This window comes from Pinus tabuliformis, chromosome 1_1 (assembly GCF_031772625.1).
Source record: "Pinus tabuliformis cultivar Carrire ecotype Pingquan chromosome 1_1, CPIR1, whole genome shotgun sequence".
Lineage (NCBI taxonomy): Eukaryota > Viridiplantae > Streptophyta > Pinopsida > Pinales > Pinaceae > Pinus > Pinus tabuliformis.
Window position 1 is genome coordinate 694,624,118 of NC_142297.1, and position 72,089 is coordinate 694,696,206.

The 72,089-nt window shown below is 37.9% G+C and overlaps 2 non-coding genes across 2 annotated transcripts; one reads left to right on the plus strand and one right to left on the minus strand.

Annotated features, from left to right (window-relative positions):
- Positions 1–20,714: 20,714 nt before the first annotated feature.
- On the minus strand, positions 20,715–20,787 carry TRNAA-UGC (transfer RNA alanine (anticodon UGC)). The gene has a single exon. It is a non-coding gene; the product is annotated as a tRNA-Ala (tRNA).
- A 1,578-nt stretch (positions 20,788–22,365) lies between these two features.
- TRNAF-AAA (transfer RNA phenylalanine (anticodon AAA)) lies at positions 22,366–22,438 on the plus strand. Its single transcript has one exon. It is a non-coding gene; the product is annotated as a tRNA-Phe (tRNA).
- Positions 22,439–72,089: the final 49,651 nt, after the last annotated feature.

Here is a 72,089-nt window from a genome sequence, read left to right on the forward strand (position 1 = left end):
CAAGGGACTCAAAATTATGGCTTATGGTATCCTAGAGATACAGATCTCACACTTCATGCATATACTGATGCAGATTGGGCCGGAAGCGTGGATGACAGGAAGAGCACAAGTGGTGGTGCATTCTTTATGGGTTCGAGATTAGTATCTTGGTTCAGCAAGAAACAGAGTTCGATTGCCTTGTCTACAGCTGAAGCAAAATATGTTGTTGCTGCATCTTGCTGCACTCAACTCCTTTGGATGATGCAGACCTTGCAGGATTTTCAAATCACTTGTACACCACCCATCTCCATCTTATGTGATAATACAAGTGCAACAAGCATTTGAAAGAACCCAGTCATGCATTCAAAAACCAAGCACATACAAATCAAGTATCACTTTCTCCAGGAACAAGTGCTTGAACAAAAGGTCAAGTTGGAGTATGTTCCTTCTAAGGAACAGGTTGCTGATATACTCACCAAACCATTGCCTAGGGAGACCTTTGAATACCTCAGGAAAAAGCTGGGGGTTGTTGATGCATCATCTTGTTGTTGAATCTCTTTTGATTGTTGGTTGTACGCAAGGTTCATCTGAAGTATATGCGTACATGTGCCGGGTTGCGGATTGGTCAAAGATCGAATGGCACAGGTTCAGGGGGAGCATATCATGCATTGTTGGCATTATGGAGGAAGTACAGAAGGAGATCATGGATGCTGGTCTAAATATTGCTGCAATATGTCTCTATCTCTCTTTCATGGTCATTTATGGTGTTTGATGGATTATGGTTCTTCTTTGCAGATCTGGTTTATATTCAAGGGGAGCATGTTCTTAGGGGGAGCATAACCCTTTGCCCTTGATGTCAAAGGGGGAGAGTGATTGGTTGTTGTTGCCATCAAGTCCAAAGGGGGAGATTGTTGGCATTATGATACATATGTTGTACTTGATGGCAACCCACTCATCTAAGATGATAAATTATAGTGCAACAAAGTTCACGCACTTTCATGAAGATAAAAGTTTCTTTCATGTAGAGAAAAGTTCACGCACTTTTATGCAGAGAAAAGTTTATTTCATGTAGAGAAAAGTTCACGCACTTTTATGCAGAGAAAAGTTTATTTCATGTAGAGAAACGTTCACGCACTTTTATGCAGAGAAAAGTTTATTTCATGTAGAGAAAGGTTCACGCACTTTTATGCAGGGAAAAGTTTATTTCATGTAGAGAAAAGTTCACGCACTTTTATGCAGGGAAAAGTTTATTTCATGTAGAGAAAAGTTCACGCACTTTTATGAAGAGAAAATTTTATTTCATGGAGAGAAAAGTTCACGCACTTTTATGCAGAGAAGATTTTATTTCATGTAAAAAAAAAGGTTTGATCTCACGCACTTTCATGGTTGGTTCATGGTATTAGTTCGACAGTTATTGATCCTATGGTTTTGGCCCGTGGTATTGCATCCAAAAGTGTTGATCTCACGCACTTTCATGGTTGGTTCATGGTATTAGTTCGACAGTTTTTGATCCTATGGTTTTGGCCCGTGGTATTGCATCCAAAAGTGTTGATCTCACGCACTTTCATGGTTGGTTCATGGTATTAGTCCAATAGTTTTTTTGATCCTATGGTTTTGGACCGTGGTATTGTGGAAGGCCTAAGACTATAAAAGAGGAAGGAGATCATTTGGCAAAGCATCATCGAATGAATTGAATATCTAATAAGTGTTAGATCTGAAATATTTGTGATTGGGTTATGGTGCAGATCTGGATCTGAATGAAGGAGGAACCTTAGCGCATAAAGAAGGATAAGTTATTTTGATGGGTCATAATATTTATGCTTGAATAATAGTATCTTTGCATGATTTTGATCTGTTATATGAGGCTCATGCTTGATCTATAAATCTGACAATCTGGGTTAATTAGTGTTTGAATATTTGAAAGAAGGAATTATCCTTTATAGATCTGCACGCAGGTTTCAGGTTGTTGAAGTAGCGTATATCTTTAAATTATGATCTAGTTGCCTCTGTCTGTTGCTGCAGTATTCTGGGTTCAGAATTTGGTGTGTGGTTACTGTTACTGTGTTCTGGGTACAACTCTCAGAGAAGTGTTTACTTGATTCAGTGCTAATTGGGAAAAGGAGATTGTTTGATGCAGATATACTTGATGATTGATTGATGTTCATGGATCCAGTCTGAAAATTTATGAAACGTGGTCCTTGGAAGAAAGAGAAGGTTGTAGCCTTCAGTAGGCCAGCACCTACGTACTAGTATCTTGGCTAGTACAAGAGCTAAGAGGGTTGTAGCTCTCTGCAGGTTGTAGCCTGCGTACTGGTAAAGGACTGCACCAGTACAAAATCATTGTAAAAGGAGTTTCTTATTAAAAGAAGATAGAGACATATTGCAGCAGGTGGTTTTCACCGACATTGGGTTTCCAACTTATATCTGGTGTTCTTTTGTGTGACTATTTGCTTTTCTTGTTCCTGCTCATTATTTTATGATACTGACATACAAAGTAATGATCAATATTTGAAGAATTATTCAAAGTATAAATAAGGAAGATATATTGAAAAGAATTTGATAATACTGATTCACCCCCCCTCTCAGTATTATTTCCAACACATACCAGGTAGAACCCATTTGTTGGTGGGTCCAGCACTGTCAACAATCTAGTACCAAAAATGTTTCTTATGTTAATCTGGTAATAGAGGTATGAGTTTAGTGTTTTACTTTCCACTATTATGATTCATATTAATAATGTGAATAATATGTAATTACCCTCAGAAGCATTTATTACCATCATTTTTTAAGCCCCTATCCTAATCCTAAAGTACTCACATTTATTCCCCTGTTTTCTAAGAAAAAATTCATTGTTTTTGAATGGGATAATCATGGGTGTGATTGGGCAGATGTCGATCATAATTTGAGAAAATGTGTTATATGTTGAATATCTCATGATAGAGCTTCTACCTCCATGGGTTGTTTAAACAATGATTTTACCACCATTCCATAACCATAAACTGAATGATTACGATGAATGATTACCAAAACCATGACATTGATCATCCCGTACTGATGTACTGGTCCAATCAACCACGTTTTCTCCATCGTGTCTAACATGCATTTGAATGAAATTTGACATCATCAACGAAGATGATCTTCTAAATAAGCTCTGCATACGACTTATCACCATCATTTTGTATGAGCTCACCTTGTAATTATGGAAACCATTTGACCGTTACCATCTCCTTTCAAATTATAAATTCTCTTCTGGATGGCTTCACCATCTAGATGAGCATAATTTCTCTCTTGCATACCATTCAGCCTTCATTCCACTCATCCATCCAGTGCTAGCTCTATCACATTGTTGCCATAACCCAACTTCTGGTACCCCGTCATTTTTGGTACTCCATCATTTCTAGTACTCAACCTTTTCCGAGATCCATACCTAGAAATTGTCCAAGACATGTTCTTAAATTTGGCATGGGGGTAGATCGACATGAACCAGTGTTCTAATTTTATCAAGAAATAGAGGAGTATCAGTTGTGAAAAGAAAAATTCGAGCAAGTTGGTTGGATTTCGTTTCTGAGAAAAGTTTAAAGGATACCATAAGGGTGTTTCTCACACCTTCACTCAAATTTATGTTGGCGAATGTGTTATATAGGTGGTCTGCATTTAGACATCATAGGATCCACCATAGCAAAGGCTATAGGATTATCGGTTGCAGGGAAGAAATACTTCAAGGGTGTAAATATTAACAAGAAGTTATAAGAAGGTTCCATTTTTGAAAGTTTGAGGAATGGTTCAATAATTTTTGCATGAGGACATGCAATGCCTTAGGCATGGTGAAATGTTGAGTCTCCTTCTTTATGCCTTTCATATCTCATATTGTCCTCTATTTTTGACGAAATTTACCTCAAAATCTACTCACCATTTCCCTACCTTCTTCAAAAACATGACTTTTAGCATCCTTGTGTATATATGAGGTAATTTATATTTTAAAGCATGGCTTTTATGATTTCTTGTTAGTAGGAATGAAATAAGTGATTCTTTATACTCTCTAATTATTTAGATTGACTCAAATAGATTGTAAGACCACGTTCCTACTCATATGGGACTAATCTTGCGTTCATGTGGTACCTACATTCATATGGTATCAATCCTTCATTCATCTGGTACCTGCGCTCATTCGGTACCAACTGTGCTCATCTGGTACATGTGTTCATCTGGTACCTGTGCTCATCCGGTACCAACTGTGCTCATCTGGTACCTGCATCCATTCTACACTGTCTATGTTCATTCGGTACCAAATCCGACTCTTCAACTTCGATGGTTCAAGTGAGCTTCCTTTGATGAGACCAAGGGAACTAATGGTCAAAGCCTAAATTTTTTATGGAAACTCGAGATACATTTTATCCTCATGCACTGCGTGTCATGAGGATGAAGCCAAACACATAAAGGAAAACGATGTGTAATATTTTCATGATGATTTGAACATATCTCTTAAACTTTGTATTTAATTGCCATTCCTCTATAAGAGAAGGCTCGTAGATGATAGGAGTTAGTTAGAAAGGGAGAAAAAAGTTAGTAAGAGAAACAAATATGCAAAGATTTAGTATTGTTATGCTGGAAATGTGACTAAACAATTAAGCTTTGTAAACTCTTTCTAAAATCATTTGTATGAGCAGTGATTGATGAATTCGATGTGTTAATAGATTCTTTAGTTTTGTAAGTTTCCTCATCTTTCCCTAGTAGCTCGGCAAGTGCCCACTGAATCCATCATGGCAAGTTTTTATTATAGTTTGGTTTTATGGTTTAACTTCAAAACATTTTGTGTGATTATAGTTCTCTTCTATGTAAGTAATTTGTTTGATTTCTTAGGTTGTATGTTTAATTGTTGATTCCTCTTTTGAATAACAAGAAAGGTTAAGATCAGAGATATCACCATTCACCTATATGTGTTGTTAAGTGAAGGCTCTTGTTGTATCTAACATTTCCTGTATAAGAATGTATAGATTTATTGATAACTAGTTAAATTAGGAATGATTTCTTTGCTTGATCAGTAAATTGATTTCATCTGATATCCGTGTTTCTATTTCATGAGCCTGTAAATGGATAGAATTACTCCTAGGCAAGAAGCTTTAGATCACATGCTTGTTGATATTTTATTTATGAGTTTTTCTTTCTGATATTTAAGTTGTGTGAGGAGGATAGATTGAAAATTGTAAGAATGGAGTATTGGTTTTGAATGCTTCTTATTTAGACAATACCCATAAGACATAGGAAATTACCTGTTATCAACACATATAGTTCATCAGCTCTAATAATTAAGACTCCCTGATTGACAATTTAATTTGTGGCGATATATCATTCATATAATTTCCCCAACATCGATTGATGTATAGATGATCCTAGCTTCATCTTTTATTTCCCATATAGTATTATGTTGTTTCCTTTTGGATGCAGCTCGGTGGAAAAATTTTGTGTCCTTGTCTCCACTTTTCATCCAGACCAACCAACTTATTTGGTGCCATTCCTCTTCCTGTAGCTTGCAAATTTTGTCTTTTCTCATCACCAGATTTAAAATGGATTTTTGTTGTTGTTCAAAAAAATAACTAGGAGCTATCGGATCCATTAGTAGAGAAATTTTGTTCTCTATGTCTAGTAGTTCCTAATTGATCTCATTTTTTGGCGTATTTAACCAAACTTTGACCTATGTTTTCAATCTCTTAAGTTTAAATTGGATCTTAAATAATGGATCAACTATGTTTAATGGGATCAATGAGGCCCAAATAATATTGCATAACTCTTTAAATTTTGGATCAATTAACCAAACATGATTAAATTTGAAGGGAAATTTAATCTACTCCTGCTCGACATACCATTCTAAGATTATGGAATTTTGGTTTGAGAAATATGAGAAGAGGTTCTAGGGCTATAATGTATTCATAATTTGGTACCATAATGTGTCCACAAAGACTCTGTCAATCCTCTTCATTATGCCTTCCTCCCCAATATGCCCACTATACCAACTTGGGCATAGAGGAACATGGGCAACATCTTTAAGTTCCTTATGATCAAAGAGCTCTTTAAAAATAACTTTCCAGTGGATTGAGTACTACCCTCTGACCCCAAAATTCCCTATCAACAAAAGTAAAGTTAAAGAACCAAGTGATTATGGTCAAGCATTTATCCTAGATATCAGTTGAACCCACCTTCTCCCAAAAAAGGAATTGATTATTGTATGGTTCATAGATTTTCATGATACAGATTCTATGATCTATACCCAAATCGTAACCAGTCAATAAAATTCCCACACAAAATTTAAACGCTTAGAAAGTGATCACAAAGGAATCCCAGATTGAGGTTATCCCACCGGAGTTTCCATTCGAACTTGTGGCACAAACACACCAAGAAGGAAATTTTTTAAGGAGACTTTTTAAGGCCTTCTCTTTCGATATCATTATTTCTTGCAGCAATATAATTGATAGTTTTTTGTTTTAATGCAGTTCTTAAGAGATATTATTTTTTGGGAAAATCTCAACCCTCTGATATTCAACGACATAATCCTCATGGGGAAAGGTATGAAGAAGGATATAATTCTCAAAGGTCCCAGAGATATGTGTTATCAGGTGAATCAAATGATTCATTGGAGGGGCCATGATGAAAATTCAGATATAGTGTCTCTTCCATAACTTCCGAGAGATAAGAATTTATATTTGCTTCAATCTCACCACTAGGAGTAATATTTATATATTTTTTTGCCTTTATCCTTCTATGGCTTGGTTCGACTTTGTTTGTTCCCATACCCTCCAACTGATCCACATTGTGAAAAAGGTTTTTCCTTATTGACATGGGTTCTAATCCTAGTCTTGTTGGGCTTTAAGCTTTATTATATTCTTAATTCATAGGTCTCAGTCACGTTGATCCCCAATTCCTAAATGGTGGTGGCAATGCCACTCGTATGATAGCCATCAAGGAGGTCCAAGGGGGGGTGACGGCTAAAAATAGATGAAAATTTGCCTTCTAAAATATTGTAATTTCTTAGTCAATATGGGTCGTTCAGTAGGTGGATGATCTGACGGTAGAAGTAATGTTAATTTAGGGTATTTTACACTATTAGGAAACCCTTGGTTTATATGAGGGAATTATATTGCGACTGTGTATTATTATTCTGAGTGAAAGAGAGAGAGAGAGGAGGTTGTGTGATAATGAAGAGGAAATTCCAATGGATATGTTGTACATTGTATCTCTTAATGTTGCTAGATAATATAAAAGGAAGGATTGGTTGTTTCTATGTGGATGTAGCCCAAATTGGGTGAACCACATATATCTGTGTCTCTATATTTTTATGTGTTTATTTATTTTTGTTTCCACAATATTTTATGTATTTCATTGCTCTGTTAATTAATTTATAACAACTGTTATTAGAGCCAAAGGTCTACTTGGTTGATAAACTCATGGGAAATAAGGTTTCCTGGTTTAAGTGAGAGCAATGGCAGAAGATAGTAGGTTTAGTGTCAAGAAATTTAATGGCTACAATTACCAGTTTTGGAAGACGCGAATGGAATATTATTTGTATAAAAAATATATGTACCTACTATTGAGTGGAAAATCAAATAATATGACAAGTATGACAACCGAAGAATGGGATCTTCTCAACAAAAAGGCACTAGGAGCAATATTACTATGTCTGGCAGCATCGATGGCAGTCAACATTTCAAATGAAATGACAATAGAAGGTTTAGTGACGACATTGGACAAACTATATGAAAAACCCTCGACCTCAAATAAGGAATTCCTTATGAAGTGTCTATTTAAAATGAAGATGTCAAAAGGTGGATTTGTTTCTAATAATTTAAATGAATTTAACATGGTTACCATTCAATTAATTTTTATAGGGGTAAATTTCATGATGAAGTTAACGCTCTATTATTTCTGTGCTCATTTCCAGAAAGTTAGAATGGTTTAGTTATGGCTATTAGTAACTCTATCTCTAGATCTAGTACTTTAAAGTTTTATGATGTTTTTGGTGCCATCCTTAGCAAGGAAATGCGACAAAAAATCTATTGTGAGACATCAAGTAATGCTTTGACTACATAGACTAGGGGAAGAAAAATGGAAAGAGGAAGGAGCCTAGAAAATTGTAGTAAGTCAAGAAAAGCCAGATCCAAATCCAGATCAGGGATAGTGTGTTGGAAATCCATCAAAAATGTATACGTGAAGAAATACTACAAATCTCGGAAGGGAAAAGAAGGAGATAGACATCAAGAGAACAATCATGAAGTGAATGTGATGAGTGATATGTTTCAATATGATTTGATTATTTCATTAGAGAATATTATTGATGTATGGGTGGTAGATTCAGGGGCCTCATTCCATGCCACACTTGATAGGAAACATTTTCATGACTAAGTTCAAGGAGATTTTGGATAGGTTCGTTTGGATGATAAAATTGTTGGAATGGGTAAGGATTTTATAAAGCAACAAAATAGAAACTAATGGATATTGAAAGAGGTAAGGCATGTTTTAGATATGAAGAGAAAACTAATTTCAACGGGGTAGTTAGGTGGTGAAGGTTGTGTAACTACATTCACAAACAAAACTTGGAAGGTCACTAAAGGAGGCCTAATAATATCAAAAGGAGAAAAAGTTGGTACGTTGTATTTATGTAATGGTATTTATAATTAGATTAATGCATTAACCTAAATAGGAGCATATATGACATTATGGAATTATAGGCTCAGGCACATGAGTGAGAAGGGGATGCAGATTCTTCACTCAAGAAACTTGTTTCCAAGTTTGAAACATGTTGATTTGGATTTCATTATCCCCAATGAAGTAGACTCTCTCTGTAGTTTGATATAGATTTGAATGTGTGTCTCTTGGAATGTGACAATATGCTAGGCTTCCAAATATCCTGAAATGACTAACATCTATCCTCTTCCCTATGAATTCCTCCTCAAGTATCATCTCGCACAACACTCTATGTGGAACCTGTTGTCGTTGCTACAACACCCTCCAAAATTTTGCTACATTCAAATTTTGGAGCCTAATTACCATCATACAAGTGTCACTTTTGGTCATCAAGTGTCTTCTCATATTATTACACATGTTACAAGTTTTGTTGGGTAATCAAGAACATCTATAATGCACTTCATAATCATAAACCACTTTCTAGTCGCAAAACAACACTTTTGGTCGCAATTGCACACAACTTGTTTGTTAGTGACTTGGAGAGTGTTTTTGAAATTCCATTTTGATGCATATATCTCAATATTGGGTCATGTCTAATTTTTACTCATGAGTTGGTATGTGTCACACTTGATTTTAATCCTAGCTCATTATGTTTTCCCATGTCTCATATTCCAAAATTAGACAAATTTTCGACTTTGCAAGCATACCCACTAAGATAGGGAGAGTGCAATGTACACTCTCACGGCTTAGTCAAACTCCCCTTACTCCCTCATTCCTAATGCACATCGCACTCTCAAGCATTAGACCCTGCTTGTTTTCCTAAACTGCACCAGACTTTCCCTCTCTCCCAATTGATCATACAACTCACCATTAGTGGATAGTCAAGCCTTCTTTAATCCATTCCAGTATGTCCTACACCATCCTTGTGGCTCAAGCCTTCCCAGTTAAGCTCAAAATGCATCAACAATCAACAATGAGATTTCTATTCCCTTGTGACTGTGCCATGTGACCTCCATAAAGCCTCCTCTTCCTAGCAAAGCGCACAACACATTCTTAGTGATCAACACAGATACCCTTGTCTCTTGTCAGTGTGCCCTGCACCCAAAAGTTTCCTCTTCCCCTCTCGAGTGCATTATTGAATCACAATCGAAAGTTTGCATGAAACATGATAGAATATGAGATTTTTTAGTTTATGGTTGCTTTCCATGAGTGATATTACTTTTAGGTGATTTCATAAAAGCATGGAAACAATGCATGAGGAGATATGTCAAAGGAATCAACCTAAAGGAATCATTTAGAGACAAGAGAAAATAGGTTTCAAGAAGTGAAAGAACATTGGATTGGGATTATCAAAGTGATCCATAAAGACTCCACATCATCTCAAGACCCTTTGGAGGGTAGAAGGTAACAACAATGAGAAATGAACATCAAGTACTGAAGACATAGGTGGTAGCATTGTCACCTCTCAACAAAATCCATGTCACAAGTCACTATGGGTCAAAGCCAGCAATTTGAGTGACTTGTCATGTTGTCGTCACATGATGATGTAATTTTGTAATTATTGTAAATGTAAATATGTGGAAGTCCATGAGTCATATATGGACAGAAGATTCAGATGGAGAAGTCCAAAAGTCATACAAAAGCTCCAAAGTCATTTAGAAGTTCAAAAGTTGTTTAGAAGTCCAAAGGTCATAATAGAAGTCTAAGTGTCATGAGAGAATTTCAAGAGTCATGAGGATATGAAACGTCATTCCCATTGTTATAAAAGAAGCCTCATTACTCAAATAAGGGAATTTTCACCTTGGGTTATCCCACAATGGATTAGAGAGATAAAGATAGTCCTTTTGGAGAGAAAATAGTGGCTCAAACACTCCACTATTGGAGCTAGTGTTGTTCATTGTATCAATGTATCTTGCAACTTTTGCTTAATATTTGAAGCTCATTGGGGCAACACATTTTCATGTGTATATCATGAATGTTTTAAGACTATTCTTTGGATGTTTGCGGTATATGTTCACATTCATATGTACTAAAGAAATTGAACTATTTTGATGGCTTTGATGCTCATCTTATTGAATATGTGTTGTACTTATTTTACCAATCTTTGCATCGATGTGAACATTTTTTCTTGATGACTAATGATTCCTTCATATGTGTATGTGTGTGCCTTTACTAGATTATTACTATAACTCTTCTTTTAATGACCCACTCTTGTTTCCTTCCGGTGAAAGAACCTTGGAACATTCTAGAATTGAACACTTCACAAGGTACACTTACTTGATTATTACTAATTACATGCACACTACTCTCTTATGATAATTGGTCAAGCTAAGGAAAATATTTAAGAATCTAGCAGTCATGCCTTATTTTTGGATGGGGATCCTACACCAAATGTTGTGAGGTCTAATTGCGACCTCATATCAAGGAGACCCCCTCTATGTTGGAAAGGTCCAACACTTTCAACATTTTGGCGCTAGAAGGAGGGCAACCACATTTTTATGGCTGATGACTCACCATATCCCAATAATTCATCTTTTGTGCAAGGTAGTAAAGCATTGAGTTCCACTTCAACTCCCACACCTGAGGTAGGAGGGTCTTCTCATCTTGGTTTGGAACAAGCATTTGAAGTTACTTACGACCAACTCTAGACAATCTGGCCTATTACTTGTCAATTTGCAAGAGCTCTTGGCTCACATGTTATTGATATCATTCCTCACAAGCTAGCAAAGAAAGAGATAACTCCTAGCGTTGTATTAGCTTCTTCGGCGGAAGATTTTCTTATTGCTACCCTTGAAGAGTTAGTTGATTATGTGGAAATAATTAATCAACAAGGGACCCTTCCACCTATTGACGAGGATTTCGAAGGTGACAGGGAATATTTTCAATTTTTTTATGAAGAACAACCGAGAAACGAAGAGAAACCTGATTACAACAAGCACTTGAATGGTGAAGAAGAAGGTTAATCAAAATCAGAAGGCAAGGAGGAAGAATAAGGAGAGAACACGGTTGATTAAGACTTGGATTGGATGGACCAAGGGCCACTTTCTCTTCGGATAATCTTCACTGCATGCCTAAACACCTGAAAATTTTGCTTTTAAATTTTAATCCTAATAATAAGACTAAGGTTGAAGACCATATTGATGATTTCTATATGCATTTTTGAATGCTTGGGGTACATTTTGATGACGTTGCTTGCAGGCTCTTTCCATACACTCTAGAGGGTAGAGCGTCAGTATGGTATCACAGTCTTCCGACCAATTCAATTCTTAGTTGGAGGGAGTTTAAGAAATTGTTTCTAGAGAAGTTTACAGATGATAAAACTCTTGCCATGTTAAAATAAATCGGTAACCTTAATATGGGGGAAAAGGAGTAAGTAAAAGATTTCAATCAAATGTTTATCTGTTTGTTAAACAAGTTCCCTGTAGATGTGCAACTCCATGATACCATTACTAAATATTATTACGTAGCTACCCTGCCAACCAATATTTTGATATTTGTCAAAAGAGTTGCAAAGGATACTTTGGCTTTGAACTTTGCAGAATCCATTGCTATAGAAAAGGACTTGTGTGCCATTGGAACTATTATTGACCAAGAAGATTCTAAAGACTTCAAAGACACTGGTAAGAAGATTCAAGCCCCTTACACTAAAGCTAAAGAGAAATATTCTTTTGATATGGAAAGCTTGGCTAAATTTCTCAAGTTTTTGAATTAAAGAAAAAGCCAAGCAAGGAATCTACTAGTAGAAAGTCTCTCAATCCACCTTTCTTCAGAAATAATAACAATAATCAATCAGAAAAATCAGCTCAGATTTCAAATTTTGTGTTCAATGTAGAAAATTGGGATATGGTTAAATACCGCACTTTCCATCAAGAGAAGCATTCAGAAAAGACATCTCCCCAATGGAATCACAACAAGAATGCTATGATGACCAAATTTTTAGATACTTTATTAGTAGAAGAACAATTTTTGCAGATTGAAGAAGCAAGTGAATGTACCACGATAGAAGAAATCTCGGGTGTTGGATATGAAGTTAACACATTTTGTATCATATATAATGCTAATAAACAATGTGCTGAAGAGCCATTAGTGAGTGATGCTCCTCCTAAACATACAAATGAGCAATATAATCTAAGGATCAAATGACCTATTTATGAGCAAGAGTTGAAACAACAATTGCTGAGAAGGATTGTTCCACCTACCAACTCTACTCAGAGTCTACAGAACAAGTCTTGGAGTGCTCCTAAAAACACTTCCACGAATAATAAGAATAAGTCCACCACTCTTGAGCCTTCTAATAAAGGCAACACCACTTAATCCTTTGGCACTCCCTATTAAGAATGAGACTATTGAATACAACATTCTTGAAGAGATGAAATGAGCTTGCACCAACATTTCAATCTTTGAGCTTGCAAAGATAATAGGATAGCATGAACTGCTTATCCAAGCCTTTCAGGACAACCTTCATCTGGTAAGGAAGTTTCCACTTCTCAAGTTTTTCTGATAAGTCTCGTGATATTTTTTAGTCTGTAGTTAATGTTGTTAATTTGAACACTAAGTCCCTTTGTCCCCCTTTTCTATTAACTTTTGAAATATTTAATTATAATTTCCATAATTGTTTGGTTGATTTTGTTGCATTTGCAAATTTCATGTCATTATCTGTTGCCAAGAAAATCAATGCTAAATGGGAAAAAAATGATGCACGAATCATTCAGCAAGATAGATCCTTGTTCTAGAAAATTGGTGAACTTAATAGTGTTATTATTCTTTTATCATCTAACCAAAGAGTTCACCAACGTATTAATAATGTTATTGTGGACATCCCTGAAGCATATAGTTTGCTTCTGAGTAGAGATTGGTCTTGCAAACTACAATGATATTTCTTAATAGACTGGTCACATTTGTGGCTTCCACATAAGGGTACAAACAATCATATTCAAGTAGAAAGTGAGACTTACATGAAATACATTGCTACACCTTTAGAAGGACATAATGAGCCTATGCCCTTTGCAGACATTATTTTTTGGAATTGTTTCTTAGAGTTTGACTACATGTGTTATCAAGTGCATCCATCACCCATCCCATCAGATACACAGTTGGAGCTCCTTCCTTGCAGTCCAAATGGTGCAAATGAATCTTGTAATATAGATGTACATAGTAGTAGTATAGGAACTAGCTTAGTAGCTACTGATTTTTGGACTTTGTATTTCAATGGTTCTAAGACTCGGGATGGCTCCAGAGCTAGTTGTGTTCTCATAGACCCACATAACAAAAGGTATATTTTATCATGTCGCTTGGAGTTTGAGTGCACAAACAACACTGATGAATATGAAGAACCCGTTATGGGACTAAAGAAATCCATAAATCTCAAGTTGGAGTTGCTTAAGTTAATTTATGATTCAGAGGTTGTCACCTGTTAGAATATTATCCACTATGTTTCACCAAAACTAAAAAACTACTAGCAAGAGGTATGGTGACTTATTTGTTATTTTAAAGTGTTTAATATTATTTTTGTTCCTAGACTTTGTAATGTTTCCGTAGATATATTAGCCAACGCAGTTGTTATGATGTCACCTTTAAGAGATGGTTTTTATATAGAGATTATTTATAAGCCATTTGTGCCTGATAATGTAACTAACTTTCATGTTTTCAATGATGACCAATAGATATTGCATTTCATGGCCAATGTGGACATGTTTAAAGATTTTTCCATTTAAGAAGATGAGCACGATAAGGCTTTGCAAGAAGAAGTTAAGGCAACGAAATGGAATATTGTGCCTAAAGTTGTGGTGTCTCTAGAGAAACCCTATGACTTGCAAAATCACTTTACAGAACCAATTAACACTAAGACTCAGAGCTCAACATTATCACATGAACAAGTCGAATTGGGAAAAAAAGACAATATGAAGTATGTGAACCTCGATACATATTGTGCTCCATAAGAATGATGGGATTTTATTCATATTTTCAAATAGTATAATGATGTGTTTGCATGGACATATTATGATTTAAAGACATATGATACATGTGTTATCTATCACATCATTCCTATAAAAGAAATGGTGAAGTCGTTTAAACAAAAGCTAAGAAAATTTCATCCAATGCTTCAACCACTAATCCAAAAGGAGTTAAGGAAGTTGTTGGATGCTCATATCATGTTCAAATTGAGAGATTCTAATTGGTTTCCAACTTGGTCCCTGTTAGAAAAAAATTCAGTGAGATACACCTATGTGTTGACTTTTGCAACCTCAACTAGGCATCAGATAAACATAAGTACCCTATGCCATCTATGGAGCAAATACTCGAGACAATATTTGGTTCATAAACTTTCTTTCTACTAGATGGTTTCTCTGAATACAATTAGGTGCTAGTAGTAGAAGCAGATTGTCTAAATACCACGTTTTGGAAAAACTGGGGAACTTTTTCCTTTAAGTGCATGCCATTTGTACTTATCAATGATGGTGCTACATTTCAAAGGGCTATGGACATCACATTTTGTGGCTTAATTGGAAAAAGTGTAGTAGTCTATGGATGATGTAGTTGTATTTTCAAAGAATAAATTGGATCATTTCCGTCATCTAAAGCAAATATCTGATCGATGTCGTAAGTATGGGATCTCTTTGAATCGCAAAAAGAGCATATTCGAGAATTTTGTACAAAGGAGAAGACAATTCTAGTCAAGCACTAGAGCTAGGGAGAATTGTTAAAGGTAGATTCGAGAAATCTTAGACAAGATCGATAGAAAAAGGTTCTTACAACAATGCAAAGCAAAAGAAGCCAAAAAAATCTTGAAATGTAGATGTATTGAGATTTGACAAGTAAGAATGGCCTTTACGATTTACAGATGATAGTTGGACAAAGTATTTCTTGATTGATGGTAGTAGTAGAGAAAGAAAGAAGGAAATGTATGGTAACCCATCCAACAACAATTGTATACAAAATAGATAAACAACTTCCAGTTAAGGTTGGGTAGAATTTGTTCAAACAACTCCACAATTTCAATGTAAGTAGAGTTGTCCAGAGAAAGCAGCAAGTGAAACTTTTGAGAGTGACTAGAGTGAAAAAGCCTATAGTAGTAGAGGAAGCTCAAAAGTTTCTAGAGAAGGAGAAACAATGTTATCAAAGGGCCAAGATTAGAGTAGAGAAGCTTGGTGAGGTACTTGTAGCAGGGTGAAATAGAGTTGTTATTGTCGAGGCTTAGTGTAACTCACAAGTGAACAAAGGAATTTCATAGAGGAAGAGTAAAGATGACTATTGATGGTCATGAAAAGGGTTCAAGTGTAAGCTACAATAGAATTGAGGAGAATTCCAAAGCAAATGGAATAAGAATGAAATAGATGAGTTAAGAGGAATTTGACTAAGAAATGAATGAGATTAAGGGGAGACTCAGTGTAATGATGATGCTACTACAATAAAGTGCAAAAGACCAGTGATATCGATGGAGAATGAATACATAGGTTACATGGATTATTAAGAAACTTTTTATAGGAAATTTGAATAAGAATTTGAGGCACTTGAAGAGTGCTTTGTTGTAGGAAGAGGAACTGAAAGCAACTGAGTATGAGGAAGGGGAAGTTCACTATTGTGAACCAAAGCAAGGATCATTCCTTAGGGAGGATGATGATGTTGATGAGAAGCTTGATGAGAATCTCATGGGTTGCTTGAAAGATTCATATAAGCACAAATATATGATAACAAATATAGAAAATGAGGCTAAAGATCCTTATGATTTTAAGACTAATGATTTGTGTGTGATTTCAGGTGTTGTAGCTCTTGAAGATGATAGACAGTTTCCAAACAGTGTCATAAGAATATAAGAAGAACAAAATTAAAATTATGCTACAAGAACGGGAAACACCAAATTTTCTTATGAAGGCAATTAGAGTGGAGAACATAAATGATTGATAGATGGAGATCATAGATGATTGATTGATTTTTGGAGATTTAGTATTTGTTGTAATAAATTTATTTCATGTGTAGATGCAAGTAAAAGTGAGAGCTTGAGAGATGAAATTCAATCTAAAATATTAATATCAATAGATAATACCTAACTTACAAGAGTATTGAAGGCATTAAGATGCTTTCATCGAATTTCCATGCTTCCTCCTTAGGTTTTAAATTTTTTTCCATAGGAACAATTTATTCACTAGGGGGCTTAGACTAATAGAAAGTCCCTAACGTATTCAACAATTCCTTTGCTATAAATTCTCTTGAAACATTCCGTAATAATAAATACGATAGACACAATTTTATTGTGCTTTTTTCCTTTTGATCAAACTTGGCCCAATCTTTTGTCGACATCCATGTTGGTGTAGTACTTAGATCCACATAAATCCACTAATCTTTCTCCACTAATAGATATTCCATTTTGAGCTTCCATAGCTCAAAACTCTGCCTATTGAGTTTATTGATCTCTATCTTTGAATTACTTGGCATTTCTTTTCAGCGCAAGAATCAACTCGATATATCTCCTACTGTAACATTGTCTACCACAGGCTCGAGAAAAACCCATTAATCACAAAAAGTACCCCCTTGGAGCCAAAATTTCTTTGACACCATTTGCTAGAAATAAAAACAATATGAGAGAAATAATGATAAAAATCACATACATAACAACAAAACACGTAAATCATGCACATCGTGAAATACTTGGAAAAACTGAATTGGGAGAAAACCAACCTATTAATAGGTATATTATTATCTTATGGCTTAAAAGCACTCATGTAATGACTTAAAAGCAACTAAGCTCCCATTTTGACCAAGTAATCCCTCCACTCAACCCGGGAAAATTACAATAGAGAATCCTCGAGCCTTTTAAAGGATTTATCACATGTAATCCATGGGCTCTAATGCCATAGGCCACCAAAATCACATGCTTGAAACCTTCACTATGGACCTAAGAGTTTTGACTCTTTCACCGATTCAAGTTTACCCTAACAATTATTATTAGATAATTCTTTTGATTAAGGGGAAGGTCTTAACTTGATAATACATTTAAAATCCATTTTTCTTCCATTAACTTTAAAATACGCTACTCTTCCATTGTCATTTTTGTTATGATCAATTTCTATTAAAGGGAATCCTTATTATGGTTGGAAGTGATTTTTTCTTAAAACTTAACATCTTATAAATTTTACTATTAATTCTTAGTTTCATATTGAGAAATATGTCATGTAACTATATTTCAAATTTAGAAAGTACGTTTATGAGTTATGTGGCTCCTCTTACATTTGTTGTTGAGAAGAGGAGAGTGTTAACCATGAATAAAATAGCAGTGACTACTGGATTAAAGTTTTCAGAAATTGATATACTTTATAAACCAAAAGTAGGTGGCTAGATTAAAGCGTCTAAATATTGACATACTTATATTGATATTTCTACATGTAGCATGTTTGATGAGACATTCCAAGGTGCCAACCAATATGATAAAAAGGAACATGGGACACTGAGCAACCTTGACATATCCTACTTATTGCCTTATAAAAATTTGAAGGTTCCCCATTTTCCATACTTATCAAGAGGTAGTTGAGATTCATGATCAATTCATTATGTCATCTAGGTAAAACCAAAGGGTTAAAGATTCATTTTGGAGGAAGGATAATTTGCTTTTTCATTAGACTTTGCTAGGTAAATTTTAGGTTTTATTTGTCTATATTTTCGTCATTTTAATAGTATATGATTTTTAACGATGTATTTCTTCATGGAAAATAATGAGGATATACATTATTTAACTTCCTACATGTACATAAAAAATAATTGAATTCTATACCAATAATCTTATATCAATTTATGTTATAAATCCATAGTCTATGATTCACCTTCTAATCCACATGTATTAGTGACATATATGTTATTAACATATTTAGATTTCTTTAGTTTTTATTTTTGCTTCTTATCACTCCTTACTATATTTTGCAAATGCATAATTATGTACATATCTACGTCCATCCCCTTTGAAGTTTTCCATTTACTCTACTTACATATAGTTATATAAATATATTCGCTCTTCATTAAATGAATCACTTTCATTGATGAAACATTACTTACGTTTATAAGTTGTTTGTGATAATCATATTTTCGTTATTGTTTTCCAATGTGGCCTTCTTGACTTTGTTGGTTTCAAGTGACCAAGTTGTCTAGTTTAAACAATTTTCTCATAGTTATATAAATATATTCGCTCTTCATTGAATGAATCACTTTTATTGATGAAACATTACTTCCTTTTATAAGTTGTTTGTGATAATCATCTTTTCGTTATTGTCTTCCAATGTGGTCTTCTTGACTTTGTTGGTTTCGAGTGACCAAGTTGTATAGTTTAAACAATTTTCTCATAGTTATATAAATATATTCACTCTTCATTGAATGAATCACTTTCATTGTTGAAACATTAATTCCTTTTATAAGTTGTTTGTGATAATCATCTTTTCGTTATTGTCTTCCAATGTCGCCTTCTTGACTTTGTTGGTTTCGAGTGACCAAGTTGTATAGTTTAAACAATTTTCTCATAATTTTTCATTGAATGAATCACTTTCATGGTTAAAACATTACTTCCTTTTATAAGTTGTTTGTGATAATCATCTTTTCGTTATTGTCTTCCAATGTTGCCTTCTTGACTTTGTTGGTTTCGAGTGACCAAGTTGTATAGTTTAAACAATTTTCTCATACTTATATAAACATATTCACTCTTCGTTGAATGAATCACTTTCATTGATGAAACATTATTTACTTTTATAAGTTGTTTGTGATAATCATATTTTTGTTATTGTCTTCCAATTTGGCCTTCTTGACTTTGTTGGTTTCGAGTGACCAAGTTGTATAGTTTAAACCATTTTCTCATAGTTTATGAATATATTTGCTCTTCATTGAATGAATCACTTTCATTGTTGAAACATTACTTCCTTTCTTAAGTTGTTTGTGATAATCATTTTTTCGTTGTTGTCTTCCAATGTGTCCTTCTTGACTTTGTTGGTTTCGAGTGACCAAGTTGTATAGTTTAAACAATTTTCTCATAGTTATATAAATATATTCACTCTTCATTGAATGAATCACTTTCATTGTTGGAAGATTACTTCCTTCTATAAGTTGTTTGTGATAATCATCATTTCGTAATTGTCTTCCAATGTTGCCTTCTTGACTTTGTTGGTTTCGAGTGACCAAGTTGTATAGTTTAAACAATTTTCTCATACTTATATAAATATCTTCCCTCTTCATCAAATGAATCACTTTCATTGTTGAAACATTACTTCCTTTTATAAGTTTTTTGTGATAATCATCTTTTTGTTATTCTCTTCCAATGTGGCCTTCTTGACTATGTTGGTTTCGAGTGACCAAGTTATATAGTTTAAACAATTTTCTCATAGTTATATAAATATATTCGCTCTTCATTGAATGAATCACTTTCATTGTTGAAACATTACTTCCTTCTATAAGTTTTTTGTGATAATCATCTTTTCGTTATTGTCTTCCAATGTGGCCTTCTTGACTTTGTTGGTTTCGAGTGACCAAGTTGTATAGTTTAAACAATTTTGTCATAGTTATATAAATATCTTCCCTCTTCATTGAATGAATCACTTTCATTGTTCAAACATTAAGTCTTCCTTTTACAAGTTGTTTGTGATAATCATCTTTTCATAATTGTCTTCCAATGTTGCCTTCTTGACCTTGTTGGTTTTGAGTGACCAAATTGTATAGTTTAAACAATTTTGTCATAGTCATATAAATATCTTCCGTCTTCATGAAATGAATGACTTTCATTGTTCAAACATTATTGTGCCCATAAAAATGAGTTTTACACTTTGCATTGTTGTCAATAATGAAGATGGACACTGATCCTCCTCCTTGTTCAAACATTATTGTACCCATAAAATTGAGTTTGACACTTTGCATTGTTGTTAATAATGAAGATGGACACTGATCCTCCTCGGTGAACTAAAAGCTCATGCTAAACACGTGTGATCGTGGATGAGTTTTGTTAGGAATGAATTGATAACTATTGCAAGCTATGTAAACCAAAAATTCTGCGTTATTCGCCGTAAAATCAACCATGTTTGTAATTTAAAACATGGAGATGCGGGGTATCGAACCCCGTGCCTCTCGCATGCAAAGCGAGCGCTCTACCGTTTGAGCTACATCCCCAACTGCTTCAGCCTCAACCTAATGCTGATTTTCTAACCGTGCTAAAGGCATTTTTTCATGAAACGGAACTTACAATAAAATGAATAACAATCAATTTTCTTATGAGGTGCATAAAGTGGGGATGATTTCATGAAAATCCATTTCAAAACATGTGAATCCGTAGGGGTTGAGCGGCAGAGAATTATATTGAAACCAATTCAATAGTTATTTATTTATAGAGTTGTTTTTAATCCAATTGACTAGTTACTTATTAGTTGTTTATTTATAGAGTTGTTTTTAGTATTATTTTTTAAATTTTTTGCTGTTGGAATTCGTGAAAAAAATTTAAGGTGAAATTTTGATTTATGTTATTTAAATTGGTTTTTTGATTGTGTATATGAATTCAACATTTTTGAAAAAAATTTAAAGCAATTAGATTATGTAGGGATTACTCATCAAACTTGTGATTTCAATAAATTTATAACTGATTTTAAAAAAATTGACCAGAAAAATCCAAAAAAAACTTCAAAAAATCTCAGTAAAAACAATTCATTTATTTATTATATTAAAGAAAATTAACATCCATGAAATTTATCGATTATTCCATGAAAATTGTATGTCGTTATTTGAAACCCAATTGAGAGCTTCCTTCGCATTACAGGTCGCATTAAGTTTGTTCAGACACAGTTAAAAAAGTGAGGATATGCATTTAAAAATCACTTGAAATGCTTGTGGGGATATGAAGAGGATGACACATAATTAATTAAGAGGAGATGCAGCTCAGACTCATTGCTGTCACTCTAATCAACCTATATTAATCACATTTTACTTGACTCTTTTTCCCTACTGCAGTTATTTTATAATCATATTAAATAAATATAAAAATAGAAACGTATATATACTATATTATTCGTTATTTGAGAATTTGTAGGAGATATAGCATTTGATATTTGATATTTTCATTTTTCTTTTACATGAAATTTAATGATATAAATGTCGTTTTGATTTGGCCTGGTTAGAACACAATTTCTCATTGATTTCAAATTTCTGGTTAAAATATGGTTAGATCACAATTTCTCATTGATTTCAAACTTCTGGTTAAAATATGGCATGAAAATTTCCAAAAAATTTCATTGTTGTAGTGTTTGAATAACTTTTTTGAAAGTAAAAATCGATTCAGGATCATAAAACCCATTGAAATCCCTGGGATACAGAACATTAACGGCTTTCCATTAATCTGGCTAAAATTTATAACATCTTTAAACTACTCTATTTATTTAAAATTTATTTAATCTGATTGCAGCAGTCAATCCAGAAGTAACCCTAGCCTAATGGAAAATAGAGGCCATATATAAGAGTAGCAGTAACTTGCTTCAATTATGCCCATCTGCAAAATAGAGGCCATATATAAGAGTAGCAGTAACTTGGTTCAATTAATCATGTTTCATCTGCAAAATTCATATCATGTGACGGAGGAAAATTTGAATAGGCATCCGTATGGTATCACAGGCAAAATCACAAAAGTTCTTCGCATTATTGATTGCAACAATTTTGTGACGACGATGACACCATTGTTTTAAAATAAGTGATTTTCATAGGGCAGGGATAGCTCAGTTGGGAGAGGGTCAGATTAAAGATCTGAAGGTCGCGTGTTCGATCCACGCTCACCGCATCGTAGATCACAACCGCATATGGTTGCGAAGATGGTAATTTCGTATGGTATGTAAAGAGAAACGTCAGTACGGATTGTATCTCACACCAGACCTTGTGACTATTTTTTTGAATGATGCCAATTTTTTTTATTGTTTTCAGCGCTAAAACGTTGGGAGAGTCACACCGCAGACCTCAAGATCCAGGGTCACCTCTTGTCAGCTTTTATAAGTGATTACAGTTCTGGATTTGTAAGTGAATACGGTTTTGGATGATCTTTGTTGCATAACAATGGGATGTGCTATCTTTATTAACGAGAGAAGGGAAATTATTATTGCATGGGATATTGCAAATTAAATTAATAGTAAAAGTTAATGTAAAATTTCATTATATAAAATGTTATGTTATAATATTGGTAAATTTATATGTATTAGTTACATACAAACAATACTTGTAAATTGAGTTCAAATTCAGGCAAACATTGTTCTAACCGAGTCAAACTTTTCCTTCTATTTTCATACTTCCAACCCATCAAAATCAACACGTGAAATTTTTTATCAGCCCTGTTTTGGTCGTCGTCTTTATCTTCGGCCAGGTTGAAGTATATGCGGACCTGAGGGACCTGACAAATAACGCTGAGTGCTATATGTCGTGGCTTTGCTCAACGACCTCACAAATTATGGGTACTTGACCAATTATGCGATGTTCGCTTTAACTATTAGTTAATGATGCAGAAGAAGGAATTAGTGCAATTGCATCTTCTCACCAAATGGACTTAACAGAGAATAATGAAACTATTACATCTGCAATTCAAATCAATCCCGTTGGAGATGATGTCCAGTGCTAATGTTGTTGAACAAAATGTAATTGAAGAGCATGGTCCTCCTTAGAATCGGAATAGAATTACATCGAGAGAGAGGTTTCTTTTGACAGCCCGAAGGCGGGCTTCATATTTTGCATATTTCAATCCTCAAAATGGTGAACCAACCATCATCTTCTCAGCAGAGGTCCCAGGCCAATGCTCGTCAGGAAAATCTTTCTGGCAATGAAAACCCTCTTTCTTCAGTTAATGAATGGAAGCCTTCACGGGACAAGGACTTTGTGACCCAAGTTATACATCCTTGGCTATATGATTTATGTTTAAACATGTTGAGACGTTGGAAGGAATTCCTGATTCAGCCAAAACAAAATTCCTACTTCATTTTGTGCCTTGCGTAAAATGACTCCATAGACCTAAGGATTATTCATTACAAGGTCTCAAACACAAATTTGCATTCCAGACCGCTCTCTTATAGCAAATAAAGATCTTACCAATCTCATTGCATAATGTTCACCAACTAATCTAGAGGTACTGCAATTGGGCATGTTTGGATGCGCTTTTCCATATCGTTTACTGCAAGCTAACTTTGCTCATTCTTTTGCACTCTAGCTGACACTTTGGCTCTAGTGATTAAGGAATTGCGTCTGGACTGATGCCAGCAACTAGAACCCTTCAAACATATGACTGTCTCCCACTTAGGGGAAAGTTATTTAAAATCATACTTTGCATATGAATTCGTGGATTTGGTTGATGAGTCTGATAAAGAAACCGATAACTTGCCGAGTAAAGTTGCAGATAGTCTATTCGAATTCTTTAAATGCCCTTATTTTCCACAAAACCAACACTTTAGCTTACTCTTCTTCCCTTTTGACTTTGAACGTGAGTCGCTCGGCTTCCTGGAGTGTCTTTCTTTCGAACGACCTCTAACCATCATAGCTTCTGATGTAGAGGTTTCAGAATGCGACCTTCTCCTTGTTTCTTCCGATAATAAGGATGCAACTACATCATCAAACTCAATAGTTTCTGATGAACTAAGACTTATAGAAGTAACAAAATGCTCCCATGATTCGGGCAACGAGCACAATAAAGTAATAACTTTATCATCAGATTGAATATTTACTTCTATACTTTGTAATTGCACAAGAAGAGTATTAAAAGCATTTAAATGATTAGCAATCGATGTACCTTCCTTCATTCGCAAACTGTACAACTGTCGCTTCAGGAGAATCCTATTGGTTAAGGATTTGGTCATGTACAGTTTCCCCAGTTTCGTCCACAAACCAGCAGTTGTTGTTTCCGACACGATATTAAACAGGACATCATCAGCTAGACACAGTCGAATAGCACTTACCGCTCTTTCATCCATCTCGGCCCACTCATTATCTGTGATGTTGTAAGGATGTTTGGATTTGCCCAACAACGCCTTTGCCACACCATGTTGGACAAGCAAATCGTACATTTTCACCTTCCAGATCTCAAAATTATTCTTGCCATTAAACTTCTCAATTTCAAAACGAGCACTTTGAGTTTTCGCCATTTTGTATCAGCACAAAACACAATAATCTCCAAGATCTAACTGTTAAATACCAGCGATTAAAAAACTGCCTATTCCTTATATGCCTTCGCTAAAAAAAAAATTTGCTGTGTGAATTACAATTAGAAAACACCCAACAAAAATGGTTTTGGCGCTTTGTTTATCTATCCTCAACAACACATATCGAATTCTTAAGCTCGATTTCGCCCAATATGACAACAATTCAGCAACATAAAGCAAAAGAGGCACTGGCTATAAAAAAAATTTAGTCATTCGCTTTCCAAAGCACATGTGTTAATAGCAATGAGGATGAAAATAAAGCCACCGACCCTGAGGCCCCGAACACAAGAACCAGTGGACGGGATGTATCACAGAGGTTCACCTCCACGCAGGTCCAGCGCTGTCACAACGCCTCCAACGTGCTCTCAGCGATCTTGCACTCCTTGGACTCGGCCTATAAATCCCCACGCAGAACCAATTCCACGATGGGCTCTCTCAGCTCAAGTAAACCTGCCATTGTCGTTCTCGAAATCTGGCTTCTGGTTCCGAAGGTTAAAAAAAAAACTTTGGGTGCCCAGATGCAGACACGGATTCATTTTAAATATCCTGTGCATTCAATCATATGGGTAACATAAAATAAAACAAAGTTTTCCCATAAGCACGAATGTTAACGTAACGGAACCTTTCCATAATCGGTTCATGGAGGGACTGCAACCATAGAATTATTAAAAAATGCGCACGCAGCAGTTGCATATAATAAAAAACCTTCACGCATTAACACGCAGGTAATACCTCCACCAGCAGACTCGGTTACCGCTCTTCTGCCTCGGATTTGGTCGTTGTTTTTAGGCTTGTGTTCACGCAGTTGTATTCTGATTTCACTCTGCGCTGATACATTAAACACACACCACTTCATGCAGGCTGGAAACAACAGTGGACAACAGTTAAACAATTGCTCATATACGCAGGTCCAAAACTTGCCACGCATGACCATTCAATGCACCAGCAGTCACTAACACGCCTTTGCACTCCACCTCCAACACGCGCTCCACGTCCAGTACGCGCTCCACCTCCAACGGCTCTGATACCACTTGTTGGAGATCAGATGCACAACGATCTAAAACAAATACTCAGAAAATAACTCATGCACATAAAGACACAGCAATTAACGTGGTTCACCCAACCAATCTGGGCTACGTCCACACAACATAGGCATCGAAAATTCTTTATTAATCAAACAGGGGATTACATAAAACAAATCTTCACAAACTCTCACACTACTCCCAAACCATCCGTATGTTATATAGCAAGGAGGATCTAACTGTCTCATAAATCCTCTCACATCAAATTTAGGATGCATTAACTCCCTCCCAACAAACTGGAGCTAATCTAGGAACTAATTCCTATTGTTGTCATCTACTGAGATTTTGCCTATTTTATTCAAAACAAAAAATCTCAACAAGTGCAATATCTCGAGAGTCCACATATATCACAATTATGCAATAGGCAGTTGAAGCAATCAATAATCTCGTAGAAGAGAGTAAAGATCAGGCTGAGGTGATTGAAAATGGAGAAGACTTTGTGGAATGGAAGAAGGTAGCGGCAGGGAACGCGTCTTACAAATTGTGCAAGAGTATAGATTGCACATCTGGTGAATTTAGGGAACTATTGGATGAATTACAAAGCTCATTAGCAGACATTCTTGGTGTTTGCATGCAGAGAGTGGGACCTACATTGGTGGAGAGCTGCAGCAAATGGGCAGTTGATCTGCAGGAAAGGAAACTTGTGGAAGCAGTGTACACAGTGGGGAAATGGAGGAGTTGGAAAAGGGAGGATGGAGCATCACCGCAACAACGACAAAATGCAGAATCGAGCATGGTATAAGTTAGTTGTATTGGATTTTTCATATTAATTTAATTTATGTACCTTGTACTTTGTGGGCGAGCTATGCAAGTCTTTCCCTGTATAATCTTATTAGTGAAGTGAGTCCTAGACCCAAATATTGAATTGGGTGCATGTACCTTGTACTTTCCTTGTATAATCTTATTAGTGAAGTGAGTCCTAAACCCAAATATTGAATTGGGTGCATGTACCTTGTACTTTGTGGGCGAGCTATGCAAGTCTTTCCCTGTATAATCTTATTAGTGAAGTGAGTCCTATTACAATGACATAACTATTTTAAGTTTGGCAGGTTTTTTTAACTTATTTTCTTGTTAAATTTGTTTATTAATTATTGGAATAATAGGTTTGAACTATGAAAGATCTTAATCTATATATAAAAACCCAATTTAAATAATACAAATGAAAATTTAATAATAAAAAAATTACCTCATTCCAAAAAAAACTCCAAAATATGTCATTTTCTTTTAAAGATTTGGACAGTAAATGTGTATTTTTTTAACAGTAATAATATGACACGATATATACAAAAGTTGAAAATACAATTGCAAAAATGAGATTTGCACAATAGATGTGTATTATTTTCAATATCATTACAGTAATGATATGACACAATATATACAAAAGCTGAAAATACCATTGTGTCGAAGTATCACATGTAAATTGTGTCGATATATAAAATATCTTGGAACATTCCAAGGCAATCCCAAATTCTAAATTTAATACTCAGACGAACCACGGAGACCTCTAATATCACCTGCAAAACTTGTGTCATCCATTTTCTTTCTCAGTCATTCTTCCCTAATTAAGCAATGCTTTACATATATTATTGACTAAGTTCAGTTAATATGATAGACATGTTCTAAAATTTTAATATAATTATCAACAATTATTAGGTGGATAGAAATATTTACCCTCCATTGGATCTTCCATAATATTAATAGTAATCAAAGATATTATTAGTAGTAATCAAAGATTAAAACATGAGTTTTTAAGTCTAAAGCAGTTATGCCCTTTTTACTATTTGAATTAAAATCATTAATAACAAAAGTGTGGTGTTAACAATGGCATATAAAATGCATTAATGTTTTTTTGGGCATATGATATTAGGCCATTGTACGTTGCAAAGCCTATTTGCAAATTAAAAATCTCTATTATTAATATTATTACATGTTTATTTTTTAAATATATAAGTTTAACTTACATATTATTTCTTTTATAATTATTAATAAGAATAGTATTTTTTCACAGAATTGGATTAAGATGTGATTAAATTTTTGTCCTGTTATCACATGGGAAATTTACAATATCTTTTGCTTGGTAGAAATTCAAACTGCCCGACTAGTCCTAAAGTAAGACATCACTATATCAATTGTTTGCTATTTTGGTAGTTGTATACTCAACAAAATTGACCTTACATGAAATGATATTTATGGGGTAGTATAAGACATAGGCGATAAAAGACTATTATGTGGCTAGTTTATTAAGGTCCACCCTCTCATCCTTATGGGACCCGACAACCTCTTCAGTCTCCAAGATTCATGCTTTGAGGTTGTTAATTTGCTCATGAAGAGTTTCCAATTGACCTTAACGGGCATCTAATTCATCATTTCGCTTGGAGATATTTTGTGGAGGGAGAGATTCTCAACTCAGAGTTGAACTATGGATGACATCTAATTTTGCATCTTCAAATTAATAACCATGAAATGCACATTCATGCCATCTAGTTCTTGTTTCTATTGAGCAATGATATCTAGGCTATTTCCATTTGGTGAGCAGCTCCCACAGGATACCCTTTTCATAAGGAGTATTGTTGGGGTCAAACAAGGATGCCCCTATTTTTCCCTGTTGTGAAGGTGATTCTACTATGTGGATAGATAACATGTACAACACTTTAAACCAAGATGGCCACGATAATGGATCAACTTTCCACAACAACTTTTGGTCATCATAATTCTGAACTCAGGTTTGGTTCTTACTATTTATTTCTCAAACTTGGAAACCGTACTCTATTCTCATCACAAACATTTCGTTTTGATATCGAATGAGATGGAAAAAAAGAATCAGCGAAGCCAATTTGAACAAGTGAGCCACTCTTCCCCTGATATGGTTGGTGCTCTGGTATGTTAAAATGGTTCGAGTGACAACACTCGTTGGATGTAGAATTTGATTCCTCATCCAAGGAGTACCTATGTTGCATACTTTTGATGGACCCCACTACACAAAAAATGAGAAATACATGAAAAATGTGATTGCAATTACATTTTTCATGTATTTCTCATTTTTCGTGTAGAGGGGTCCATCGAAAGTATGCAACATGGTGTTATAGCTCCAAATCCCACTCTTATGGTTTGTGATGCTGCACTCATGGCCTAGGGCAACCCCTCCTTCCAGACCTGGTCCAAAAATTTAAAAAACAGTGTTTTATTCCCTATACGCGACATTGCCCTGAGTTACACGCGTGTACACGCGGGTCTGTCATACCCAACCCGCGTGTATCTATTAAAACACTTAAAAATATATATAATTTCCTCTTTTTCGGGCGGTGATCGCGGGTTTACCTGCTGGATCACCTGTTAGTGCCCGTGGCCCAACTGTTCCCAACCAACTCCTAACTAAAAACCTACTTTGGAGAGGGTATAAAAAGACATCAATGGGAAGGCCAAGGGGAGAGAGAGGAGAGAGCAAGATTATTATGCTGAGATTTTTCCCTTAGATCAGGTCTGAAGTCCTTGGTGCTGTCTGCACTTCCCCCATCTTGCATAGGAAACCCTTGTTTCCATGTATATTGGTGATCATTCATCCTTGGTATCATCATTGGAGTAGGACTTGGAAGGAGCTCTTGTCGGAAGCTTGAGGCTGGAACGAATCCGGGAGGAAGCTTGCTTGGAGCCTGCTGAAGGTGTTCAGGTGATATCTTTCCGATATCTGTACTTTATTTGCCTTTATTTATAAAGAAACACATCTTTGTTCCCGAATAATCTTTCTTTATGCTTATGAAATTCTTGTGTTGAATTCTAGTGAAAGTGGTTACTTAGAGATCTTTTATAACTAACTTTATAGCATGAAGATGATTTATACATAAGTATTTGTACAGGTACTGTTGTGTTCTTTGATTTGTTTGTCTTGCAGGTCAAAGAAAGAAGAAGGGAACTCCAAGGAGGGTTTGCACCCTAACGGTCTTCTCGAACGTAGGACCATTGGTATGTGCCCTAAACCTTAGAATTTGCTTAAAAGTAAAGATGATGGCTGTGTGTGTGTTTCTTTAAATAAGCAATTTTCAGTCTGGTAGAGTCTTAGCCCAAAGGACCCTAGGGGTACTTTCCCTTAAACCAGAATTGGCGACTCCACTGGGGACAACACTCTTGTTGTTCCTAGTTTGGGTAGTCCTCAAGCCAATCAAGGCTCAGCCCCTCTGTTTGTTGGCTCTGACTGTCTGATATTTTCCTGAAATCCAAGCTTTGCCAGTTTTTCAGTCTGTGTTTTTTTATTTTTCTTGAAAGACTTCAGATACGCCTTTTTTCTGGATTACAGAAGCGTATATACGCTAGTTGCACTAAGTGAACCCGCGTATACGCATGTTTCCTTAGTTTCAGTCGCGTATACACGCATTCTGCAAATATTTGCAGGCGCGTATATCACATTATTTTCAAGATTTATAATTTTTCTTTTTGCTGAATGTTTTTCTGGTAGTTTGGGTCAGTGTCAAGCAGTTATCTCTCCAGTAACAGTTCCCTGTTTGACAGGGGGCATCTTGTTCTGAACTCTCTCTAGTTTTAAGGAGTTCTAGTCTTGTTTTTCGTTGATTGCAAGCGTCATTGATTTTTGACACACAAGATTTCTGTCTAAGAATCTTGATTGCTCTGTTTCGGCAGAGTGAGAAGATTGTTTTCAATCTTTGTGTCCATTTTGTTTTCGTGACATTTGTGTTTGCTTAACGGAATCATTTTTGAGACCATTTGCTCCTTCTTTTCGAGAAATTTGTTTGTTACCATTTTTCTTGAAATTTGTCTTTTGATATTCTGGACTTTCATTGCTGTTTTTGATTGAAAAAGCGATTTCGAACACGACTTATTTTTGTTGAGTTTTATTCATTTGGAAAGTGTTAATTCACAAAAGTGTTTGATTGCTTGTTTATCAATCATTGGTATCAGTTTTTGAGAGTTCTCCCTTTGAAAAAGACTTTTTGGTTTGGTTGAAAGAAAATCTTTTGGGAAGTTTTTGAGTTTCGCTTTCTTAAACTTACTTCTCATTTGATTTCCTTTTTTGCGAAGTGAAAGTGCTTTGTTTTTTATCTTAAACTTGTTTTTATTGTTTGGACGAAATGATTGGTAGCAAATCATCTTCTATCTAAGCATTTCAGTGGCAAGACAAAATTTGGTAAAGCAGCATCTTTCCTTCTTTGTTTTTAGAATAGTCTTTGAATCGTGCATCCACATTTAGTTCTTGCATTAGAGTAAGATTTGCATCTCTTTTTTAGGCATCTTTAGTTTTGTTAGTTTTTGTGAGTGTGGGGTCTGAAAAGAAAAAGAAAATTTGCTTATATTACAAGTGTCTCTGAACCTCATAGAAGTTGCTATTCATTGAAAACAAAAGTGCATGTGCATGTAGCTAGGTTTTATTAATTTCTTTTGCGTCCATAACAAACACCACAAGTTTCATCTCCATAACCCTATGACTTAAAGAACAGCCTAATAAAATCAAGCGCTTAATTAAAATCCACTAGAACTTTTTGTTTTAGTTATTACACCAACAAGTTTAGGATTTTAGGGCCTTGGATTAGGCGAGTGGAGAGTTAACTCTCCAAGGCCACATTAAACGTCAAACATAAGAGTCTGATTAAAGAGAGTAAATCCAATAGCGTTAGGAAGACCAGGAAAGCTCCGGATCTGGGAGTTAAGCACGAGGGTCTGTGAAGACAGGGAAGAGAGATACCCCCTCTCCTACTTGTCCGAACTTACCTCAAGACTGTTCCGCCTGGCTTCTGCGACGAGTTGGTACCCATAGTTACCTCTCATAGGGATCTGCATAGGTGGTTGCGGAGGGGAATCCCGTGGCACCTGAGGTCGACGTTGTATCACTCTCGACGGTACTTCCGGAGGGCACCCTTGCGAAGCTTGGGGGCTTGCACCGGCACAGGCTGTTGTTAGGAGGTCAGCGTAACTTCCTCTGATACCTTCGCTGATAGGACTGGGCCCTCATCATCCCAGACTATCTTCGGAAGGCCCTTTGATTCACTTTCTCGTATTTTGGTGTCCGGTCTCAATCACCCGGAGCGGAAATACTTGAAAGTTGTTTGACTGGCTGTATCTTTAGGAACTTTGTAGTGTGTGCTCTGTGCTCCTAGTCGGCTTAGCTTTTAATTTTTTGAGTCTTTAGCTAGATCATAACAAAAAATTCAAAGTGGCTGACCGGTCTCCAAGACGGTCTCGAAGACTTCGTGGTCTCTCGCCACCTAGTTTAGAGCCTTCTCCTAGAAGGCGCAGAGGAGATATTACCGGTAGGGTCCGTCCCACGCCGGTTGACGCATCGGGGATTGATCCTCCTCTCGGGGATATTAGCGGCCAAGCAAGGCCTGGCACTTCTGAACAAGAGAGGGACACTCCAATCCTTTCTCGAGTTCGCTTTCAAGCGGAGAACGACGTAGAGGTAGAAGAACTTTCAGAATCATTAGTGATTCCAAATTCTCCACTACCATCTAGTTATCCCGACGTATTGCAATACGTTGGGACTCCGTCGAATAGACCTGCAAGTCCAGGTTACGCTACGCGCTTACCTTTTATGATCACGACTGGAAGCATGGCTTCTACGAGTGCTGCGACTATGCAAACACCGATATCGGTGCAAGGGGGAGGAACCATTTCCATCCCCTCCGCTTCTTTGTTCGGATCGTTTGCTAGCACATCTTTGGTGGGGTCCACCTCCATTCCGTCTACGAGTGGAAATGCCCAAACCAATGCTTTCAGTACTGGTTCCTTCCTTTTTGGCACCCAATCACAGGGTATTCCTTCAGTTCCGTTCAGTGCCGCTACGTCCATGATGGGCGGATCGGCTTCATTCCAGGGTTTCCCTTTCGGAAGTGGTCACATCCCACATTCCAACCCAACGGTAGGATCCATGCCTTTTTCTTCAATAGGACAAAGCAGCAATCCTTTCCAAGGTTGGAATAACCCTGGGGTTAGTAGTGCAGGAACTGCGAATCCATTCATCGGCCAACAAGGAGGTAGGCCGTATTCCACGGTTAGCATGTTTCAAAGTATTCCTCCCCTCGCTTCGGCTTGGAACCCATATCAGGGGTTATCAACCCCTTACCATTCTTTAGGAGGGAACTTTGCAGGTTATGGAGGTTATACGGCAGGAGTTGGTCAAACTCCGAATTTTGCTGGACCACAAGGCTTGCCTGTTGGTTCAGCTGGTTCTATTGGTCACTTGGGGCAGCCTGGTGCCTCTCAAATCCCAGGACAATCTTTTCAGAACTTTGGGAGTTCTGCCCAGTCTGGGTGGAATCCCCTAGGTCCTCCTAGGCTTCCATTTCTGGCAACGTTAAACTTGCCAGATCTCACTAAGCTAACGAACGACCCTATCAGATATAATCCGGCCTGGCCTCCGGTCCCAACCAAACTCCCTTCGGACATCCCAAAATTCGAAGGGAAGAGTGGTGAAGATCCGGGCGATCATGTAACCACATTCCATTTGTGGTGCTCATCTAACTCCCTCATCGAAGATTCGGTTAGGTTGAGACTCTTTCAGCGCACCTTGACTGGTAATGCGGCTAAGTGGTATATAGAGTTGCCGGGGGGCAGCTTTACATCGTTCGCAGACTTAGCTAATATCTTCTTGAATCACTTCCAGTTGCCTGTCCGCTATGATGCCGGAACTGAACTTCTGGCTACCTTTCGTCAGGATAAGGCAACCCACATTTCTGATCACATACAGGAATGGAGACGGAGAAAAAGGCTCATTAAAGCCGAAATCCCTCCGGAGTACCGTCTAGAGTGGTTTTTGAAGTCATTGCAACCCGAGATCTCCAAGGATGTCTCCATGTCTGGGGTCTATTCTGAGGAGCAAGCCATTTTCAGGGCCCAGCAGTTAGAACTGATTTACTCTCAGTCTGGGATCCTCCAAAAGTACTTGCCAGATGCTCCTGGATCTAAGGTTGATTTAGCTAAGCCGAAGCCAGGTCCGCATGCGGATGGCATCGTGGGGTCGGTAGACTCGACTACAGTGAACTTGCTGAATCAATTGCAGCAGTTGTCATTACAAACTGCTCCTAACAACCAAGTCACAATGTCTAATCCTCAGGCTTCCCAAAATTCTTCCATTAACGCCGTCCAATCCGATAACCCCAAAGGAAATCAAAATTCCAATGGGAAAAAGAAGGGACGTGGTAAAAAGAAGAATTCGGATGGGAAGCCGGATGCAAATAAATCTGGCAACAATGCTGGTGGTGGTAAAGGTGAGTCGAGAAAGAAAGTTAAGTTCCCTTGCAAGTTATGCAGTGGGGACCATCTAACTCATCTTTGCCCTCGAATTGAAGACGCTCAGCGCTTGTTAGGGCAGCAAGGGACTTCTAGTTCACAAGCTGTGTTAACTAACCCGTTTCCCCAAGGGCAGCAACTTCTTGCTGGCGCAAATTCGAATCCTGGGACCTCCTCTGGGGGCAACCAGGAAGGGGAAAAAGCATCAAATGTTTTTATGATGGGGTCAAACGTTAACGTGACTACTCGGTCACGTGATTATGGTGAAGCTGAAACATCTAAGGATAAAACGGCTCCCGGAAGTAATGATCTTCATATTGAGCGACCTCTTGTTGAGACTATACCCAGGATACCGAAAGGTTCCGCCAAACGCGCGACGATTAATCCTAACGCTAGGGCCGCCCAAAATTACTCCATTGTGGAGGATTTGGCTCAAAGCCCGTGTGCTATGTCCGCTTTGGAAGTTCTCCAATCGTGTCCGTCTCAAAGAAGTGCTTTACTCTCCGCCATTGGAGCAGTCGATACAGGTAACTCGTTAGTGCTCTCTTTCGACATGTCAAATGTCAAAAAGAGACTTCCTCATCATATGGCTTTCCAGGTAAAGTCAACATACCGGAAAATCAATATTTTTCGCACCGTTATAGATGAGGGAGCTTCCACGTGTGTCATGTCTATGTCATGTTGGAAGGCTATTGGTTCACCTTCGGCTGTTCCTTCACCAACCGTCTTAACTGCATTTGATGGCCATTCTCACAAGCCGCATGGGATTATCCCGGCCTTTCCTATATGTGTTGGAGGGAAGGTCGTTAATATCGAAGTTGAAGTCGTAGATGCTAACCTAGACTATAATCTCCTATTAGGAAGGAACTGGGTGTACGAGATGGAAGCCGTTGTTTCGACTCTGTTTCGTGTCATTTGCTTTCCTCATGAGGGGAAAATCGTAAAGGTTGATCAATTGGACTACGCTCCAATCGATCCTCAAGCAACCTCCGACTCTACTGTTCCTTTGGTGGATAACCCTCGCCCGCCGACTGAGAATTTAGGAGTAGGGATGTATTCCTCATTGATGGGTACGTTTGATCTTCCCTCTCCTTTTGCGAGAATCAATGCTATTTCATCATCCAAGGAGTTTTCTCGAGAAAAGTTCTTTCGAACTCATTATTTTTCCGACCCTTGGACCTTGCCTTCACCTACGACCACATTAGTTGAAGGACAAGTAAATGGAATGGCATTTCCTATATCTGCAGCTGAGCTTAGATATCAGTCTATCGTAGACTCTGCAGATAACCATTCTACTCCTTTTTCCGAAGAGGAGTTAGATGGTCATGTGGCCCCCGCTTGGAGCTTTGATTCTAACTCTGCCTTGGACTGCTTAGATTCGGTTCTACCTTCTGAAGAAGCAATCCTCGAAATTATGATGGGTATAGATCGACCTTGGGAAGATTTACACCATCGCTCATATTTTCTTCCTCCATTGCAGGAAGTAGAATCTAGATTCTCCGAGCTCGTTGGTAGTGATGTTTGTACGGTGTCGAACCCTTTGGCTCCAACACACGTGCGTGCCGAAGGTAACATGTCGGTAATCTCAAAAACGATACCTATAAACATCTCTAAGAATCCTAACATCATCGAGAATATCTTCATCGGAAGTGAGTGTTCCCCTGAAGAAATTCAAATTTATACCGACCTATTCAAGGAATATCGCGATGTATTCGCTTGGTCTTATGAGGAAATGCCCGGCATTGATCCTTCTATCGTCCAACATGAGATCAAGACGTACGAAAACGCAAAACCGATTCGTCAAAGGCTTCGGCCGGTTAACCCTAGGAAAGCAGCAGCTATCAAAGCTGAGGTTGAGAAGCTGCTAAGGGCGGGTTTTATATACCCTGTTCCTCTTACGGATTGGGTTTCAAATCCAGTCCCTGTAGACAAAAAGCAAGGAACAATCCGTGTATGCATCGATTTTAGGGACTTAAACAAGGCTTGTCCAAAAGACAATTACCCCACGCCATTCATTGATCAGATTATCGACGAGTGTGCGGGTAATGAGATTTTCTCCTTTATGGATGGTTTCTCAGGTTATAATCAAATCTCTATTCGTCCTGAGGATCGGCATAAGACTGCCTTCATATGTCCCTGGGGTACCTTTGCATATCGAAAGATGCCTTTTGGTCTTAAAAATGCTGGAGCTACCTTTCAGCGGGCCATGTCCTACGCTTTCCACGACATCAAACATATCATCGAAGCATACTTAGATGATCTCGCTGCTCGTTCTCGAAAGAGAACTGATCATCCTAGTCATCTTCAATTAGTTTTTGAGCGATATCGTTACTATAAAATCCGGTTGAATCCCAATAAGTGCATTTTCGCGGTTACATCCGGTCAGTTGTTAGGGTTTATTATGTCCAATGAAGGGATCCGGGTTGATCCCTTCAAGGTAGAGGCAATAGTTCAGTTGCCTCCCCCGTCCTCAATCCGTCAACTTCAAAGTCTTCAAGGGAAGGCCAATTTCTTGAGACGGTTTATAGCAAACTACGCCGAGATCACTAAAGGGTTCATGCGTTTGTTACGGAAAGGAGTTCCATTTGTTTGGGACGACTTTGCGCAGCGGGTGTTTGATGCTTTGAAAAAGGCATTAGTCTCTGCCCCGCTTTTGAGTCCACCGGATTATGGTAGAGACTTCCTTTTATATCTCGCTGCAGCAGAATCTACCATTGGTATGGTTCTAGTTCAGGAAGACGATGCTCTCGTCGAACACGTGATTTATTATTTGAGCCGAGGCTTAATAGGTCCTGAACTTCGCTATTCTCCGGTTGAGAAGTTAGCCTTGGCAGCTGTTCATGCTGTCCAGAGGCTCCGTCATTATATTTTACTACGCAAAACTTTTGTCCTAGCGGCGGTCAATCCATTTCAATTTGTCCTCAGCAGGCGAGTGATTGGGGGCAAATACAATAGATGGATAGTTATTTTACAAGAATTCGATCTCGAGTTCTTGTCCGCCAAGTCTAAGAAATCTATGGTTTTCGCGGAGCTAATTTCCGAGCTTCCTTGTGGAGAAGATATTGTTTATGAGGAAAGTTTACCCGACGAGCATATATTCCTCATCTCTTCACAAGACCCTTGGTATGGAGATATCATTGTTTATCTCCAGACTTCGAAGTTTCCCTCTACTTTCTCCAAGGATGAACGTCGCAAGTTACGTCACCTGGCTAAAAACTATGTTATCATTGGTGACACATTGTACCGTCGAGGAGTTGACTCAATTCTTCGACGTTGTTTAACCTTAGAGGAAGCAGAGTCTGTTCTTAATGATTGCCACAGTGGAGGTTACGGTGGTCATCTATCAGGGCTTGCTACAGCCCAGCGCATCTTACGTGCCGGCTATTTTTGGCCTTCACTTTTTAAGGACTGTGTGGAAGCGGTAAAACGCTGCCACCCGTGTCAGATTTTTACTCGCAAGATGCGCGCGCATCCAGCTCCCCTCTTTCCCGTTGTCACCGTCGGTCCTTTCACTAAGTGGGGTATTGATTTTACGACTTGTAATCCGCCTTCAGCGGCGAATCACAAGTACATTATCGTGGCCGTAGACTACTTCACGAAGTGGGCGGAGGCCATGCCTACTTATAAGAACGACAGTGACACGGCAGCTTTGTTTCTTTTCAATCAAGTTATCTCAAGATTCGGTATCCCAAGAGAGATTGTCACTGACCATGGCAGTCATTTCCAAAATCAGCTAATGTCCGAATTGGCTTTTAAATTAGGTTTCCGTCAAGAGCATTCGTCTCCTTACTATCCTCAGGCCAATGGACAGGTCGAGGCGGTCAATAAAACTCTTAAGACGATACTCCAACGGACAATCGATAAAAATCGGTCCAATTGGCACATTATGTTGTATCCGGCTCTTTGGGCATACCGAACCTCCGTCAAAACGGCTACTGGTTTTACTCCTTTTCAGTTAGTTTACGGGATGGAATCTATCTTTCCGGTCGAATGTGAAATTCCATCTCTAAAATTGGCTGTCGAGCTTCTTCCCGAGACTTCAAGTCTCGAGGCGCGCCTAGTTCACCTGGAACATCTCGATGAGCAGCGTCGAGATGCTGCCACGACGAACGAGGCACATAAGAAAAGGGTCAAAACTCAGTATGATAAGTCTGTCCGTCCTCGTGTCTTTTCAGAAGGTGACCTTGTCTTGGTCTATGACCAAGATAAGGACGCCTTGGGGGCAGGCAAATTCAAGCCTATGTGGTACGGTCCTTTCATTATAAAACGAGTCTTAGAAAAAGGATCGTATGAGTTAATTGATTTCGAAGGAAACAAGCTGGAGGAGCCCCGAAATGGGCTCTATTTAAAGAAGTATTTTGCTTAGTTTTACCAGGCAATGACTTCTTTGTATTTTATGTATATTTGTACATATCTTATCGAGCGTTTTCTGATATCAGCACTTTTTGGTTTGCTTTGGCAGGTGTTGATGGATGATTTGGTTTATTTTGGATTCGTCGATGGTGCTAGTCGGCACACTCGGAATCTTGCTTCCGCAGCTTGGGTACTTTATTACCCAACTGGTCAGTTGTTGACATCAAGAGGCGTGTGTATCGGTCCTGCTTCAAACAATATGGCCGAATATACAGCTGTTATCAATTTGTTATCCGAGGCAATCTCTTATGAGATCGACTCGTTGGTAGTATATCTTGATTCGCAATTGATAGTGTCTCAGTTAAATAACATTTATCGGGTTAGAGATACATTATTATATCGCCAATATTTAAGGGTGAGGTTGTTGCAAAGATCATTTATTTACATTAATTATTTGCACATTCCAAGATCTCAAAATTGGTTAGCTGATTCTATCGCTAATCAAGCATTAGATTGGCATATCAATCATTCATCATCATAAAATCATGCATCAAAAAGTCAAACTGTATATATATATATATATATATATATATATCGCAAAAGCGTCTCGAGTGTACATATGTGTGTCCAAAATATACAAAATTGGGACTCAAATGCCCATAATCATGTCAGGCATATCTAACGCCTCGGCTCTAGATGAGCATCTAAATAACTAACTATAGCATTGGCCACGCGCCGGAAGATGCGAACCCAGTCACGTGGCATTCCAACCACATGACGCTGCATATCTGGAGGAAGGTCCTCCACTTCGGCCATTGGTACTTGGCAACTCAATCTTGCCAAGTGTCGCTGGACGTTGTTGAGGGTCCTTTCCGCATTCGCAGCCGTCTCTTCGGCTCCTCGGCCACGCCGTCCATGCCGCGGGAACCCATCTGGTCGTACAGGCCCAATGTCTGGAACATGATCATCATATTAGTCATTTGAATCTCATAAAATTTTTTTTTTTTTTTTTTTCATCATTATACTTGCAAAATCCTAAAAATCATAAAAAATCAAAAAATCTTACCAATCTCGCCCCATGCTGCATCTGGTGGCAGCACTAGGTCAGGATCTCCTCGGAAATCCAGTCCAGCATAGGGGTAGTCGTCTATGGCGATGATCTGTTGCTCCCACCAAGCAAAAAAGTCGTCGTCGAACGCATTCCTGGGCACTTCCCCACCCCCCAGACGTTTCATCAAGTCAGCCCACCGGCCCATACGTGGATCACGTGGACTACTGATAGGAACTGCTACCCTGGGGCGGAGTGCGGGAACCTTCTCGAAGAAAAATGTGCATAAAATGGTTCCGTACCCAAAGTTCTTGGTCTGTCCCTTCCTGATAGAAGCAAGCTGCTCTTTCATGTTGGCAAGTAGAGGAGTACACCAGTCAAACACCGTGGTAAGACAGTCCACTGCTACGCTCATGTTTACCCGTGATGCCTGATGTAGCGAAGATGACCCGTTCACTCGAGCTATGGTGAACAGGATTATCCGCAGTGACAAACTCGCCACGTGTGGGATCGAGATCTGACTCCCGACTTTCCGATGACCTGGACAGTAAATGTGAACATAATCGTCTACACTGAGACTATTCCGGGTCCTGCCCCGGGAGTGTACTACCTCTCCCCTTCGGGAAAGGCCCGTGATGAAATATATATCTTCCACTTCTATCCTGAGTGGCATCTGATCAATCATAAAAGCCTCTTCCTCGACATCCCAATAATCAATAAGTCTCTCGAGCAGACGAACATTTGCTTTCATATTCGGCAACTTGAAAAATTTTAATAATCCGCATCCCCGTAAGGCATCTAATGCCTCATCATTGTCCATAACTTCATTATCCACAGCTGAGTGCTCTCTTTCACGCCATGTGATAGTCATCCTGGAAGAAAAAATCATTTTCATCCATTAGATTTTTGTATAAAAATGTTTCGCTGCGCACACGCGGGTTACCCTATACACAGTCGCGTGTAGGGCCCTCGTATACGCGATTTATATACATTCAACCCGCGTGTACGCCGCAGAGAAATTTTTTGCAAAAATTGAACGGTGAAACACCAATAAAACTTCCTAAAAACTATCACAATTGATTGCAAGCTAAGTTTAGTGCTTACCTGGAAGTTTTCGGCGAGTTTGAACGGTTGAATAAGTCACGGGGAAGTTTGCTCCTTTTTACTCCACAATTTGCTCTCCAAGTCAAACGGTGAAAATGGTAAGTCCAAAATTGCTTTTTATAAGTTTTGAAAATGCAAAATTTTTTCAAAATTTTATTTTGTTTGGTTTCATGTCACTTTTAACTTGGGAGCTTGGAATGTCGAGATTGAGTTGTTTTTCAGGACATTTTTGACATTTTTCGACGGTTCGAGACGGTTCCATGACTGCTGACCCGTCATGGCAGGTATCGTGTTCTCACTGGCATATAGGTTAGGGACACCATTTTTCCGTTGCATTATGCATACTAACCTCCATTTGACCGATACATCTGCTGTAGGGTCGACCCCATCATGTTATGGTTCGCAAGCCATTTTCACTCGCCGATTTTTTAAATCATGACATGATGGTAGAGCCATCCTTTTACATGGGCATCCTAGTTAGCACCTCACTGACATTTCTTGCCCATGCTGCTTCGTTATGAGTAGGCTCGGGAGTCCTCTGTAGTCCCGCCATGACTTATGCGTTGAAGACTCATTCCTCCTTGCTTCCTCGCTTCGTTCTGGCCCTTATACCCTAGAGGCTCCTATGTATGTTCAGTTGTACTTCTGCATTGCATGTTGACTATTTGCACCTTTTGGCCTACAGCCGGCTTCACTTGGACTCGTGTTTAAGCCAACTTTTGACCATGCCGTCTGCAAAATCAACCTTGCATACCTTTGACTTCTGCAGCTTGACATACCTTGATCCGTGGAAGGAACATACCTTTGAGTGTCACTGACCAGTTTTTCACCTCCCTGCATTGAGCATAGGAACGTTCCTTTCCCAGGAACTAGATCATCTGTTTCACCGACACTCGTTCTTTCCACTGTACCATAGCATTCTTTTATTCTTTTTCCGGCTTATCAGAAAAAGACAAAAAAAATTAAATATTACAAAAAGAGCGGGAACAGGGACGTTATTTCCATTTATTGTTGGCAGCTAGAGTCAGTCATGTCGCCCTTGAACAAAGCACTCAAAGCAAAGTCTCCTCCGCATGGGTGGGATTTAGATTGACTTAGGTACGCCATAACCTTGTTATCGCGTCAGTTCTCCCCCGATTGGTTATCTCTTCCAATCATATGGAGGGTTCGTTCGTGCCTCCTGCATGACGAACTTATACAGATTCATTATATGCTGCCACATAGTCACATTGAGTCGTGCTTTTGTTCAAGGGAAGTTAGCCTGAGTCGGCCTTTCTGCGGTGTCTCTTGACTCATTTATCAGTCGGCCATCCCTGGTTGTCAGTATCATGTCTATCATCACATCAGTTATATTGGTCCTGCACTCGTGCCGGTTTGAGAAGGTCCTCATTGACTTCTTGCTGGCGGGTCTTGTCCTTATCGACGACGACACATTGCTCTGAGGGCAGACCTAGAGACCGCACCCTGGCCCTATTTTCATTATTGATAGGTCACCTTGTGCTCAGCATCGATCAGTATCATGGGTCTTTGACTGAGTGGTTTCCCTTGTGTTCGACATCAGCATACATTATCACACATTGGGATTCGTGCAGTACCTTGGTTTCCATTTGACCCTATTGGTGGATACCTCGCCTCTGTGTCAGCTTTCATTATTGGTTGGTTCAGAGGGTTTCTGCCGTGCGCTAGCCACATCTTGTGTACGCCGGAAACGTACTTCGGTTGGGTTACTACATCTTTTTTCGTCCGATTCCTTCCACATTATTGGCCTACGGGTTACACTCGCGCTAGATTGATGGAGGATGCCTTAATGCCTTCCTTCTAGCGGATCTTTCCCTATCGACTCCGACTCATTGCTCTGGGGCAAAGATCTAGAGTCCATTTGGCAGTACCTCGGGGTTTGCAGTCATTAGTGGCAGATTCCTCGCTATCGACAGTGGGAAACCATCATTGTCTCCTGATTGATAGATTCTTACAGGTGTTCGACTTCAGCTCATCCATTCACACTTGTTAGATTGTACTGGGTACCTTGACGCTCATTATCATTATCGGTGAGTAGTCTCGCGTTTGTTAACGGTATACATCAATGACCGGTAATCAAACGATTTCTCACATGGTCGACTTCAGATCATTTATTCCCATAGTGTAGAAATGTACCACGGCGGTCGGTGAAGACCTCAAGTTGTATCAGCATCCATTGGTTCACTTGACAGTTGCTCCTGTTACTGCTCGTTGATACCACTCCACCTTATATGTTGCAGTCAGTCATGGCGACATTCTATATGCTGGCACCTGAGTTTGCAGTGTAGTACCATCCTATTCCATCATGTTCAGTTGGTACCTTATGGGATCAGTCTTTGATTTCAGTGATCCGTTGCATCTTTCAGCATCATTGACAGTTTTATATGTGATATTCAGACATGTACTTACTCATTATGATCAGATGATCCATTATGTATTTTACAGTCATTTATACTTGTATACTTAGTGGATCCGCTTGTACTTGATATGCGGACATGCTTTACTTTTCCTGAGCATGGGTATGCCCGCCTCAGACAGTGTTTCTTTCTGATCTCCTTTCGGTGGCTTGGCAGGCTGAATTCTGGTGAAGTCCTCCTCAGTTTTTCGGCAGAGTTCCTTTCCTTGTACTTACTTAATATATTTCGGCCATCATGTTCCCCTTCTGACCTCATATATTAGGGGGCATCTGTTATAGCTCCAAATCCCACTCTTATGGTTTGTGATGCTGCACTCATGGCCTAGGGCAACCCCTCCTTCCAGACCTGGTCCAAAAATTTAAAAAACAGTGTTTTATTCCCTATACGCGACATTGCCCTGAGTTACACGCGTGTACACGCGGGTCTGTCATACCCAACCCGCGTGTATCTATTAAAACACTTAAAAAATATATAATTTCCTCTTTTTCGGGCGGTGATCGCGGGTTTACCTGCTGGATCACCTGTTAGTGCCCGTGGCCCAACTGTTCCCAACCAACTCCTAACTAAAAAACTACTTTGGAGAGGGTATAAAAAGACATCAATGGGAAGGCCAAGGGGAGAGAGAGGAGAGAGCAAGATTATTATGCTGAGATTTTTCCCTTAGATCAGGTCTGAAGTCCTTGGTGCTGTCTGCACTTCCCCCATCTTGCATTGGAAACCCTTGTTTCCATGTATATTGGTGATCATTCATCCTTGGTATCATCATTGGAGTAGGACTTGGAAGGAGCTCTTATCGGAAGCTTGAGGCTGGAACGAATCCGGGAGGAAGCTTGCTTGGAGCCTGCTGAAGGTGTTCAGGTGATATCTTTCTGATATCTGTACTTTATTTGCCTTTATTTATAAAGAAACACATCTTTGTTCCCGAATAATCTTTCTTTATGCTGATGAAATTCTTGTGTTGAATTCTAGTGAAAGTGGTTACTTAGAGATCTTTTATAACTAACTTTATAGCATGAAGATGATTTATACATAAGTATTTGTACAGGTACTGTTGTGTTCTTTGATTTGTTTGTCTTGCAGGTCAAAGAAAGAAGAAGGGAACTCCAAGGAGGGTTTGCACCCTAACGGTCTTCTCGAACATAGGACCATTGGTATGTGCCCTAAACCTTAGAATTTGCTTAAAAGTAAAGATGATGGCTGTGTGTGTGTTTCTTTAAATAAGCAATTTTCAGTCTGGTAGAGTCTTAGCCCAAAGGACCCTAGGGGTACTTTCCCTTAAACCACATGGGTACTCCTTGGATGATGAATTATATTTTGCATTCAACAATTACTCCCACTCGAAATTTTAGCAAAGAGAGATAAGTTTAAAATACGAGTTGAAAGAGTAGTTTTATTATTTTTTAATATTTTAACTTTTTAACTCAAAAAATGGTGAATCATCCCCCATGGTTGACATCATCATCTTGAATCCTATTGGTTCTTATAAAGTTTATTTTGGTCATACATTTTTCTTAGGAGGCCCATTTTAGACCTCAAAATTCCCCTAATGGCAAATGCAACTGAAAAGCGAGAACAACAAAGTATGGTTGCATAAATAGGGACCAAAAAATACACAGAATATGAAAGGAACTAAAGTTGTTGGTAGGAGGAACTCTACAAAGAGACCCTTTAACGGACCCCTGGAAAAGAATCAACAAAAAATTCAAACTCCTAATGAGACCAAACAAATAGAAGCATCCAGTAAGCCAGATGCAAATCAAGTTCTGAAACCCCCTTTGTAGTGTTGGGGTTGTGGAGAGCCTCATTATTATAAAAATTGTCCTCGTCAGAGAAAAACAGAGTAAATTTCCAATATTGAAGAAGACTCTACAGTTCGAGAGTTGGCAAGGAACATGTCGTGAATTAATGCAGCATTGGAAGATCACCAAGTCAAATATCAACCAACAATGGTCGAGTTCGAAGGTAAATTAGTCAACTGCTATGTTTATATTTTACTAGATCCTGGTGAAAGTTTAAGTTACATTAATCTAAAGGTAGTTGAATCATGTCATTTTCAAAGTGTCAAGTTTAATAATGCTTTGCTGGTACAATTCGCTACCAGAACAAAACGAACAGTGACTTCCAAGATGGAGGACTGTGTGGTAGAAATAGGTGGCTAGTAGATTAAGGCAACTTTAAATATGTTTCCATTAGGATCTTATGATGTATTAATTGACATGGATTGGTTAGAAAAAAATTGGTTTATGGTAAACTATAGAGCGAAGACCATCAGTTTCCTTACAAAAGAAGGAAGTACATAGGAAATTCAGGGAATTAAAAAATTAATTAAACTTTGCCCAATCACAACTAACCAATTAGGTAAATGCATGAGGAAAGGTTGTTATATTTATTTTGTACAAGTTGGATACCCTAATTATAAATACAAGCTTTCTACTTTGGAAAACATGTTGGTGGTGCAAGACTTTAGTGATGTGTTTTCATAGGAAATTCCAGGACTGCCACCCAAACAGGATATTGATTTCACAATCAAATTATTTCTGGGAGCAACTCCCATGTCAAAAACACCTTATTGTATGAGTATCTAGAGCTGACAGAATTGAAGTTACAACTGCAAGAATTTCTTAACGAAGGATACATACACCGAAGCATATCACCATGGGGTGCGCCAATAATGTTTGTGAGGAAGAAGGACGACACATTACAATTTTGTATTGATTATAGAAAACCGAACAAATTAACCATTAAAAAAGATACCCATTGCTCTAGATTGATGATTTATTCGATCAGGTGAAGGGAGAAAAGTTATTTTTGAAAATAGATTTGCGCTCGGGCTATCATCAAATAAAGATAAAGGAAGAAGATATCAACAAAACAACATTTAGAACTCGTTATGGCAATTATGAGTTTATTGTGCTTCCTTTTGGCCTAACTGATTCCCCTACAATGTTTATGAGTTTGATTAATGGTATCTTCCATCTATACTTAGACAAGTTTGTTTAAGTATTTATAGACGATATTTTGATTTACTCACAAAGTTTCGAATAACACAAAGAGAACCTCCAGATAATGCTGCAAACATTGAGGGAAAATCAACTTTATGCTACATTTAGCAATTATGACTTTTATAAGGACCAGATTCAATATTTGGGGCATGCGATTTCTTCTGAGGGTCTAGCTGTGGACCTCAAGAAAATTAGAACTATCTTGGAATGGCAAGTACCTAGAAATGAGGTAGACATCAGGTCTTGTATGGGCTTAGCTAGGTACTACCATCATTTTATAGAGTGATTTCACGAATTTCTTATCCTATCACCTCTCTACATAAGAAGGGAAGAACATTCAAATGGACTGCGAAGTACCAGCATAATTTTGAAGAATTAAAGCACATGTTAACTTCAACTCTGATGCTGAAAATTGTTAAAGCAAGAAAAGAATAGGCAGTTTGTACGGACGCCTGTCAAGAGGGTGTTGGGGGAGTTATAATGAAATATGATAGAGTGGTGGCTTATGAATCTCACAAACTGAAGGAGCATGAGCAACGATACTCTGCCTACAATTTAGAGTTAACTGTGGTGGTGCATGCTCTCAAAATGTGGCGACATTAATTGTTGGAAAAGAAATTTCTACTTATAACATATCATAACAACCTAACCAATTTCTTTAGACAACCTAATTTAAATGCCCGACAAGAAATATGGACTATGTTTTTATGTGAATTTGATTTTGACATAACACATTTAAAAGGAAAGGAAAATCGAGTAGCAGATGCACTAAGTAGGAAGTTTCAATGTATTTATGAGATAAAGTATAGTCAGTGGAGCCTAAGTTTTCAGAACAAATTAAGGAGGCGGCAAATCGAGACAATAGATGTTTATTCTTTTCAATATTATTACAATAATGATATGACACAATATATACAAAAGCTAAAAATACCATTGCGTCCAAGTATCACATGTAAATTGTGTGGATATATAAAATAACTTGGAACATTCCAAGGCAATCTCAAATTCTGAATTTAATACTCAGACGAACCATGGAGACCTCTGAGATCACCTGCAAAACTTGTGTCAACCATTTTCTTTCTCAGTCATTCTTCCCTAATTAAGCAATGCCTTAATATATTATTGACTAAGTTCAGTTAATATGATAGACATGTTCTAAAATTTTAATATAATTATCAACAATTATTAGGTGGATAGCAAGATTTGCACTCCATTGAATCTTCCATAACATTATTAGTAGTAATCAAAGATTATAACCTGAGTTTTAAGTCTAAAGCAGGTATGCCCTTTTTACTATTTTAATTAAAATCATTAATAACAAAAGTGTGGTGTTAACAATGGCATATAAAATGCGTTAATGTTTTTTGGTCATATGATATTGGGCCATTGTACGCTCCAAAGCCTATTTGCAAATTAAAAATCTCTATTATTAATATTATTACATGTTTATTTTTTAAATTATAAGTTTAACTTACATATTTTTTTTTTTTTTAATTACTAATAAGAATAATATTTTTTCAGAGAATTGGATTAAGATGTGATTAAATTTTTTGTCCTACTATCACATGGGAAATTTACAATATCTTTTGCTTGGTAGAAATTCAAACTGCCCGACTAGTGCTAAAATAAGACCTCACTTTAAGTCTAAAGCAGTTATGCCCTTTTCACTGTTTTAATTAAAACCATTAATAACAAAAGTGTGGTGTTAACAATGGCATATAAAATGCGTTAATGTTTTTTGGGCATATGATATTGGGCCGTTGTACGCTGCAAATCCTATTTACAAATTAAAAATATCTATTATTAATATTATTACATGCTTATTTTTTAAATATATAAGTTTAACTTACATATTATTTTTTTTTATAATTACTAATAAGAATAATAATTTTTCAGAGAATTGATTAAGATGTGATTAAATTTTTTGTCCTGTTATCACATGGGAAATTTACAATATCTTTTGCTTGGTAGAAATTCAAACTGCCCGAGTAGTGCTAAAATAAGACCTCACTATATCAATTGTTTGCTATTTCGGTAGCAGTATACTCAACAAAATTGACCTTACATGAAATGATATTTATGGGGTAGTATAAGACATAGGCGATAAAAGACTGTTATTTGGCTAGTTTATTAAGGTCCACCCTCTCATCTTGATGGGACCCAAAAACCTCTTCAGTATCCAAGATTCGTGCTTTGAGGTTGTTAATTTGGTCCTGAAGAGTTTCCAATTGACCTTAAAGGGCATCTAATTCATCATTTCGCTTGGAGATATTTTGTGGAGGGAGAGATTCTCAACTCAGAGTTGAACTATGGATGACATCTAATCTTGCATCTTCAAATTAATAACCATGAAATGTACATTCATGCCATCTAGTTCTTGTTTCTATTGAGCTATGATATCTAGGCTATTTCCATTTGGTGAGCAGCTCCCACAAGATACTCGGTTTCATACGGAGTATTGTTGGGGTCAAACAAGGATGCCCATATTTTTCCTTGTTGTGAAGGTGATTCTACTATGTGGATAGATAACTTGTACAACACTTTAAACCAAGATGGCCGTGACGATGGATCAACTTTCCACGACAACTTTTGGTTATCATAGTTCTCAACTCAGGTTTGGTTCTTACTATTTATTTCTCAAACTTGGAAACTGTATTGTATTCTCATCACAAACATTTCGTTTTGATATCCAATGAGATGGAAAAAAAGAATCGGTGAAGCCAATTTGAACAAGTGAGCCACTCTTCCCCTGATACGGTTGGTGCTCTGTTATGGTAAAATGGTTGGAACTTGAAAGTATATATTTTTAGGTTATAAGTCTCTCTGCCCTTTGTTTTGGATTGGAGTTGAGGCATTTCTCGCACTTGCACTATACCGGTCTTTTAATTTCCTCTTTACCAAAATCCTCCTCGCCTGAGATGATTCAAGTCTGACTCCAATCTTTGGGAAAAGAATCAAATCACGGCCATTGAGAAATAAATTGGTCCAAAGCATTGTCGCAATAATTAGATTGACTATCAAACTTCATTCTATCTTTAAAAGGACAAAAAAAGTCGTTGTCCTTGTTTATTTATTCAATTACATAACTTGGTCTCATGAGATACAGATGGAAAACCACTTGTCGACTCTCAAAATCCATGGAATTTTGTTGGATGTGGTATCACCTATAGCATCCATGGATGCTATAGAACGTAAGACTCAAGTAGAGATCGTATCCATTAACACAACCTCTTTTGATTACAAGGACTGGTGTGGTTCCTGAGGTTTGGAGGTTATAATTTTTTTCCCGTTCAATGTGGCATTATGCACCCCATAAGGTGACATTCATGATGCACCCTTACATGTAGCACAAGGAGATAATTTCCTTCCACATTCCAGACTCCTCCTTTCGGCATTCCTTTGCACCTCTTGGTGCAATTGCTAGTTACATAAAAAGAGAAAAAAATTATGTTGACTATGATATGCCATAGTACTGATAAATTCCAAGTGAAGTAGAAAAACCATAAGTTAATTTAAACCACCAATAATACATGGAAATATTAATAGTTCCTGGAATTATTGTATTCACATATATTAACTACATACAAAAAAGTATAGAAACCAAGATATGCCACAATAATAGTAATTCAAAATGAAGTAGGAAAACTATTAACTACCTATAATAATAAAAAAGTCTATTCACCAAGATATACACAATATTGGTAAATTTCAAGTGAAGTAGAAAAACCATAACTTAATTGAAACAAGAGGACATGGAAATATCAATAGTGCTTGGAATGAATAGATTCTCTAGAGGTTTGACAACTGAGTTATGATAATTTTTTCCACTGTTTAAAAATATATGGTGATTTACATGATATTTGTTTCCAAAATTTTAAGGAAAAAAGTGATGGTGGTTGTCACATACCTCTAAGGACATCTTCAACAATTAACTTAGACTTCATTATTTAAATGTCACATAAAAAAATAAAAATTAATTTAATTTTTAATGCTACATACCACAAGCAAAAATTTAGATTTTTCTATTACAATACCTGAGTTAACATGCATTGATTTCATGTGTCTTGCATTGAATACCTTGTACCTTAGGCGTACCATATTACCCGATGGTCAATCTATTGTTTTAAATATAAAGCCATAATTAGTGTACTTCATATAAACTCAAGCTATGCTTTAGGATTATGGTAGTGTATCATTAAACCATGTTTAATGCACCTTGGTACTGCTAACGAGCTGGTACTCAAACCCTCTAGATGATGTATATGGTCCATCCAATTGGCGATTTCCACTCCGAGATCTGTCACCGATCGACGACTCACCGGATCTATGGTCAATGGGAAGTGTTAATTGTCTGGAGAGGTTAGAGAGCAACCAACCCACCCCATTCTCATTGTCTGGTCTCATTCACATGCCTATCAATGTAGTTTCTTTCTCATTGATACCAGTGAGGGTTTCATGCCCAAGAATATGACCCATTCAAACCTATACCATGGTATTCCACGGTCTGAGGTCCTTCAAGCGAAGAAGAACTTTTCAAAGTTGTCTAGTAAGCTCTTTGAGACCATGTAGCTGCGGGTTTTCTTCAGTATTTTTATGTGTCTTTGTAGTTTGTATGTTTCTATTTAGATTGAACCCCTCAGTTACGATCATTACAGTTGCAGGTGTGTACACTTCTCGACTTCGTCTTCAACGATCTACACTGCTACTCGAAACCCTTACACATGTATCCCCTTCCACCTGGTCAACTAGGGTTTTTTTCGTTGCCATTCCATTATTTTCTTCTCCTAAGCTTACTACTCATTATAGACTTTTATGTTCTTAGGTTCATGTCCCTGGTGGGGTTTCTTCTTGGGGGAACTATATATACCAGGTGGGTGCTCTTTTGTTCTTATTGTTTGCCTAATATTTTTCTTTAAATCTTCATAATTTATACATGGGTTGGTGTTTTAATTCACTCTTGGCATTGTGCTATAGGTAATCTCTTCAGATTTAGGCCTCGTCCATTTTTTCTTGGATTGAATCTCAAGAAAGTGACCAATGCCTTTCCGTTTCATTTCAAGTGTGGTCTAAATCACATTTTCTAATTTATGTAAAGAACCCTACATTTTTTGAAAAACTCTAATAGGTTTAGAGTAGTTTTATGTTATAAACTTTACAGTTCCATAATTTAGAATGGATAAGGGAGACAAACGATTCTATTAACCCCAGTTGTAGTCTTGAATTTTAACATTAACAACACCACTTTTTCTAGGCGGGAACTCATGCACAATTATTTGCTTAATGTACGGAGTTATGAATATGTTATTTAACTTGTTTTGTTCTCAAAGAGGCTTTGTGTCCCACTTCTACGATTGTGTCATAATTATTTTATGTAATCGTCTTGGCACTCGTATGCCTATTTCTTTTAGCTTAATTAGACATATTGCAACATAGATATTCGGTCCCTTAAATTTATTTGAACTTCATATTTGATATATTTTGTCACTTTCTTTATCACAATATGTCTAGTTTTGTTTACTTCCTTACAAAGTTTACTTGGCTTCTAATTTCACCAGTTATGAGTAATCTTTGTCTCTTACAATTTATAAACTCCATCTATGGAAACTCCTATCAATATTTCTTTTCAAAGACCTCTTGATTCCATTAAATGTTTGATTGCATCATAAGTTGTTTTCCCTCTTCCATCACAAAAATTTATGAGCTTAAAACATTGTGAAATTGGAGGCCCCAATCTTTTTGAGTTTAAAAATATGGCATAAACCACATGATGTTTCTCTAAGATACAATTTGTACTTTCATCTAGCATCAATGAAAGAAAGGGTTATCTAGCATTTTTTAAATTTGTAGCTCTTCAAGATATTGAGATATAACAAAAAATAATTCTTTTGCAACCATGTGATTTATATAGTATGTACAATCTTTATTCTTTGGCATATTTGGTGTTTGTAAAAACATTGCAAACAAACAAATAGATTCATATTTTGAGAGCAGTAGATCCTCTTGCACCATCCAATACACTAATTTCATAGTAGTGATAACTCTTTCTTTGCTCCTATCATCAATGCATGCAATGTGTTTTGTAATAGACGTCACTTTCTTCTCATTTCCACATATCCACTTTTTTTGCAAAAGTTTATGCATGCTTGAACTAGAATGAACAACTATAGAATCATGTTGCAAAGTAGAGAAACTAGTGTCAATTCCCCATGGCCCCATTGCCTTATGTGTTTCACAATATATGTATTTCATAACTATTTTTTCTTCATGTTTTGCCTCTCTCAACCACTTATACTTAATTTTTCATTGCTCATTAAACTCTCTTTTTGCTTTCATTTTATTTTTCTTTTGGGTACTAAGTTCGCCCCCTTGACATTCTTCATTATGCCCCAAGATATCTAAATCTTCATTCAGATCAAAACTACTATCACCTTTATCAATTGATGAAACTTGAGATGTAGTAGACCATCAAAGAACTTTTTAATAGAAAATTTATTTATTTTTAAACATTTTTTAATATATAATACATATATAATAAAAATAAATTATATATATATATATATATATATATATATATATATATGAATTTCACTTCATCAATTAAAAATATATTAAAAAATTATTAGTGCACAAACTTAATAAATTACTAAAAAAATCTATAGAAAATGTGTCAATCTCATGGCTTTTAAAAATCTGCTTGAATTTCTAAATTAAGAAATAGATAAAACCTTTCAAAATTGGGGTTAAATTAAAGTGGTAAACTAAAAAGGAGGGGCTTTGAAGCTATTGTAAGTCATCATATTGCATGCTTCCTTCATAACCCATATCTTAGAATTCATCTTTTATAATAGGGGGTAGATTTCTTCAATCGTGCTTTGACACCAGTCAACAGTTTTACTTGATTTCACCAAAATTGATACACCGATGAGTTTAAGGATTGAAATCTCATTTTATGTAATGATGTATAATTTGCATTCAGTGTTCTGCAAAAGCCATTTCAATTCTTCACCTTCAGTGGTAATAAATAGAGCATTTTGTTGTGTGGCTAAACTTTAGGGTTTCAGGGTCTTGCTAACAGAGGCATTGGCATGGATTTCAAGGTTCTATGCCCTTACATACTTTCAATAACTGTTTAATCAAGGTTTTGAATCAACATATTCCATTTAGTGTGAAAAGGTGGAGGTGAGGGTTTATAAAGTAGAAAATTTAGTCATACATCCTTGGTGATAGAACAATATAGCGAAGCCACCATAATCATTACATTTCTCATTCTTGGAATCAATGCCCCTATTTACTTTGCCAACTCGACCTACTTAAAAGAAAGGTTGGCCTGAGTTTGCTTTATAGGCTCCCAAGAGTCAACATTAATGATACCAGTCTTGAGAATAGTAAACTTGAAATTAATTACATTGAATTTGCTAGGTACTGAGGTTGTGAATGAATGTGACTACATTGATTCAGACAACTGTCAATGTGAATTAAGCACTGAATCAGAAATCTCATCTGATGAAGACCATGTTTCTCATCCAAAGGAGAAGGTTCTCATAGCACAAACCATGGACGATGCAGAAACAAAGCTACTTGCCCAGATCAGAACATTGGGAGAAGGAGAAATGAAGGAAAAGTTACTAGAAACATTTCTAAGCACAATGCACAAAAATCAGGGGAGTAGTAGCAAGACTGCCTCTAAAACAGAACCAAAGGCATTATTTATTGATGCCTCAGTTGAAAGAAATACAAGATATTTCCAAAGAAGCCAACAGAACTCTAAAACCAAAGCTCTCACATTAGGAGAAGTCAGCCAAGAGATTCATCATCTCAAAAAAGAGATTGTCTCTCTAAAAGCACAGGTCTCTAAGTTAGAAAAAGGGAAGAACACTGAGGATGCATATGATGAATACTACACTAACCAAAATATTGAAATATTTGAAGGAAAAAAGGATGATACTATAGGATTCACCGACATGAGAGTAATGTCTATCCAGTATCAGCAACATCATGTTATGCTAGATATCTATATAAATGGTGAAATGTTTTCCCTAAGAACACTTATTGACTCCGGGGTAGATGTCAATATTGTGAATTCAAAAATAGTACCTGCAAAGTACTAGGTGAAATCCTTTAGACAAGTGATTGGGTTAGGAAATAAACATCTATTGTATGAAGTCCCTTGGGCCTCTATTTTCTTTAAAGAGCATTGCGTCAAATTAAAATTTGTTGTTGCAGACATTCCTGTTGGTTGTATTTTTGGGAATGTATTTTTAGCAGCTATGGAGCCACATGGATCAGCCAAATTGAAAATGACAAGGCCAGTTATTTTATATCTGTACCAAGCTTAGATGGAAAATTACAAACAGTCAAGTTACCCTTTGTCTCTACTCCCAGAGTGTCTACTATGGTACAAGAAATGCAACAGATCGAAAGGAAAAAAATAAAATTGAAGAGCTCAAAGAGCTAAAGACCACCATAAAGATAGGAGACTATCTTCATACACCTATAATTAAACAAAGGATCTCAACTCTGAGATCACAGATAAAAAAATAATGATGTGCTGAAGAACGAAATATGTTTTGGCATAGAAAACAACACTGTGTAAAATTTCCCTACAAAGATAAGTATGAAGGGAAACCCTACAAGAGCAGAGCAATCCCTATGAACAAAGAATATAGAGATCTCTGTCAAAAAGAGATACAAAGCCTCTTGGAAAGAATATTGATTAGAGAATCCAGCAGTCCTTGGAACTGCTATGGTTTTTATGTTAATAAACATTCAGAACAGTTAAGAGGTATCCCAAGACTGGTCATAAACTATAAACCTCTGAATATTTTCCTCTCAGATGATACTTACCCCATTCCTCACAAAGGAAATCTTTTAGCAAGAATAGTAGAGCTAAAGTCTTTTCTAAGTTTGATATGAAATCAGGATTTTGGCAGGTGGAAATTAATGAAGATGATAAGCTTAAGACTGCTTTCAGTGTCCCAATAGGACACTATGAATGGAAAAGGATGCTCCCTCCAAATTCCAGAAGGTTATGGATAATATTTTCAAGCCATATTTTGATTGGTTACTAGTATACATTGATGATATACTTATATTTTCTAAAAACATCCATGATCACTTTAAGCATATCCAGAAATTTGTACAACTTGTCAAAACCAATGGATTGGTTCTTAGCAAGAAAAGATTGAATTATTTCAGGAAAGTATCAAGTTTCTTGGCCATACAATTAAAAATGGACAGATCACTCTACAAAAACATGCTATGGAATTTGCTGATAAATTTCCAGATATTATCACTGACAAAACTCAATTACAAAGATTCTTGGGATATTTAAACTATGTAAGCATATTTTACAAAGATTGCACCAAAGATAGATTATTACTCAATAGAAGACTGCAAAAACATCCAGAACCTTGGTCTTAGGCCCACATTGAAGCTGTCATAAGAATTAAAATGAAGGTAAAAACTATTCCTATTCTTCATATTGTTGATGAATATTCTTTCAAAATTGTTGAAATAGATGCCAACAATGATGGGTGGGGAGGAATATTGAAGCAAAGGAAAGAAGGAAAAGAACAAATAGTTCAGTTTGTCTTAGGGTCTTGGAGCCCAGCTGAGAAAAACTATCCTAATATAGAAAAAGAGGTCATAGCAGCATGGAACTGCATTGATAAATTTGATATCCACCTAATACAAAAAAAGTTTCTCTTAAGAACAGATGCCCTTGCGCTAAAGAAAGTCCTTATTAAAGCTATAAAGAAAGCAGGAGAAGCTAAGTTCGCAAGGTGGCAGGCTCTATTTGCAAATTTCGACTTTGAAGTCGAACACATCAAAGGTGAAAATAATTGTCTCCCTGACTTCCTAAGCAGAGAATATTTATATCGGAAAGACACTACCATGGTGATAGTAACAGAATGGGACCCTTCCCAACATACAGAGACTCTGAGAAGTATTTCTGAAACACAAAACTAGGAAGAATATTGTTCCAAATGGAAACCAACACAGAAGCTAAGAAACACAAAAGTGCTCGATGCAAATTTGCAACCTCATTCAGATATTCAACACTTAGTACCTAAAAGAAAAGTCTGCCCCAAAGGTAGCAAATTGATACACGACATGGTGTATCAAAGGAGTATGATGGTTGCACATTTGGCTGAAGAATCCTTAAGTCAAAATTTTAGAGATATCACTGTGATCTGGACAAAAGGAAGCAACCAAAGGAGAATCTTCCACAAATATCTTGCCATAAATCAGACCAGATGGCCGAGATGGTATGACATGCGAGAAATGTGGCCACAGGGTAATCCAAGCTTTATCATCCCGGATACCATTTACAACTTTTCAGACTACTAAAAGTTGTGGTGGGACATCATGAATGTAGATGGAAAAAACGAAACTAACTACACAAGAGTGAAATTTGGGGCCACAAGGACCACACAAAGACAATGGCAAGATGAATGGCTTCAACAATGGTGGAATGATTTCGACCTCAACAAAACTGCTATGGATCCTCTTTTTTTCCAGTGTAACTTTCAATACCAATGTGACACTTGTGTATTTCTAACTAAATGTTGGCATTCTCCATGTAAAACTGTTGGAGATGTCAATAATTATCAAGACAGTCAAATTCTTGATTATTTTATGAAAAGACACCATGAATGGCTAGTCATGACTAAGATTAAACATCTAATCGTCTTAAGAAAGCTTATGATTGTACGAAGAATTTATTCAAAGGCTTGGGATTCTTGTAGATATTCTTAGTTAAGATTTCCAGGGGCCACACCACTAGGGGACTAAAGGTTCTCGTGGGCTTGTCCTTAAAGTTTCCATAGTGTAATAATCATGTCTAGTCAGAAAACTGAATGCGACCAGTTTTCTCGTGGGCTTTTCTGTTTAAAAGTTCCACTATGTAAAAGTTATTTACAGTACAATGTTTTCTATGGGATTTTTTCAATTCTTCCACAGTGTAACTTAGTACGAAGATCCTTCAGTCACGAGACTCGAAGCACTTCTCTGACATTTGGTGAGCTTTGAGCCACATCTCTTCGACTGATGAAAGATAGTATTGAATCTATCTGCCTGACTGTCAGATGTTTTTCCCCTCATTTTCCTATAAAAGGAAGGAATAAGGCTCATTCTGTTCATTCTGAGTGTGAGTGTGATTTTGGTTATGTTTTTGAGTTTTCTAGTCCGAGGAGGAAGTTCTTGCTTCCATCTCTTTAGAATCAGATCTGAGAAGCCTACACATTAGAGTGAGAACTCTGGTGAGAACCTAAAGTGGCTAGATTCTTAGGTTTTTGAAGTCTGTATGTTCTCTGAAGAATTCAAGTTCTAAGATAGAGTTTGTGAAAGGTCAGGAAGCAAGCATCACAAACCCATAACCAGCATACTGGATCTCCACACTTCATCAGACTCTCATTACTTGCACACTTACCCTTGGCCTAATGATCTTCTCTTTATATAGGTTTAGGCTTCTCTCAATACCATGGTCCAAAACCATGTAGAAACAATACCTTGGACCCAATACCTGGGATCAACACTTTGCACCAAATACCACGAACCAATACCGAAATTCCATGAACCAAATTGTAGGAATTTACAGGGTAAGTTCCTCAGAAAGAATACCAAAAGGACACCGCTCACAACCAGATCTCAAATCAATACACCAGTATTTTTGACGTGGTTAAAACCCTCAAAGTGCAAGGAGGGAAACAGTCCACTGCCTGTCCCAACGTGGGTACTACAGGAAATTTATTAATCAAAGAATGAAAATTTACATAAGCTTCTCTCATGCACCGATTACCCGAACAATGACCCTCCATGCGCTTTAAATAGAACTCATGGACCAATCGGGTGTCAAGCCACAGATCAAGTGTCGGTAATACCGAGGTGATAGTGAACCGTCGGATCACTACATATCGTGACCGTCGGATTGTAAGTTACAAAATGTACAACGGTAAAGAAACACACTTTACCTAACTCTAACCTAACTCTATACTAGACCAAGTTGAACTTAACTATATCCTATGTGTCGGAATATCCTAACATCCCCCCTTAAGAACAACTTGGGATAGGATTGAAGGATTTACAAATATGACACAATAGGAGAAGGAAGGAGGCACTAGAGCCTATCCCCCCTTAGTGACAACTTCCTGAACTCCAAGCATATATCGAAGTTTAGTGAACTTCGCCTCTGTGAGAGCCTTTGTGAAGATGTCTGCAACCTGATCATCTGTTGGACAATATTGCACTTCAAGAACATGGTCATGAATGAGCTTTCTGATGAAGTGCATGTGTAGTTCAATGTGTTTGCTGCGCTGATGCTGGACTGGATCTTTGCATAGCTGAATGGCACTTTGATTATCACACCAAAGTGTGGTTGGATGCTGTTGCTCAAAGCCAAACTCTGATAGGATCTGACGAAGCCACAAGGCTTCCTTACTAGCTTCCACGGCACCACGATACTCTGCTTCTGCTGACGAAAGAGAAATGGCAGCCTGTTTCTTACAAGCCCATGTAATAGGTCCTGAACCAAGAGTGAAGACATAACCGGCAGTAGACTTCCGATCATCAGGGTCACCAGCCCAATCAGAATCAGTGAAACCAACTAACAGAGGAGCTGCTTTGGCACTGTAATGAATCCCAAACTGTACTGTACCTCGAACATAACGAAGTATTCTTTTAGCTGCTTTCCAATGACTTTCACGGGGGTTTTGCATAAAACGAGCAACAAGGCCAACAGCAAAGGAAAGATCAGGACGAGTATGGGTTAAATACAAGAGTTTTCCGACAAGTTGACGGTATAAGGTAGCATCAACTTCAGGAGAAGTACAAGAGACTGAAAGTTTGACTCCAGACTGAAAGGGAGAAGGGGCTGGCTTACAGTCTTCCATGTGAAAATGACGAAGAATATCACAAGCATACTTGGACTGGGAAAGGAAAATACCCTCTTGGGATTGCAAGACTTGAAGACCGAGAAAATAGTGTAAGTGTCCTAAGTCTGTCATTTCAAATTTCTTTTTAAGGCTGGACTTCACATGGTTTATAAGGTTGGGATCACTACCAGTAAGAATAAGATCATCAACATAAAGAACAAGGATGATAAGAGAGTTGCCCACTTTCTTGGTGTAGACAGTATTGTCAGAATGACACCTAGAAAAGCCAGATTCTAAAAGAAAGCTATCCATTTTGGCATACCAAGCCCGAGGAGCTTGCTTGAGGCCATAAAGGGATTTCTTAAGTCGACAAACAAGGCTGGAGTCTGTTTGTATGAAGCCAATGGGTTGTTCCATATAGATTTCTTCCTGCAAGTCCCCATGCAAGAAGGCAGATTTAACATCCATCTGATGGACTTCCCATTTTAAAGAGGCAGCAAGGGAAAGAACAAGGCGGATAGAGTTCATTTTGGCAACAGGGGAGAAGGTTTCAGTGTAGTCAATGCCTTCAACCTGTGAAAAGCCCTTAGCAACGAGACGAGCTTTATGTTTATCAACTTTCCCATCTGGTCCATACTTGGTTCTGTAAACCCATTTACATCTAACAAGTTTGCGTCCCTTTGGTAGAGGAACAAGATCCCATGTATCATTTGTCATCAATGAATGATATTCTTCATTCATAGCTGCTTCCCAATGTGGATGGCCTGAAGCTTCTGCAAAAGTGTCAGGATCATGATTTACTGGAGCTTGAGCCAGTAAAGAAGAGGCTCTTTCAAACTGAGAACGTGTACGTCGCTGATCTGTAGGATCACCGGCAAGATCACCTGCTGCATCCCGAGTAGCACGGACCCATCTTGGAAGTTGAGGATCCTGAGAAGGTGGGGGAGGATTATCATCCTCGCTTTCATCATCTGAAGAAGAAATGTTTTCAAAAGTAGAAGAGATAGGAAGAGGTGGCACATCCGCCGGACTAGGCTCGCAGGCCGATTTATTTTCATCAAATTTTACATCTCTTCTAATGATAACATTTTTGGACTTAAATGGAATAAGTCTATAACCTTTTACATCTTCAGAATATCCAACAAAAGTACATTTCTCACTCTTAGGTTCTAAAGCTTTATGCTTTTCATCTGGAATATGGGCCCATGCTTCACTTCCAAACACACGAAAGTGACTTACATCTGGTTTAATGGAACTCCAAGCTTCTTCTGGAGTGATATTCTCTAGAACCTTAGTAGGAGTGCGATTGATTATATAATTTGCACAATTAATTGCTTCGGCCCAAAAACTAAGACTGAGTCCTTTAGATTGCAGCATACAATTAGCCATTTCCTTTAAGGTGCGATTTTTCCTTTCAGCTACACCATTTTGTTGTGGAGTGTATGGAACAGTATGTTGCATTTGAATTCCATTTTCGGTGCAAAAGTTGATGAATGTGTTTTTAACATATTCTCCACCATTATCAGTTCTTAGCTTAAGAATTTGATGTCCAGATTGTTTTTCAACAAAGGCTTTGAAGGCCAAAAAAGTGTTAAATACTTCGCTCTTGAGTTTTAAGAAGTATACCCAAGTGCGTCTGGAGAAATCATCAATGAAAGTTAAGAAGTACTTGCAGCCAGAGAATGAAGCAACAGGAAGAGGACCACATAAATCACTGTGCACAAGCTGTAAAGGGGCTGAGGCGTGCCAAGAGGCACGTTTGTCAAAACTGTCCCGATGATGTTTTCCGAGTACACATCCGGAACAAACACCATCTCTGCAAGATACCATAGGAAGACCTGTCACCATATTTTCTTTACATAGATGCTGAAGGGAGCGATAGTTTAAGTGACCAAATCGCTCATGCCAAAGTTTGCTCACTTCATCATTATGAGCAACAAATACTGAGGGAAGATTTGATGACCCAAAGTTGTGAAACTTATACAACCTTTTGGAATCATCAGCAAGACCAGTAGCTAGAATCTGTTTAGGATCTTTTAGATCCTTGATTACAACATCATGAGGTGAAAATTCAACAATTTTACCTTCACCTGAATGAGTTATCTGATAGACAGATAGAAGGTTGCAGGATAAGTTTGGAACACATAATACATCATTAAACTGACCATTGTCTAGATGAACAGTTCCAGTCCCTACAACATTAAGAGATCTATCATCACCAATATATATATTTTTGGTGTTACAATCATTTAAAGAAGAAAACATGGCTTGGTTTTTGGCCATGTGACAAGAGGCTCCAGAATCAATGAGCCACTCATGAGAATGAGAAGAAGAAGAAGATACATTTAATGCATAACCAGACTGAGATGATTGACAATGACATGCAGAAAGTGCCATTCCGGAAGTTGAAGTTGAAGTAGGCTCCACATGGATGTTATGTTTCTTCATTGCGGCTTCCAAGGCTTCCATCTTCTTAAAGCATTTAGATTCTAAGTGGCCATCTCGATTACAAAAGTTACAATGTCTATCAGTCTTCTTCCATTTGTTTTTATTGGTCTTATCATTTTGCTGAAATGATCTTTCATTTTGAGGCTGAGATGGTTTAGGACCATTCTTTTGAGGATATGACTTCTTAGGATTCTTTGAATTTGGTTGCTGCTGGGCGGCTAACGCTTTCGTGGAAGAGTTTCCAAGATTAAGAAGACCAAGGTGTAAGAGTTTTTCTTGTTCTCTTATTAAGGAATCACAAAAGGAGTCAAAGGAAGGGGCCTTGTAGTCTTGTCCTTGACAAATGAAAGCTTCCCTTGTAGAATGGAAAGTGGAAACAAATACAGAGTAGGCTGGTCCCAACTTAGTAAGGATGGAATAAATAAGGTTACCATCTTCTTTCTTAACTTTAACACCTTCCAAGAGATATCTAAGGGTCTTGAATTTGGACAAGAAATCTTCAATGCAAGAAAAATTATTAGGATCCAAAGTAAGCAGCTCATTTTCAAGTTGATGGGCTCTAATTTCATTTTTAATCCCAAAAACTTTAGCAAGTTTTTCTAATGCTTCATGAGGAGTCTCAAGTTCTGCAATGTGGAATCTAAGATCAGGAGAAATAGACATCCCTATCAAACCACGTGCTTGATCTTGTCTATTTTCCCATTTTTCCGCCTTGTCTTCATCTTTTGGTTTCTTCTCTTGGTCTGTGGCTATTCTGAAGAGACCTTTACTTCTAAGTAAATCTTCCATGTAGGCTACCCATTGGAAGTAGTTAGTGCTGTCAAGAATGACTTGGCATGGACTTTCCATTTTTAGAAAAACTGAAGCTGAAGATGCTGAAAGTAAGTGTTCCAATGGATAGATCTCGAAAAAATAGGCGGTTTAAAAAAAAACGGCTCTGAAAAAGGCTTCCGGATGAAGAAGTTATGGCTTTTTGAAAAAAACTTGTTGACGTTGCCGGCAAAGTGCGCGAATGTGCGGGAATGAAAAAAATCCGCCCCCACAAAATGGAGACTTGAACCCAAGACCTCTACTCTCTTAAAATAGCTTTGAACCAATTGATCTATACAAAAAATTTGAGAGAGAGAGAGAGAGAGAGGGGGGGGGGGGGCTTGATTTGCGTGCTTGCCTTGAGAAAGCTCCTTTTCCCTACAAAACACAAAACACAAAACCCAACACGAATATGCAAAGAAAAACGAACCTTGCGGCTCGAAGTTAGCTTTAGCCAAAAAACTAGAAATTTTAAAAAAAATCTCAAAGTTAGCTTTAGCCGAAAAACTAAATATTTTTCTCAATGTTTCTGATTTTCCGAGATCACACTAAGGTGCAGGGAAAAGAGCATACGCATGAGAAAAATCCTTCCTTTCTGTTTCTGATTTGCCCAGATCACACAGAGTCGCAGGGCAAAGAGCATACGCAGAAATGAAAGGTATAGATCCGGTTAAAAAAAAGGCTAAATAAACTGAGACCGAAATAAGCAGAGAGAAAATAACAGTAAACTGCAAAAAACACTGTATACCTCCTGATCTAAAAAATGACGCAGCTAGGGCTACCGGAAACCTTTTCGCGTGAAACGAAAGGGGTTCCTCACTGGAACAGATGCTCCGAACGAAACAAAGCAGTCCTCTTGGCCCGAAAGCAGTCAGAAACAGCATATCTAGGAAACGACAGCCGCATGCAGTTCTACTGGCTTCAGATTTGGATCACCAACGGACGTGGCCCTCAAATAGCTCTGATACCATGTAGGAATTTACAGGGTAAGTTCCTCAGAAAGAATACCAAAAGGACACTGCTCAAAACCAGATCTCAAATCAATACACCAGTATTTTTGACGTGGTTAAAACCCTCAAAGTGCAAGGAGGGAAACAGTCCACGGCCTGTCCCAACGTGGGTACTACAGGCAATTTATTAATCAAAGAATGAAAATTTACATAAGCTTCTCTCATGCACCGATTACCCGAACAATGACCCTCCATGCGCTTTAAATAGAACTCATGGACCAATCGGGTGTCAAGCCACGGATCAAGTGTCGGTAATACCGAGGTGAGAGTGAACCGTCGGATCGCTACATATCGTGACCGTCGGAGTGTAAGTTACAAAATGTACAACGGTAAAGAAACACACTTTACCTAACTCTATACTAGACCAAGTTGAACTTAACTATATCATATGTGTCGGAATATCCTAACACAAATACCATGGATCAATGTACGCGCCTTTCCTTTTGTGAACCTGTGTGTGTACACATACGCACCTTTTGTTCTTCTTACCCACGTGTATATGCGCTTTCGTCAAGGTTAACCTGCGTATATCTCTCTCTTGACCTACTGTACTAAGATCTATCCTCTGATTGAGTTGCCATCACCTGTATCATGCCTCTAAGTGAGTTGCCATTAAGGACAACACTTGTATCACAATGCCAACAATCTCCCCCTTTGGACTTGATGGCAACCACCACACCAAGTCACTCTCCCCCTTTGACATCAAGGGCAAAGGGCGGACCAAGATATTCTCTTCTTTGATAAACCTTCCGTTGTCCATGCTCCCCCTGAGTACATGCTGAAGTTTCTTATTGAGCTCCCCCTTTGTACATGCCAATTTGTACCAATCCATCCATGCTCCCCCTGGGCACATGCAAGGTCTACAGAAGCATAACATAACTCTATACATACATTGCCAATGACCTTCCTAAAGATACATACATCAATCTCCCAAACAAGTAGGGATGCACCATTTTTTACTCAAACACAAGAACCATTACATCATCCATCCCATGCATAGTGGGGTAACAAGATACATTATATGACTCACAAGACCAGGGACCTAAACAAGACCATGACAGTTATCAGCAGCTATCATACACCATATCAGCATCCAGTTCTGTAACCTGCAATACCATTCTTTTGGTCAAACAACAAGATGTATCATTTACCCACATAAGCATTATCACCAAAGACTTCTAACCATAATTCCAACAATGTATTATTTGAAGTATACACTCCCCCTGAGCCTGTGCGAACCACGACAGAACCATATCAAACTTTTGTATTGTTTCTTTTCTTCAAAACATCATATATGCGATTGTGAATCGTCTAACTCACGTGTATATGCGACTTGTTTTCATGAAACCTGTGTATGAGTTTTAGAACACTGATGTTCCACACTTTCAACTTCCTCTGAGTCTGTCATGTTTTTGTACTCTGCTATGCCACATCTTTCTGGTTGTACTTCCTTTTTCTTCCATATCTTCAACTGTGATGATGTTTTCTCCTTTTGGTATGGTGTCCACAATCTTCTCTAGCATTCTTTTGCTATATGTTCAGGTTTGTTACATGCATAACATCTTACATGTTTCATATTCCTCCTGAAACAGTCAATGTCTTTGTGACCAAACATATTGCTAGCAAAACAATATCCCTTAAAGTACCTGGAACGTGATGATCTTTCTGTGTGATGGTCTTGAATCATTCTAGTTCTGCATCTGGTTGTGACATGTCCAAGATTATGACATACATAACATTCAACATTATTCATCGGAGGGAATAATCGTCTATCCCTTCCATAGTTATGAGCAAAAGAATTCCCTTGAGGAATTTCTTTCCTTAGCTGTTGATGGGGTTGTCCTCTCATCTCCTTGTTGATCATTTTATATTTCTCATTAGAGATCCTTGCCTCACCTTGCGACCTAGATTTACCTTCAGTAGATTCATAAAAACTAAGACCAGTTTTGATAGCAAGGGAACTTTGACTACTAAGAATATCATCCAAAATCTTAGTACTGTCTTGAAATCGTACTAGTTTATCCTTTTCTTCTAATTTACATTTCAAGATATTTACCTCAACCTAATGTTGTTCTTCCTTTTCCAAACATTTCTTCTTCAAAATTTCTTCAGACTTTCTTCCTTCTTCCACTTGTTACCTTAGTTTGATAATTTCTTTTTCCTGTTCTTCGTTCAACTCCTGCAACATTTGACGAACTCTGAAGGCACATTCCACCTGAGCTTTTAAACTGATAATTTATTCTTTGAGTGCACTCTCCCTTTTGCTCAGTAGCTCTTGTTGATCTATGATTTTATCTGATGCTTCATTTGCTTGTTCATCTTTAATTTGAGGTGATTCATGATCTGAATGCTTACTTCAACTCAATGGTAGGTTGTCATTGTTCCTTTGATTTGTCTTCTTCTTTTGACACGCTTTCTTTCCCATTGTTCTACGAATCTACTTCAAGTGATCAAGCTTCTACCAAAGGACCCACTCTGATTCCAATTGTTGGAACTATACTGAGAGGGGGGGGGGGGGTGAATCAGTATTATCTAATCAATAATAACTTTTTAATTTCCATATTCAGAGTCATATACGCTACTTCAATTAAGGATAACCACATATATACGCAGTTGTGTTTAATGCAACTAGCGTATATCCAGTAAACTTATGATTCAATTAGTTGATCTTCAAATGAGTGCAACAAAACATTATTAACCATATTAATAGTAAACAGGTGCAGTAAAACAGAACAGATCGTCACACACAAGGAGCACACATGAACACCATGATATAAGGTGGAAACCCAATGTGGGTGAAAACCACCTGCTACAATTCGTCTCTATCTTCTTTTAATAAGAAACTTCTTTTTACAATAGTACTGGTACAGTCTTATACTAGTAAGCAGGCTTCTACCTACAGAAGGCTACAACCTTCTCTCATTCTCCAGACTCCCCTGGAAGGGAGCTACAACCCCCTTAGCTCTTGTACTAGCTGAAGTACTAGTACGTAGGTGTTGGCCTACAAACGGCTACAACCTTCTCATTTCTTCCAGGGACCACGTTTCATAAATTTTCAGACTGGATCCATAAATAAAAAACAATCATCACTGCAATACAATCATCAACTTATACCTGCATCATCAATCACTAAATCACCCAATACTGAATCACTAAATCCCTGTCATCAGAACACAGTTACTAGAACATAGACCAGAGCCTAGAACTCTGCAACAACCACTAGGACCAATAGCAACCTGAAACATCAAATATCATAATGCATACGCTACTTGACTGTGTCAAAATCACGTATACATGCGCTCTCACCAGAGAGAACCCGCGTACAGATCTAAAGATAATTACTTATACCTTCACTGTCATTTCCAACTTGATTTAGATTGAGCCAAACATCACAAACCCATAACCAGCATATTGGATCTCCACACTTCATCAGACACTCATTACTTGCACACTTACCCTTGGCCTAATGATCTTCTCTTTATATAGGTTTAGGCTTCTCTCAATACCATGGTCCAAAACCATGTAGAAACAATACCTTGGACCCAATACTTGGGGTCAACACTTCGGACCAAATACCATGGACCAATACCGAAATACCATGAACCAAATACCACGGACCAATGTACGTGCCTTTCCTTTTGTGAACCTGCGTGTGTACACATACGCACCTTTTGTTCTTCTCACCCACGTGTATACGCACTTTCATCAAGGTTAACCTGCGTATATCTCTCTCTTGACCCGCTCTACTAAGATCTGTCCTCTAATTGAGTTGCCATCACCTGTATCATACCTCTGAGTGAGTTTCCATCAAGGACAACACTTGTATCATAATGCCAACATGTTGGAGTCGGTGGAATGGATTCGTGGATTCAACAAGTCAGGGTTTCTAAACCTATTATGGGTTTCATACTATCATTAGTCAAATATCAACTTGATTATCATTAAGCAATTGTTGTGCCTGGTGCATGACAGGTGCTTGCAGTTAAATGAGATGATCCCTATCACAAATATGCTGATCCATCAGATGACATTATTACCCCATTCTGGACTGAATCCAACCAAGGCGTTTGGTGGAAAGATGAGGAAGCGTGACCTCGCTGAGAAGATGAAGGTAAAGTTTAAACTTGCCAAAAAGTTGTGTGTGTATTCATTTACCAGCATTACTAACCCCAGAGTCAAGATTTCCTCATAGATTCTAGCTGGCAAAGTTATGCGGAAGTACCGCGCGGATGAAGTGCCGACACCAGTGGTTTCATTGGCATCTCAGTGCATGGAGGGCATACAATTCAACTAGGCATACTACCTATGTAGCAAGTTCCTCATGAACTGTAGAGAGACATAGAATGATAGTAAGACCTTTCACTCTTCATGGTTGTTGCTCTCAATTGTGTTGGTTGTGTGGGATTTGTCGGAGGATAGCCAGTTCCCTCTTGTGAGAACGATTTACCGGAAGTGGCGAATTTTGCATCCCTCTCGGCCACCAAAGATGTTGTGTGGGTCACAGAGAGAAAAGTCTTTTGGGTGTTGATGGAGGTGAGCATTCACATGGCCATCAACCAAAAGTCGTGCTTATCACCAACCGTGTTTGAGAAACTTTAAGGGTACACGGAGTTCAAAGCGAACTTTCACCATGTCTATATCCGAGTGCAAAAGGACCCTGAGCAAAAATGGTTCGACTTACCCTACCTAGCTAAATATGATGTTATTGCGTAGTTCATCAAGCACTCGCCAATAGAGTGGCATTCTGCATCTGATGTGGCCGCTGGAACTAGCAAGTCTACGGGAGAAAAATAAAAAGTAAGTGGCCAAATAGAGGATTCAGCAGTTGGCTGAGAAGAGAAAGATAGAGGTCTAGGAGAAGGCTTGAGTAGAAGCAGAGCGTGCCACAAAGGAACAAGGAGAGCAGGAAGATCGCGGCTCCAAAAGATGACAGAAGTCTCCTTTTCCCCAAAATTTGGAGGAAGGAGAGTGGTTGGAGCAAGGTGGCGGAGATCAGCAGGAGAGCACTCACTTATGAGTGAAGCGGTACAGGGAGCAGGAAAGGGAAGGACAATGGAAGAAGTCAAAAGCCACTAAGTCATTGCTAGATCCAATTACCTTGATAGAGGGTGACTTTGATGATATTGGAGATAAGGTGCGGGATACAACAGCATAACTATTGCAGCAGTTTGAGCAACAACAAAAGTAGGCACTAAGCACCATCCAAGCTAGACTACGCGAGCTGCAAATCCAAATGACTAGACTCTAGGCAGCTATAGGATAGAGTAGAGCTGCATCAACTAGTTTAGCGTCGGGGACCTCTTAAGAAGCCGAGATGGTCCAGTCAATGGATCTCCAGGAAATCATGCTGCCTGATGGAGCCTTGAGCACAAAGGCGACTGTTGACAAGGCTATTGTCAGCTCCTTGAAGAATATTGGCCTCAACCTGGCCGCGCTCCCCAGTGAGTTCCTTCACACACTACAAGCAGGTGTGATAGCAGAATTTAAGGCTAGGTAGTAGCGCACGCTGAGCATGATTAGTGAGTACAAAGTCAACAACGAACAAATTTTCATGGAGAAAATAGTAGTGCTGAAAGCATGGAAGAAAGTTTAGGCGCAAAATTAACACATTGCAGCCGTGGTGGCCAAGGCATGCAGAATAGTCCCTGAACTGCATATCCCGGAGGAAGTGCCGGTGGACGCGAAGATCAGGAAGTTGGTTGCAGGTGTGCGCGACACGAAGACAAACATGGCAAAGGTTCAATTTGAACTAAACCTGAAGATTACATAGTTAGAGTTGAATTCATAACCTTCAACTCTATTGGAGGTCAGAGAACATCACGAAGCCACTATGAAGGATGGAGTTGCAATAGTGGATGCCGTGGTGGTGTATTTCACCACACTTTTAGAAAAATCCATTGAGGTATTCATGGCACTGAAGGAAGATCCTAACCTATAGAGGTTAAACACATAAGCTCGTGAATTGCAGCAACGACATGATGAAGCGATAGCGACGATGTGCACCATCGCTATTGCACAACGATTGGCCAAACATTTTCTCGAACAGGTGGAGGTAGCGCAAAGGAAAAAGGCGGTCCTCAAGGCTAGATTGGGGCCTTCTTTGGATGAGGCCTATGTTATATCTACCATCATTGAGGAAAATTTAGAAAGCCTATAGAGAACGTAGCAGAAGATCAAGGAAGACAATGGAGGACCATCAATAGAGTAGCTGATGGAGCATATCAAACAAGCAGCCATGCAGAGTGTAGCTAAGGTAGTATTAGCACAAGTAGATTTGGAAGGTCTCTGCAGTAAAATATTCGCGCCAACAGAGTGACTCGGGGGCGAGTTGTTTGGTCAATTTAGTGATGTCTAAATTGCAACTTTTAAATGTCAACCCGGGGCTCGTATGTTGATGAAGTGAGGTGTACTATATGTACTTAGATAACCTTTTCTAAGTCTTTTGTCATTTTTATCTTTTTAGTTTGTTTTTGATTGTATCTTTCCTAATGTGATGTGATGGAGATGTAATAAATCAAGTGAATGTGGGTGATTGTGATGATTTCTAAGTGATTTCTTGAAACTTAAAGAGTATTCTAAAAGAGAAACTTGAACAATAACTAAAATAAAATCAAAGCTTAAAATCAAATAAAGGACTAATGGCATCGGCCCAGTATCTCTGCTGCTGATGAAAATGAAAATGAAATCTATATTAACTCAATTAAAAGCAAGAACAACTACTTTACACTACTTTACACTATTTTAACTCTTCATTTAAATCTAATCAATGTGAAATTTAAGTGAGACAAATCACACTATTTTAACCTTTTCTTAATCATGTGAGAACAATTATGAACAGGTCAGTAATGTGAGTCTTAAAGCAAAATAAACCAAGCTCCACTAAGTGATATTTTGGCTCCAATAAAGTTAGTTGATTATAGAAAAAGAATCATCAATAAATGAACAACTTGATAACTACTGAGCAGAAAGTAAAGTGCAAGTTAAAGAAATGATACTAATGAAAATCAAACTGCAGAAAAATAAAGGTCAGCAGCCTAGACAAGATGATCACACATGCCACTAGTTGTAAAAAGAAAAGAAAGAAAACTGTCCCGGGCTCGCCTAAGAAACCTGCATAACACATTGATCAGTGATGAACAAAAGTGTGGAAATGTAAATCAGTAGAATTCAAAGTTTATGTACACTAATATACATGTTGAAAAAAAATAAAATGCAGTAATTCATAAAGATAATTGTACATTAATATACATGAAATCAGAAAAATAAATGCAAGAAATTAAAAGTAAAACTACTGTACAGTGGTTGCAGCAAACAGGGGCCCTCTGCCTACTTCAGCCAATCCAAAGAGCAGTTACACGCTTAGAAACAGAACAATCTTCTCATAGATTAACAGCAAATGTAAAATACAGTGGGGAGCTTATAAAATGCTTACAAAAGAGGTTTTAACAGTGTTTACAAAATGAATTAACGACTAACTATCCAGCGTTCAAAGACGCTTTATTTATAACAGAGGAAAGCAAACTAACTTAACGAAAACTAAGCTATTCAAGAAGCTGTGTAAAAACACGTAATCTTGTTGCGTCCTCGGATTTAGGCAACGATTGTTGTGGGCATTCAATCTGTTGTTGGATTCATGTTTCCCACTGTCTTCGTGGCTGAGGAAGATGCCACCTGTTCTTCACGTGCTCCAAAATAGAACACGCAGAGTCGTGCCACCGCTAATGACTTCTGTTTACCGTATTTGCCTCCTCGTTGACCACGGGTTTTTATGACCAGTTTGGGTGAGCTGGAAGGACACACACCATGTCCTTGGTTCCACAAACTTGCCCATGTGGCTCTTCTTCCCGGACGACACCTGGAACATATCATTTAATAAAACAGCTGCAGAATCCGGGGTTGGCTGCGGAAACCGGGATCAGCTGCGGAAACCGGGATCAGCTGCGGAAACCCTGTGTGAGTTGTGGAAACGCAACACTTTGAACCAAAATTCTAAACCAACAACAGCCATTAGCATAATTAGCAAACCATGTAAAAAGTCCTAAAATACAATGATTTGAGCAATTTGATGGAGGGAATGACTGGAAAAAGAAGGAAATGAAGAGGAAAAGGAGGCTAAGAGGATGTGTAAAGAAGTACAGGTTTGAGGCTCAACATACCCCCACTGTGAAGGTGTTGCATGTCCTCATGCAACCAAAACTTTGTCATTGTTTTTCAATCCATGTGCTCAGATGCTTCTGCCAAAACATCTAGCCTTCTTCTCTTTCTCCTTGCTGCCAAAATTGTCCTTGGTTTTCTGACTAAACACCTGAATTTCAAATTGATCAATGCCCTGCTCAGCTTCTTACATTTTCTCTTCAATTTTCTGTTCTTCTTCTGCCAGAGTCCTAAGTGAAGCATGGTATTGTCATGGACAATTTTGTCCACCTTGCTTTGTTCTTTCAATGCTTCGTTTTCTTGTTTAATATGTCGGTTCAAGACTTCTAGCTCAAACACCTCCTGTTTTAAAGATTGGACCTGTTCATCAAGAGGCAATATAGTGCTTGGACCTGCAACTGATTGCTCCAAGGTCTCCAAATAATTGTATACCTCCTGCTGGTCAGGGTCAATTTCAGGTGTTCCTCTTGGGCTATGTTCAAAGTCAAATTCTGTTTGAGGTTCTGGCTGAAAGGGACTCTCTCCACTTGGAGGAGTGGACTCAACATGTGGAGGACTCGACTCAAGGTCAAGCTGAGTTGGAGCCTTTTCAGGTGTACCTTCTCCCAAATCAATGAAATGTGATTGTTTTTCTTTAGTCACACTCATTTTTTCTTTAAGTCTACTGCTTCTTCTCACTTGTGCACTAGTGCTCTTTTGTTGGGCA